Source organism: Sciurus vulgaris (assembly GCF_902686455.1).
Source record: "Sciurus vulgaris genome assembly, chromosome: 3".
Taxonomy (NCBI): domain Eukaryota; kingdom Metazoa; phylum Chordata; class Mammalia; order Rodentia; family Sciuridae; genus Sciurus; species Sciurus vulgaris.
The window spans coordinates 46,252,857-46,324,945 of NC_136463.1; the positions used below are offsets into that span (position 1 = coordinate 46,252,857).

At 41.6% G+C, this 72,089-nt stretch overlaps 1 protein-coding gene and 1 long non-coding RNA gene across 5 annotated transcripts; one reads left to right on the forward strand and one right to left on the reverse strand.

The window, feature by feature from the left end:
• The first annotated feature begins 12,220 nt into the window (after window positions 1–12,220).
• LOC306656491 lies at window positions 12,221–53,085 on the forward strand. Of its 2 annotated transcripts, none has more exons than XR_013762524.1 (4): window positions 12,221–12,482; window positions 26,196–26,266; window positions 27,832–27,947; window positions 52,685–53,085. It is a non-coding gene; the product is annotated as an uncharacterized lncRNA (long non-coding RNA). The 2 variants fall into 2 exon arrangements; XR_013762525.1 differs by lacking the exon at window positions 52,685–53,085 and adding an exon at window positions 46,387–46,506.
• Window positions 46,892–48,312, reverse strand: LOC306658034 (uncharacterized protein). 3 transcript variants are annotated; one of them, XM_079134674.1, is made up of 4 exons: window positions 47,990–48,312; window positions 47,766–47,887; window positions 47,453–47,547; window positions 46,892–47,208 (listed from the first exon to the last, which is right to left on the reverse strand). In XM_079134674.1, exons 1-4 carry the CDS (start codon window positions 48,185–48,187, stop codon window positions 46,973–46,975), a joined length of 651 nt encoding a protein of 216 aa, XP_078990800.1. In that variant the 5' UTR covers window positions 48,188–48,312; the 3' UTR covers window positions 46,892–46,972. The 3 variants fall into 3 exon arrangements, with proteins under 3 accessions (XP_078990800.1, XP_078990799.1, XP_078990798.1); XM_079134673.1 differs by having other exon boundaries at window positions 46,892–47,202; window positions 47,766–48,312; XM_079134672.1 differs by having other exon boundaries at window positions 47,766–48,312.
• Window positions 53,086–72,089: the final 19,004 nt, after the last annotated feature.

Consider the following 72,089-nt stretch of genomic DNA (forward strand, 5'->3'; position numbering starts at 1 on the left):
GGGGAAAAACATACCATGCACATGGACTCAGCAAAAAAGCTGGAGTATCCATCCTCATTTCCGATAATGTGGACTTCAAGCCAAAGTTAGTCAGAAGGGATAAAGAAGGTCATTTCATACTGCTTAAGGGAAGCATAAATCAGCAAGATATAACAATCATAAACATCTATGCCCCAAACAGTGGCTCATCTATGTATGTCAAACAAATCCTTCTCAATTTCAGAAACCAAATAGACCACAACACAATAATACTAGGTGATTTTAACACGCCGCTCTCACCACTGGACAGATCTTCCAGACAAAAATTGAGCAAAGAAACCATAGATCTCAACAACACAATCAATAATTTAGACTTAACGGACATTTATAGAATATTCCATCTAACCAAGAGTGAATACACTTTCTTCTCAGCAGCACATGGATCCTTCTCTAAAATAGACCATATATTATGCCACAAAGCTAATGTTAGCAAATACAAGAAGATAGAGACACTAGCATGTATTCTATCAGATCATAATGGATTGAAGTTAGAAATAAATGAAAGAGTAAAACACAGAAACTATTCCAACATCTGGAGATTAAACAATATGCTATTATATGATGAATGGATAACAGAAGATATTAGGAAGGAAATTAAAAAATTCTTAGAGGTAAATGAGAACAAAGAAACATCATATCAAAATCTCTGGGACACTATGAAAGCAGTACTTAGAGGGAAATTTATTTCATGGAGCGCATTTAATAAAAGAAGTAAAACTCAACAAATAAACAACCTAACACTACAGCTCAAAGCCCTAGAAAAAGAAGAACAGAACAGCACCAAAAGTAGTAGAAGACAGGAAATAGTTAAACTCAGAGCTGAAATCAACAAAATTGAAACAAAAGAAACAATACAAAAAATTGACAAAATAAATAGTTGGTTCTTCGAAAAAATAAACAAAATTGATAAACCTTTAGCCACACTAACAAAGAGAAGACGAGAGAAAACCCAAATCACTAAAATTCGGAATGAACAAGGAAATATCACAACAGACAGGATGGAAATACAAAACATAATTAGAAGCTATTTTGAAAATCTATACTCCAACAAAATAGAAAATTTCGAAGACATCAACAGGTTTCTAGAGACATATGAATTGCCTAAACTGAACGAGGAGGACATAAACAATTTAAATAGACCAATTTCAAGTACTGAAATAGAAGAAGTCATCAAAAGCCTACCAACAAAGAAAAGTCCGGGACCAGATGGGTTCTCAGCCGAGTTCTACAAAACCTTTAAGGAAGAGCTCATTCCAATACTTCTCAAAGTATTCCATAAAATAGAAGAGGAGGGAACCCTTCCAAACTCATTCTATGAAGCCAATATCACACTGATACCTAAACCAGACAGAGACTCATCAAGGAAAGAAAATTTCAGACCAATATCCTTAATGAACATCGACGCAAAAATTCTCAACAAAATTTTAGCAAATCGCATACAAAAACATATTAAAAAGATAGTGCACCATGATCAAGTGGGTTTCATCCCAGGGATGCAAGGTTGGTTCAACATCAGGAAATCAATAAACGTAATTCACCATATTAATAGACTTAAAGTCAAGAATCACATGATTATTTCAATAGATGCAGAAAAAGCATTTGATAAAATACAGCACCCCTTCATGCTCAAAACACTAGAAAAAATAGGGATAGTGGGAACATTCCTTAACATTGTAAAGGCCATTTATGCTAAGCCCATGGCTAATATCATTCTAAATGGTGAAAAACTGAAAGCATTCCCCCTAAAAACTGGAACAAGGCAGGGATGCCCTCTTTCACCACTTCTATTCAACATCGTTCTTGAGACTCTGGCCAGAGCAATTAGACAAACCAAAGAAATTAAAGGGATACGAATTGGAAAAGAAGAACTCAAACTATCCCTGTTCGCTGATGACATGATTATATATTTAGAGGAACCTGAAAATTCCACCAGAAAACTCTTAGAACTCATAAGTGATTTCAGTAAAGTAGCAGGTTACAAGATCAATGCCCAGAAATCCAACGCATTTTTATACATAAGTGATGAACCTTCAGAAAGAGAAATTAGGAAAACTACCCCATTCACAATAGCCTCGAAAAAAATAAAATACTTGGGAATCAATCTCACAAAAGAGGTGAAAGACCTCTACAATGAGAACTATACAACACTAAAGAAAGAAATTAAAGAACACCTTAGAAGATGGAAAGATCTTCCATGTTCTTGGATAGGAAGAATTAATATTGTCAAAATGGCCATACTACCTAAAGTGCTATACAAATTCAATGCAATTCCAATTAAAATCCCAATTGTGTACCTTACAGAAATAGAGCAAGCAATTATGAAATTCATCTGGAAGAATAAGAAACCCAGAATAGCTAAAGCAATCCTTAGCAGGAAGAGTGAAACAGGGGGTATTGCAATACCAGATCTACAACTCTACTACAAAGCAATAGTAACAAAAACGGCATGGTATTGGTACCAAAATAGAAAGGTAGATCAATGGTACAGAATAGAGGACACGGACACAAACCCAAATAAATACAATTTTCTCATACTAGACAAAGGGGCCAAAAATATGCAATGGAGAAAAGATAGCCTCTTCAACAAATGGTGCTGGGAGAATTGGAAATCCATATGCAACAGAATGAAACTAAACCCATATCTCTCACCATGCACGAAACTAAACTCAAAATGGATTAAGGACCTCGGAGTCAGACCAGAGACCCTGCAGATTATAGAAGAAAAAGTAGATCCAAATCTTCACCTTGTTGGTCTAGGACCAGACTTCCTTAACAGGACTCCCATAGCACAAGAAATAAAAGCTAGAATCAACCACTGGGATAGATTCAAACTAAAAATCTTTCTCTCAGCAAAGGAAACTATCAGCAATGTGAAGAAAGAGCCTACAGAGTGGGAGAATATCTTTGCCAATCATACTTCAGATAGAGCACTAATCTCCAGAATCTATAAAGAACTCAAAAAACTCTACTCCAAGAATTCAAATAGTCCAGTCAACAAATGGGCTAAGGAAATGAATAGACACTTCACAGAAGAAGATCTACAAGCAATCAACAAACATATGGAAAAATGTTCAACATCTCTAGTAATAAGAGAAATGCAAATCAAAACCACCCTAAGATTCCATCTCACCCCAATTAGAATGGCGATTATCAAGAATACGAGCAACAACAGGTGTTGGCGAGGATGTGGGGAGAAAGGTACACTCATACACTGCTGGTGGGGCTGCAAATTAGTGCAGCCACTATGGAAAGCAGTGTGGAGATTCCTTAGAAAACTTGGAATGGAACCACCATTTGACCCAGCTATCCCACTCCTTGGCCTATACCCAAAGGACTTAAAATCTGCATACTACAGAAATACAGCCACATCAATGTTCATAGCTGCTCAATTCACAATAGCCAGACTGTGGAACCAACCTAGATGCCCTTCAATTGATGAGTGGATAAAGAAACTGTGGTATATATATACTATGGAATATTACTCAGCCTTAAAGATTGATAAAATTATGGCATTTGCAGGCAAATGGATGAAATTGGAGAATATCATGCTAAGTGAGATAAGCCAATCTCAAAAAGCCAAAGGACGAATGATATCGCTAATAAGTGGAGGATGACACATAAAGGGGGGGAGGGAAGGGTTAGAGTTAGGGTTAGGGAGGGGGGCAAGTATGGAGGAAGGAACTACTGTATAGAGGGTAAAGAGGGGTGGGAGGGGTGGGGGGAAGGGAAAAAATAACAGAATGAATCAAACAACATTGCTCTATGTAAATTTATGATTACACAAATGGTATGCCTTTACGCCATGTACAAACAGAGAAACAACATGTATCCCATTTGTTTACAATAACAAAAAAAAAAAAAACCAACACAGAAAAAAATGCTCTGAAAAAAAAAAAAAGTTGCAATTTGTTCTCGTGAGTCTTAAGAGAATTTGAAAGGTTACAAAACAGGTCAAAATATGCAAAATATGCATATTTTCTAAAGGTTCTCTTCTCCATCTACACCAGAATCTTAATTTTTCCCTAATCTTATTTAGAAGAATAATATGTTTGTTGTTTGTTGTTTAAAGTTTTAATAATTGCCCAGAATATAGAGAAAGGTAATTCCCTACAATCCACTCGTCCCACAAAGATAACTTATAAGACTCTGAATTCTACTTTTCTAGGGTTTTAACATAACTGTATTTTTTGTTTGTTTGTTTGTTTTTGGTACCAGGGATTAAACCCAGGGGCATTTAACCACTGAGCCACAACCCCAGCACTTTAAAAAAAAAATATTTTATTTAGACACAGGGTCTCATGGAGTTGCTAAGGGCCTTGCTAATCTTTTGAGGTTGCCTTTGAACTCTTGATCCTCCTTTCTCAGCCTTCCAAGTCGCTGGGATTACAGGCACACGCCACCACACCCAGCTCTTAACATAGTTTTAAATATGATATATCACATAGAGTTCTGTAAAAAGCTACTTTCATAGTATATCAGCATTGCAGGAACATTGCCACATGGAAAATTTCACTTTGCCTTTTAAAAATCCTAAGGCGTGTACCAGTAATCCCAACACTCAGGAGGCTGAGGTAGGAGAATCACCTGAGCTCAGGAATTCAGGAGCAGCCTGGGCAATATGGTGAGACACTCTTTTCAAAAATAAATAGATGCCTACGTAGAACTGCATTATTTGTACATGCCATAATTTACATAACCAAATCTATAGAGGGTCATATCCAATTTTTCATTACAGTGTCACAATGCTGTTACATCTTTGCCCATTCGACCTCATTAGAATAAATTTGAAAAAATATGGTTACTGTATTAAAAGGTATATATATCTAGTTCTGAGATGCACTGTCAGAAAAGGTGCAATTTGTACTGCTAGCACCTTTCATGAAAATGTCCAAAACGCTGGGCTTTGCTAACTTCTGCAAACTGATAGATGAAAAATTATGCCATTGTTAAATTATTTATTATTAGGAAATTTGAATCTCAATGTATTTATTCATCCTTTTATTGCTTTATAATTTTGCCCATTTTTTTCTATTTGGCTGTTTTATTGATTTGCAACACTTTCTATATTAATGAGAAAATATCAAGAGACTATTCAAATTAACCTGTTAAATAAAACTATTATGGCTTTTGTTATAAATGTTTAGATTTTTCTTTTTTTTACATGGTCAATATTGTCAGTCTTCTCCTTTTCAACTTCTGGGTTTCCTGCTTCTTGCCATAAACATGTTTATTTCAGAAAACAAATTTATATGTGAATATGTAAGTAGTTAGGGCAATATTTGATAAGATTCTTTTAATTTGTGTTATGATCTCTAAACTATGAGGGTAAACACTAATCAGAGCCGAAAGCTTATATGAGAGTTTATAGCATAATTATTATTGATTAGGTAATTCAGTGTACCATTTAAATTTTTTTTAAAATCCTAAATATGACTTGAACTGAATTACCTGGTGTTGCTGGGAAATGAGATGGATAGATATGCTGAATATCTGGAGGATGCTTTGAGTAGCCACAGAAATACAAGGTGTTTGACTTGTCCTGCACTGAACTTCCTAAGACTCTGTGCTTAACTGACAGTTCTTCCTCTGTTATTTGTACAGCACGTATTTCTCTTCAGTCATCAATAGGCCTGAACTCTAGAGTACTACCTAAACCATTTCTAAACTGCTTTCCTTAAGCTTTTGTTAATGCCTTTCTGTTCTCTGACTCCAAACAGGAAAATGCATAAAGACTGATGAGGGTCAGATTAAAAAAATGCTATGCCAAAATAGGAAATCCCCATTCTCAAGTAGTGGCAAAGCAAAAGCTTTGTCATAACTATACCTCAGGGATTCAAGTTACTTTTTATTTATTTTATTTTAGTTTTTTTTTAAGTGCCAAGGATTAGACCCAAGGGCACTTAACCACTGAGCCACATCCCCAGCACTTTTTATTTGAGACAGGGCTTTGCTAAGTGGCTGAGGCTGGCCTCAAACTTGCAATCTTCCTGCCTCAGCCTCCCCAGTTGCTGGGATTACAGGTGTGCACCACTGTGCATGACAGGATTCATGCTATTTTAATCTGAGTTTTAAGAAGTTTACTTACTTATAACTTTGCAAATGTTCATGTAAGCTTAGGTTGCCAGAAGCTTAGCAGATAAGTGAAGGGTGTTCAAGGTTGTGAAGCCTCAACTACTAAAGGTACAACACTATAAACGAGTGCTTGCCTGTGCCACAAACTCACATGCTAATTGGGTTTTCAAATAATGATCAATTTTAAACACAACAGACAAACAGAAAAAGTGTACTGGAATAACCTCTCAAATAGCCGCCTCATATTTACATTTTTATAAATACATGTCAAATTGTAACTCAAGTATGAGCCAAAAATGTTTTATTTGGATTCTTTTTTATGTAAAAACAAATAGTTTAATAGAGTAAAGCAATTTGAAGATAAAATTAAAAGCTATGAAATTTCCACAGAAAAATGCCCTTCATATTATAGCCAACACTTAACTTGTCTGGGAAAAGGAATGAAGTAACATGAACAATTCCCTGAACTGCAAATACACCTAAAATTTGGAATACACTTGTTTTTCCTAGTAGATATGCTTTAAAAATTCTGCTACATTTCTCCATTACCTCCTAAACTCACTGTCTTATCTGTTTCCTCTTTGCTTGCTCTACTTTAAACCATCTCCTCCCTGCTGTTCTTTTTAAAAACATGCCATGCATTTTCTCAGCTCAGAGCTTTAGTAATCACTACCCTTCCAACTGAAACCTCTTGGACCAGATAGCCAAACAGCTCACCCCTTGCGTTCCTCATGCCCTGTCACCATATCAGAAGTCTTCCATGACAGGACCATGAAAAAAGAGCAAGCCCTTAGCTCAGTGGTAGAGCACTTGTCTAACATGTGAAGCCCTGGGTTCCATCCCCAGCTGGCAAGGATGCACTTTACTCTGTCCTGTACCACGAATCTGAAACATGTTTGTTTTCGCAATGTATATGTTTAAACTTTCACGATCCCTTCTGTGTATTTGATTTGATAAATTAACCACTCCACTTCAAGGAGTGGCATCTTTGTTGATTCTTAAGGAACCATATGACAATCTCTTGTGCTAATGTAAGATGACTCTCAGTATAGTTCTCCGTGCATTCCTTATTAAATCCGTATTTCTCTTGAGAGGAAATGTAATCAGTTGGTAACAAAACTTATGATGAGCAAGCTGCTATTAAATTATCTTTTTACTAGCTGACATGACCTCAGTTACTTTCAACTTCTCAGTTTACTCAACCTTTTTTAAAATCACAGAAAAAAATTGTTTTCACGATTCATTACTTTTTATTATGTTCACAGAGCCTCATAACCAATTTTAGGACAATTTCACCACCCCCAAAAGGCCCATAATCACTAGCAGTCACTCCCCAAAATTCCTCAATTGTAGAAAACCACTAATCAAATTCATACCTTTGTTTTGAGCATTGGCATACACAGAATTATAATCACATGTGGTCTTTTGTGACTGCCTTCTTTCACTTAAATGTAATGCTTAAGGTTCATCCAAACTGTAACAAGTACAAGCATTTCATTTCTATTTATCTATTGTATAATATTATGCTGTATGAAAGTACCACATTTATTTTTATTCATTCACTCATGCATTGATAGACATTTGGATTGTTTCACTTTTGATCATTATGAATAATGCTGTTATAAACATTTTTGTACAAACTGTACAGACATGTTTCATGTCTTTTGAGCACATACCTAGGAGTAAAATGAACACGTACTTTTGTTTATTTTCTTTTTTTGACCATTCATTGTTCCATCATTCTTACTATTCATATTGAGACTGAGGAAGAAATTTTAGCCACTTTCACAGTGTTACATAGATCCAAAACTTCTAAGTGCGAGATGAAGAGATTGAGTAAAATTCCTGAATTGCGTTATGGCCCTGTTATTCAGTGTGATGTCACCATGTACCCAGAGAACTCTCGATATCTATAAAGATTAAGTGAAGGACACTTGATGTCAGTGCCTACTGCCCAGCTGCTAAGCATCTTGTATGGGACATTTTATGCAAAAGATGACCCAGCACTATTGAAATGTGGGATGATTTTCTCCATGACACACATCTGGGAAAAAGGGAAAATATAAAATGTGGCATTTCTTACTACAGATAATTGAGAAAGAGGCCATACCAGCTGTCTACATACTTTTCTGGGAGGGGTTGTGAATGTAAAAACATCTAAATGTGTTTCCAAAGAAACAACAAAGTGAAAAAAAAAAAAAAAAATTCCAAACCTGCGGGGGCGCCTGGCAACCCAACCAGTGCTTGACAAGGATCCACTGGGGGAATGATGTTTGCAAGGACTTATCGTCCCGGGAGATGCCAGATGCTTGCCTCTGGGCTCTGGTCCTTTTTCTGCATTATGTTTCTAATATTATATTACTCATACTATTCCTTGGTAGTAATCACTGAGGGTGAAGGGAATACTACAGAATTTCCCAAGTATATTAATAAAACATCAGGGACTATAACTCCTTCTCAGCCACAAGTAGTAAAAAATCTTTTATCACTGTGTGATGTGTCTTCTTCCTGGGGTGCTTGTTATGAACATGTAATGCAGTACATAAATTTGGCCATGGAACTGTCTGTCTTTCCAACCAGGAGTATGCAAAAAGCACCTCCCACAGTAGCTACTAGATATGGACTAGCTTATTTTATCAATGGCAAGCCCTGCTACCCCCCTAAAGGCAAGCCCTTAGAGAAGGTAGATATAGATCTCCCCCTGTCTCCTACAGGGTGGTTTAATCCAGATGATGGTTTTGTTTATATGTGGTGGTAAGGTAAAAGAATAAGGTTTCACAACATTCCTTCCTTCCTACAAAGAATAGGTCACTCCTATAATAAACATTGGTACATAATGTCCTGTTCTGGGAAAAGGAGCTACATAAGACAATGTAATCTATTTAGTATAAAAGACTTAGCCATGGGAACCATTGGGACTGTTGCCCTCCTGTAACTTAGCAATTTAGATATTAATCAGATGGACCTAGTAGAAATGGTCATGTGAGATTATTTGTCTATCACTTTAACCGTGAGAATAATAATAGTCTTAGGTCACATAGAGTTTAGATATTAAGGAAATAAACATTGTATTAGCTCATTGACTTAGTTAAATAATTGTAATCTGTACGGTTACTGATTTCTCACAATCGGTAAAAACAATTTCTGCCTATGCTTTGGAAACTTCTTTGATTTTATTAATCACAAGCCTGTTATCAAAGCCTGAAGAAAAAGAAAAATGTATATAAACCCAGCCTTCCCCAGAATAAAATGGGATTGATTGCACCAGAACTAGAGTCTGTGTCTTTCATTCTCCATCCATCACTGACGCTGTCTCCCTGCACCCTGTTTACCAGTGTGGAACCCATGGACTCCTGCTAGGGCTGGACCCCGGCACAAACCTACAATACTATTAGTATCTGAGAATTAAAGTTTGACTAATGAGGCCAATCTTATGATAGGAATTTCTTGTCTAAGCCAGGAAATCTTTAATATACTAATGAAATCTCCCAGGCCAAGGTTAGATAGTGACAAATAATAAACCAATAACTAATACTCCTATAGTGCTTCATGTAGGTCAAGCAGATATGTGCAGGCACACTCCAATGATACTACCAGAAAAGTACTGTCCACTCTCCTTTTACTCATGGTTTAAAGTGAGGCAGAAGTGATTACTTGAGAATGACACATTCACCCAGGTTAATACCTAGTGGGACATGAGTCGAACAAAGACCATATGGGTGCAGGATATATACCACAAAACCCCTCACAAATATGCACTTCCATAAAGAAACTGTGAAAATGGCCATGTTTGGATTATTTTGCTGGAAGATTTCTATTTTCTCTGTGTAACCATCACACTGACTAATAGTGCTAAGTAACTAGCACTATTTCAGATACTGCAGCTGCAAAGTCAACTCTACCCTTATGGAACCTGACAAAGCTTAGTGGGAATTCAGCAATATAATTCATGTACAGAGGTGTACTGGTGAACCTGAGAAGGTAGAAGTATCTGAAGCTATTTTCTAGAAGATCCCTGTTCACAATAGTCCAAAATTGACATCAACAGACTTGGTGAACAATTTTAACCAACCATCATGGCTGGTATACTGCAGATGCAAAGACAAATAAGACAGCATCTGCACCAGTAGGAAATCTGTAGTTCCAACTACTTGGGAATCTGAGACAAGATCATAACCTTGAGGTTCACGTGGACAATTCCGTGAGACCCAGTCATCTGTGGGACACCAAGTCAAGAGCCAGGAGCCATCTTGGGATTATTGCCTTTTTGTTTATTTACTGTTCTTCCTTTTCCTTTCTTCACCATAAACTATACATGGTCAGGGTTTTTGGGTTTTCACTATTGTGTCTTCAGAGCCAGAACTTTGTGTGGTGTATATAGTAAGTACACAGTAGACTTTGCTGAATATATGAACAGAAGAGTAAAACTCTTGCTTTCTCTGAACACATTGATTAGTATGGATTAAGGGAAATTTCACATTCAAAATGCCAAAGGGATCATAATTTTGCTGTGAAAAATTGAGAAATTGCCTGTATAGACAATTCAGATTTGATCAAATTCACAATTGAGTTTTAATCTTTGTTGTAGAGAGAAGGCCACTATTTGCATTAGAACTTAAAATCTCATTTAGCTATTTTCAAATTTCCTTCTATAGATGTTCCAAAAATGTTCTAATCTTTTGCTCAGTTACCTCCCTCAGCAAATAACTTCATTTCCTACTTCGCTGATAAGACTGAAGTCAAGGCTGGTGTAGTGGTGATCACCTGTAATCCCAGCAGTTTGGGAGGCTAAGGCAGGAGGATTGTGAGTTCAAAGCCAGCCTCAGCAACTTAGTGAGGACCTAATCAACACAGCAAGATCTTTTCTCTAAATAAAATATTAACAGCTGGGGATAGGGCTCAGTGGTTCAGTCCCTCAGGGTTCTAACCTGGGTAAAAAAAAAAAAAAAAAGACTGAAGTCAAACAAGTGTTCTATCTCAATATCTGTGAGTATTGTTACAATCCTCTCCTTTCTTTCACCACCCATTTCTTAAAATTCATATATATATGCTGGTATTCACTTCTCAACATCCTATATTTTAACCCTTTTAAAATGAATTTGGAGATGTTAATGTGCAAACCTTTCCCTAATGAAATTTGCCAAACTGTTTCTTCCCAGTTTTTCCTTCTTTATTTCTTCATGATATTAAGAATTATTTTCTTGAAACAGCTATTTTCCTTAAGACACCTTATTTTTTTAGTTTTTTCAGTTATGGCTCCTTTTCCTTTCATCATCCAAACATGGGCTGTCCCAACACTCTGTTCCTGGTGTGGTCTTTACTATTTTCTCTCTACTCTTTCCTATGAATAAACATCATTGGTATGACCATCACTAGAATACATTACTTGGGCCAGGGGTAAGTAAGCTCAATGGTAGAATGCTTGCCATGACATTGAGTTTGCTTCCCAGAATTGAAAAAAATAAAAATTTTTTAAAAAATGAGTTGAAAATATACAATCGCAGTTTCATCTCCTCTCTCAATCTCCAATATTAAATCTTAAATTTCCAGCTGGATAGTAGTTCTGATGTATTACTCAAAGCTCAAATTCAACATACCAAAATCTTAAAGCATAATTTTTTAAAGCACCTGATACATACTAGGGTTTCTATAAATGTGTGAAAGATAAAGGTAGGAAAGGAAACTCAATCAGTTCTCCCTTTATAAACATCTAATTTTTGTGGAAGATACCCTGGGCAATCAGTGTCAAAACTCTCTCTTCTACAACAAACCTGGTTCACCAACCCAATGCAAACAACTTATACCAAGTTGTTATTAATTACTTCAGGCTCAAAAAAAAAAAAAAAAAAAAAAAAGATTTGGTCTCTGCTCCCACAGTAATTCACCTTGCACACCAACATCAAATTAGTTCTCCTAAAATAACAGGTTCAATTAAGAATACAGAATAAGTACAGACTCCTAGCCACAAATGCTTCCTCCTGTTCATAATCTGCATTTTTTATACATGAAATGAGCAAAAAACAAAACAAAGAAAGAGGAGTCCTGGAGAATTTAGGAAACATCTCTTTATGTGCACAAAATCAAGGTAGCCACCTCCTAGGTCCCAGCTCCGTGTCGCAGCTCCTGGTTCCACCTTCCTCCCCAGCAGTCGCGCCATCTGGCTCCACCCCTCTGGCCCGGACCTGAAGGTCCCGCTCCGCCCGCCCGCGTAGGCCACGCCCCAAGCCGGAGCCACGTGCGACCTCTGGCCCCGCCCCGCGCCGTCTTTGGCCTGTTAGTCAAGGCGGTTGCGGTTTTTTCGCGTGGAGCGGCCGTTTTGCTTCTAGAGATGCCGCTGAAGAGCCCGCGATTTCTTCCCTGGGCAGCGTCGGGTGAGTCAGGCCGGCTGGCGTCGGGGCAGCTGGGGTCGGGGCAGGTAGGCGGGCGGGAGCCAGCGGCGGGTAGCGGTGCGGACTGGCGGCCCCTGGCAGTACCGAGCGCAGGTGCACCGGGCTGGGAGCCGCTCGATGGACGCGGTGCCGCGGAGGCCGAGGCTGCGGTACCGAGGGAGACTCCAGCCTCGCGCCGCCGGTCAACCCCTCGCTCTCTCCCTTCTTCCTTCTGCGGGGTTGGCGGGGACCCGGGCCTAGGGCGCGGTTCCCGGGGTTCCCCGCTCCCTCTAGACGGCGTTGGGGAGGCAGTTCCTAATTATGGCACCTGCGGCGGAGCAGCGCAGGGAGCAAGTCCCAAGTCAGCATGGGATCTACTCTCCAGCCCTAGAGTAGGCGCAGCCCTTAGTTTGCTTGGTCTTGTTAGTCGCGAACGTTTACCTACGAAAGAATGGTTTTATTCGAGTCGGAACTCAACCCCGCAAAGGTTGAGGGAGCACCGAGATGGGCTTTTAAAAAAAAATGTTTAGTTGTTGATGGACCTTTATATAGTTAGTTCATTTATATGCGGTGCTGGGAAGCGAACCCAGTGCCTCCCACATGCTATGCAAGCGCTCTGCCACTGAGGTACAACCCCAGCCCCCCTCCCCAGTTGCTTTTTAAAGATACCGTTCTACTTTAAAATGTTTGACCTCCAATATATAGTATATTGGTGATAAGGACTTATTTTTCTTATTTTAATGGTGGCTGAATTTGAGTGATTAGGTTGAGTAAGGAATATGAAAATGTGGAATGGGGCTTTGGGGCGATCGGAAGTATGATCTCTAATTTTTTTTTTAAGAATTTAAATACACAAATAAAACTAGTTCACCCACATTATTGAACTCCTCTAAATAATACCTTTCTTTTCGTCTTCTTTCCCTGCCCCTGTCTGTACCTTTATTACCCCGTTCTCCTCAATTCCTAAGCAACTTTGCTTATATAGTATTCAGTATTTATTATATTGAATGTACATACAGTCTCATTTGTACTTGAGGACCCCACTGTGGAACCTTCCCATATGTCCAGAATTTCTGCTCTTTTAAAAAATTATTGTAGTTTCCATCATGAAGCATAGAGTTTTATCCTTGTTACCTTGGGGTAAATTCCAAGAGTTGTAAATACTTGACTCAAAGTTTTGTATTCTTTCTTTTGCACTTGATATGAATTGTTTTCTAAACAAGCATGTTTGTAATATACATTTTCCACAATCTGGGTCTTTGTGTGGTTCTGCTCAGTGTATATGGAATTCATCAGAATGGCAGGTCATTTTCTGTGTGGGTCAGACAGGATGTGCAGCTAATGTTGTATACTACCATCTACTACAAATCAGATCAAGACCAAGTTCTGTCTGCTGCTGAGAATCCCTGCAGGCTTGAGTAAAATTTTTCATCTCTAAACTTCCCAGTTTCTAAAATGGGTTTAATTCTCATGCCTGCTTGTTTGGGTTGTCATAAAAGTTCAGGCTGGGCTGGTGCTGTAGCTCAGTTGTAGAATGCTTGCCTAGCACATGAGAGGCGCTGTGTTCAATTCCTCAGCACCACATAAAAATAAATAAAGGTATTGTGTCTACCTACAACTAAAATTTAAAAATGTAAAAGTTCTGATCACTCAGAAAATGTTAAGCATTAGACATAAGAAAACATTCTGATGACAGGTGAGCAAAGTGCCTGAGGTCACAGAAAAATGGAAGAGCAGTAAGATTTAAATTTTGCCATTAAATTCTCAATATTATTTTTTATTTTTATTTTTGGGTTCTGGGGATTGAACCCAGGGCCCCTGCATGAAGCACCCACTCTCTCAGCCCTTGATTTTTAAAAAAGTAAATTTTCTTGGAATGAGGTGTATCACTAATAAAAGTAATAATTCTTTGTTTTTTGGTGCCTCTTTGTTGACAGACTACTTCAGGTGCAATTGTTAATCCTTGCACCTCAGCAACATGAGGGTTTACATGAGCCTCTGTTGAATGCTAGGTGCTCTTCTAGGCACTGGGTATATGGCAAAAAAAAGTGAAAACTTGACTGCCAGGACTTTAAGTTCTGGTGGGGAAAACTTTATACCAGGTTTCTGTCCGTGTTTTCTGGAAGGTAAAGACTTAGGCCTAGGGATGTATCCCAGGTCTGGCAGCTAGTAATTGTGGAAGGCAAGCCCAAGCCTTCACGTTCCTCCATTAACTGTCTGCAGATAGAAGAGTATTGAAAATGGCATACTTCTGTGGTGTCTTGCTCATTGCCAAAATGTATCATGATGCAGGGTCCCCAGTTAGAAAAGAAAGATAAGTAGTTTTTGAATTTTTTTTTCGTGTGGTGCTGGGGATCTAATCCAGAGCCTCACACATGGTGGGCAAGCTTTCTACCAATGAGTCACATTCCTGGGCTTGAGGATAGTTGATGTTGAAATGACTGCTAGGCTGTCCACAGCAGGTGATCTCTTGCAGTGTGGTTTAATTCATGAGACTTAGCAGACTGTCAGAGCTCATTCAGAGAGGAGTGTGATTTGCACTTTAAAAGATGCAGAGATTCTCTGGAAAGGATGGGTTTTCACATATGCTGTAAATGATTCTTACACATTCTAGAGTAGATTTAGGATCAACATAAAAGCAACTGTAGCTTAATAGGGGAAAAGTGTGAGTGTTCTTTTTGTTCTTAATTTCCCACTAAAACCTTGTGCTCAAGCCAGCCTGTCCTGTCATGATTTTGAGGCTAGCCTTTAAGAGTCTCTTTTCTTGAGGGGTGATGAAGAGCACAACCTGAATTTTCACCAGGATCAAGGAAAATTAAAACTAGAAACAGTGTATCTATTTGAATAATTTGTGCCATGGGTAGTCACAGGGTATGACTGTATTGATAGTCGTTTCCAAATGGATGCCACATCTCCCACTGTGCCATTTTGAAGATGGTCTCACATTCGGATTTTTTTTTTCTTTTGTGCTACCCCAACCCAGAGTGGTACACACTACCAGTAAGCAGTACCCCCAGTTCTTACATTAGAATTTGATTTTAGTCTTATATTTGAAGACTGGAACTTGGGGAACCCTAGGGCATTTGAGTCATGTGAGATAAGGAAAGACTTTAGGAAATAACCTGAAGAAGGGAATACATAGGATCAAGAGAACTGTCTTGAGATAGGGTGGGGGCAGTCTTGTGAAGAAGAAATCTGATATTTCCTATAAATCTTAAAAGACAAGAATCCATGGATAGAGGGTGTAGGGAGGAGAGTCTCAGCTCTTCTAAGGAAGAATTTGAAATGATGAGCCCTTGGTGTGGGCTTCAGGCCCTAGGAGTGTTCGAGCACCTGGTGGAGTGTTTCCTGCAAGAATCTTGCAGATAGGCTACTAACAGCAGATTGGGGAGAGATGAGCTGAATAATTTCTATGATATTTTCATATCTCTAAAATGTTTTCATTCTGTTCCACGTACTCCGGAGAACACTGTTGTACTTTTAGGTGCTTATTTGAAGTTTCAAGGGTACAGAAAGGTGGCCACTGCTTACTTATTACTGTATTTAGTTGATATCCAGGATGTTGGCAGTTGATTTACATATGCATGTGTCCAATGTCCATGTGTTAAATGTGTGGCAGAAATTTTATGTTAACCCCGTGGGACCAATTTTCCAATTTGCATGGATGAGGGAACTGAAGCTGAGATGTGAAGTAACTTAGCATGGCCTCACTGTCATTTAAGGGGAAAGATGCAAACATTTAATGCAGTGCATTTAAGAAGTCAAGATGCAAACATGAGTTTTGTCCCAGAAGCCAAAATTTGTAATTTCTGAAGAAAATTTGTTTTGTTTCCTTCCTGAACCTCTACCCTTTTTGTAAACAAAGACATGGATCGATGGTGTTAGAGGACATCTAAGATCCCTTCCCATTCTGTGTTGGTAATAGTACAGTATTTCTTTCATTTATTTAAACCTCTCTGCCATTTTCTTATCCTTTGCAGATGCTGTGCTCTCTTGTAAAGCAGGGATCTGCCACCCTTTTCTGTAAAGGGCCAGATAAGATTTTAGGCTTCATGATTCTGCCCAGTCTGCAGTTGCATGGAGGATCAATTAGTATCAAAGGAGTGTGGCTGATACTTTGTAACTAGAGGCTTTGGAGGGACCTGATTTGGCTAGTGGGCTGTATTTGCTGTTCCCTGCTACAAAGCCACATCAGTGGTCTTCCTGGGTCTCTTTAGGACTTTGGTCACCCCACATACATTTCTGTTTGTAATTCATAGGCTTAAGGTTAATTGCATTGTAGTTCCACATGTTTTCTGACTTGGAATCCTGGGCTGTCCCAGTTGGAATGCCCCTTGAGGACACTTGACTGGAGATATACTTTCCTAGCCCTGTAGTGGGACAGTGCACTGAGCTGTCTGTGACCAGATGGTTCCATGGCATGTATACAAAACAAGAACTCTTCCAGCTGGTGACCTGGCTGAAAGTGGCATGTTCACACCATGCAAGACTGGGCAGCAGTTAGGAAGAACAGAATAGGTGTCTATTTTCTAACCCAGCTTGTCAAAATATATTGTTTGGTGAAAAAAGAAAGTGTAGATTTGTGCAGTGATGCCTTTTTGTTATAGAAACATTGAGTGTATGTTTTTTACATTTATAAGGGTGAGTCATGTGAATGCCTAGAAAAGCCCCGAGGTATCCATAGCAAACAGGAACCCTCACTATTGGGTAGGAGCCTGGTGTTCGACTGGTGATTTTTGCCTTAACTCTGGTGTTTAAGATTTTGCAAGGATGCTGCACTTGTGTGTTACTTGTTTATGAAAATTTAAGAATTAAAAAAAGAATGAGCTGTGTTTTCAACCTGTTTATAATCACTAGCTGCCCCAGAGTTACCCCAAGTAAACATTCTGGGCAGGGATTTCCTTCCCCCATGTCCTGCTGGATTGTTGATACTCAATGCAGCATCCTCATTACATAATAGGGACAGGCAGTCCAGAGTAAATGGGATGAGAACCTCAGCTCTTATGACCTCTAGACCAAGGGCCTTTTTACTTGGGTGTCCTGTGCCTGTCAACTGAGTGGTCACCTAACTTTCCTTTAGGTCATTGTCTAGTCAGCCTTCTGTTTCAGTTGAGGAATAGGAAGATGACAAGATCAGTTTTATGCATGACTTGGGCATCTGAGAGGCAGCTGAAAGGTCACAGGGAGGTTTATGGGAAACCGGTTTTATAGGAAAACCTGGGTGTAGATGGGTCACTTATTTTCTGTTTAAGGATTGATCACTCCATCTTTTTGCTAAGGGCTCTGCCATTTTTCTCTGTATTAATCCAGGAGGAATTTTGTAGTCAGAATAAAGTGAGGTTGACTTTAAGCAGCAAACAGTAAAACACAGACCTCTTCAGCTCTACCTTTCTTGTAAATTCTTCATTATTCCTATTGATTGTGAAAATTAGGTTTGGGTCTTTAGATAATATATTTCCATCCATTTGAAGCCCTAAAATCTAGATGAACTTTCTGTTAATCCACATATGAATATATCTCCCTGTAACATAAAAGACACCATTGTGGTGAAAACTACTTTTTTCAGCTAAATTTATTTGCTATTTTTCAAACATCCTTTTAGGATTTTGTATGATATGGTGATTCTTAACATAAATTATATCCTTCAAAGCTCTGAGAATTTGAAAACTGAGAAGGTGTTGATGTTTTGTGTGAGGCCACCTGAATTAGAAACCAAGATGAACATGACCAAAGGCGGTCTGGTGCTGTTTTCAGCAGATTCCAATTCATCATGTATGGAGCTTTCAAAAAAATTGCTGAGTGAGTTAAATTTTCCCATTAACATCTATGTTAATCACAGATTAACTGTGATTGTCAAGCTTGAAAGCCATTATGTTGTAGTTAATCTACGTAGCATTCATATAAGTTAAACACCGACCTTTACATAAACTCTCCAAAGTCCCTATGTACTCATTTGGCATACATTCATTAGTGCCGGGGATTGCGTTAGGTGCTGTGTGTTCATAGAATTACATTGGTATAATGAAAATTGAAATGTATAGTAAATAAGAATAGTCCACAGGTTACACTTCAGTTAAATTTTAGTATATTTGTTAGATGAATGTTAAACCCCTGCTCTGTACAAGACCTTGATCTAGGCTTGGGGTGTTATCAGGGAGCAGGCCAGTCAACTTTCTTCTCTCTTCCAAAGTTTACATTTTAGTATGAGAGCCATACAAGAAGCAAATCAACAAACCCAACAAGTTCAGATGGTGAAGAATACCCTGAAGACAGCAGCATTGAAGTTGAGGTGGGGCAGGTTTTATGACTTTTTTTTCTTTGTTTGTTTGTTTGTTTGTTTGTTATTGGTGCTGGGAATTGAACCCATGGCCTTGTGCTTGCAAGGCAAGCACTTTACCAACTGAGCTATCTCCCCAGCCCCTTGTATGACTTTTGATTGGGTGCACAGGTGTCTTAAACTGAGGATAAGTGAACTGAGAAACCTGTAGGAGGCAGCACATGGAGGTGTAAGTGTAGAGCCTCCAGGCAGAGGGAACAGCAGGTTCCAAGGCCTTTGGGGTTGGGGAGGAGGCATTGGTGTGTGTCAGGAATCTGGGCTGGAGGTCAGAGGGCAGCAGGAGTACAGGAGGTGAGGCAGGCAGAGATGGACTGTATAGACCTTGGGTAGACATGGGATGGCGTAAGAGGGCAGGAAGTGAACTCAGAACAATTTAATATTGACTTTAAATTTCATGATAAGAATGACTTTATCTTATTTTACTTTTATCAATTTCTAATCCTCCTTAAATAATAGAGATGTCAGACCTATTATATGACCTCAGCTTTTCTCTTCTCGAGGTAACTGGGGATGGAGATGGGCAGAGTGCAGATACGTGAGGAACCTAACCGTGTTGAGTGCCTTGGACAAGTATACCATTGATCTTTTTGTGTAATATGGCTTATTGACTCAGTCCTTAATTTTACTGTTGAGACAGTTTGATTCAGTTGTCCAGTTCTGTTAGCAAGAAGTCAAGCAAAGTGGAAGAGTGACATTGTTTCTGTCACTAATACCAAGTAGAGTCATATGTGCCATCCCATGCCAGTTTTAGACTTCATTTAATAAAAATAGCATAAATATATGAACCAGCTAGTCAACAGAATGAAAACATTGTCTCAGCCATTGTTTGAATTGACATCACCTTAGGCAGTATGAACAAACCTTGTGTGACTGCGCTCTCAGTTCTTTTGTTGTTTTTTTTTTCCCCCTCAAAGACAGGGTCTTACGGGGCACAATGGCACATGCCTTGTAATCCCAGCTGGTAGGGAGGCTGAGCAGGAGGATCACAAGTTGGAGGCCTGTATGGACAGTTAGTGAGGCCTTGTCTCAAAATAGAAAATAAAGCAAAAGTGCTTGGGACATAGTTCAGTGTTAGGTGCACAACACTGTAAGAAAGCAGGGGATGAGGGGCAGGTCTGGCTGGCTCCAAACTCCCAGGCTTAAGTAATCCTCCTGCTTCAGCCTCCTGAGGAGCTGGGAGCACAGACACACACAATCATGCCAGTTTTCTTTTTGTTTTCCTGGTGTAGGGGATGTAACCCAGGGCTTCCTGCATGCTAAGCAGGAAGCATCCTTCCTCTGAGTTATACCCTCGCTTCCTAGTAGGTTATTCTTTATTTCCACCTAAGCTGCCATAGTTTAGACATCATGAAATGTTGTTAGGACGTAATTTTGCCAATTGATTTCTGTCACCAATAACCATCCCAAGTTACAAAGAAAGTGTTATTAAATCTTGGTAAACTCTTTTAAAATGTTGGGCATTTAAAATTATTGTAGCAAGAGTGATGTGAAGCTTGAGAGTCATACACCTTATTCTTGGCAAGTTATTTAACCTTTCAGAGTTGTCAGCAATTAAGGCTGTTGGGCGAACTAAATGGGGAAATCTGTGTGCCTAACACAGATCTTGGCACATCATAGGGACTCCATAGGGATGGAGCTCAGGGCCTCATACCTGCTAGCATGTGCTCTACCACTGAGCTACACCACCATCCCAACAGCTGTCATACCCCCTACAAACCAGGACTCTTAGTTCAAGTGATGTGTGTTTCATGTATCTTCAGTCTCTTCTAATCTAAAATAGTCCCCTTGTGTTTTTTATTTTTATTGCTGTGATGTTGACGAAGAAGTATTGTCTTCTAGAGTGTTCCATTTGAGACTTATCCAATTGTTCCCTTGCAGTTGATCACAAATGTTTTGATATTAGATCTCGTTTCTCTTTGCTGTCATAGCATACAACATTTTGTGCCTGAATTCTCAGTTGGTTCAGGTCAAATAAAGGAACGTGTCATTTCTTGTATGGGTACTCTGCTCAGCCTAGCACAGCACTCATTGCTCACGTGTAAGGGCTGAGAAAGCTGGATTTACTTATTTCAAGTCCGAAAGGTAATTCTCATTCAAGGCCATCATGCAGTGAAGCCTGTTTAAAAAGTATAATTAATAGCATTCTGTTTATTATCTGTGGTAGCATCTAAAGCCTACTGCATTTTGTAATAGTTCCAGTTTCCATGGATTATAACATTGGGGTATGATGCAGACACTTTGTGTATTTAAAAAAATCTGAACTCTGTACCTTATCCTCTTCTCTTTTAATTTTCTGCTAGAAACAAGAGTACAGATTCACGAATCCATGAGGGGTAAAGATGTTTTCATCATCCAGACTGTCTCAGAGTGGATAGTTCTCCAGCAGTGGTGCTGTTGCCTTCTGAGTTTCTGTTTGGGCACGAGTGTTTAGAACAGGGAGAGTTGACAGGAAAGGAAGAGTTTAGATAGTCTTAAAATTGGTGTATTCGACTTTGCTAATTTTTCTGGCATAAGTGCTGACTCTTATGTTTTCTCTGAGTGTGTGTGCATGTACACACACATGCACACTTTTTAAGAGAAGGGCCTTGCCATATGGATCAAAATGACCTCAAACTCCTGGGCTCAAGTGGTCCTCCTGCCTTAACCTCCAGAGTAGCTGAGACTGCAAATGCACAGCACTGCTCACAGCCTTTCTCTGTCTTTGAAGAGAGGAAATAAATTATTAGAGGAGAGGCTCTTAATGATAACAGACTCCATGAAGTTCCTAATAGTCGATGGTCAGGATTGTGTAAGACTTGCAGGGAAGCATTTCTACTCCTGCTTCTCAAAAAACAAACAGGCCAGAGAGGGGAATTCTCTTGTGTGGAGTTCTTAAACCTTTTATTGCAGATAATTTAAATGTGGTCCTCACTTATAAGGTAAAGGATGTGAGAGGAACATATTTCCCAATCTATTGTGACATTTGACATACATGTGTTCTAGAAATTGGGAATGTCATAGATGTGTACACTGGGGATAAAGAATTCAGTGCTGTGGGTCTTTCTGTGCCACTTCAAGTGAAGGTGGTCATACAAAGCCCTACTTTCTACTGTGCATTTGTCCTCTGATGTCCCCACACAACTCTATGAATGGAAATTTTCCACTCAGAATGATTTTTTCCTTTTTTTTTCATGGCCTGGCCTGTCCTCCAATCCTAGGCTGTCCAGTTCAACGGTAGCCCCCAATCGCAGCTCAGTTCCTCTAGTATAAGTTTTCCCTGGGGTATCCTGTAACAACCTCACTCCCTTGGGTGGGACAGGACAGGTGCGATGGCTCCAGGTAATCCTTCCCAGACTCAGATAAGGAACAGGGGCCCCAAATATCTCAGCTTTGACCAGGCAGGGTGGGCCACCGTGGCCAGAAAGTGGCAGGTCCCTCCAACCTGATCCTGTCTTCTTCAGTCCTACCCTGTCCTCTCCCTGCAAGGGATACAAGATCGCCCACATTGGCATAGGGATTATTTTGATCTGAGGACATTCAGGAAACCGTTAATAAAGGAAACTCTGGTTTTCTGCATAAAAGCAAAACCTGAGGAAGAGAACTTTTTCTCAACTCTCCTTATCTGCAAAACCTCACAAAAGAATTTATATGTCATAAATCTCCTTCTAGAGTTAGAAGTTTTCCAACCAGAGGAGACTGACTTCTGTCCTGAGGCTAGAGAAGAAATCTCACCAAGATAAACGTCACCTCATTGTCACAAAACTGTCTCCTGTCTCCCATCTCTTTTGCACAGGGCCTGTTTTTCTTTCCTAGAAGTCATTTCCTTTATGAGCCCTTTGTCTTCTTCTGCTTCCCTTGCTAAGATCGTATAGAAGCCCTAAATTCTGGCCACTTGTTTCTGCCACGTTTTCTCAGTTCCTGCCTTTTTAGCACAGGAACTGAAGCCTTAGAACATTATTTTTAGTGTCTAGAAATCAGTTTGGATAGTGCATTATTTGGTAGCTCAGAGTCTGAAAATTGCTGCTTACCAAATTTAGTAGCAGATCTATAGATAGATGTGTATAATAAATATGATAAATAACAAGGGAAGGTTATTTATTTAAAGAAAAGCCAAATTTCCCAGGAATTTATTCTTGGAAGACTGATACTTTCACCTACATTTTTAATATCTTTGTCCTGATCTTTGCTTCCTCAGGATGGTATCAGAATTCCCTATCTGTCCCAGAAAGAGGAGTGGCAAGGAAGTGTCATTGCATCCCAACCCATGGAAAGTATATGTGCTATGAAAAAGTGAGGGCGTGGCTGGCCTCTATCAGGTGCCTTTGCTTCTTCTGCTGAGACCTTGAGGGTCCTCAGCAGAGCTGGGCATGAAGGCACCAAGTCTCAGTATCTTGTGCCACTCTCCCCTTCCTCAAGCCTGTCCTGTGCCTGCGTGCTAGCGGATGCCCCGCCTTTTCATTACCCTGTAGCAGCATCAGGAAGGGAAGGTGCAGGCATAGATGGCCCTGACTACTCTGTCCCCTGAGTGTCTGCAGCCTGCTGTCTCCTCAGATACAATTTGGGTGTGTTGGATAAATACTGGAGGCACTATTGATATTGTCCAGGAGAAAAGTGGAGCTGAAATTCCAGTTGAATTAGAATTCAGGACTCAGGAAGGGTGACTCTGTTAATCCTCGCCATTTTCGTGTACTTCCCATTTACCTTCCTTAGCATATTTTTGTCTTTAATCAACACCATTGTCATCTCTCCATGCCTTTTGTCAGTTTCTTTTTTTCCCTAGTCAAGAGCAGTAAGTAGCCCCCAAATCTTTCTATTCTGCTTTACATTGTCCCATGAGTGCCCCAGTTTGTGTTAAGTCAGGTCCTCAATCTCATCCAGGTGATGGCAAGCCTGGATGTCATAGTCTTCTTTCTGAAATCACCTACAGATTTGCAGGTGTCAGATATAGCCTCTGGTTAATTTTTTTTATTAATTTAGAGTCCTGGGGATGAGCCCAGAGACTCATGCATTCTAGGAGAGCACTCTACCCCTGTTACATCCCCCCCATTACTTTATTTTAGTACAGACTTCAGTGGCAGTTACGAAGAGTATATGACAAATTGTAAATGAAGAAAAGTCCATGAACTGATGTTTTCTTGTGATTCAAGCAAATTTCATCATGTGAGTTAATTGGTGGAAGCCCTGCTCCTTGTTGCTCCCAGTTTTGGATCTTCGAGTGATTTTATACTTACTGTCAGTTTCTCTAATCATCCTTCCACATGGAGTGCTTTTGTGAAAGTATGTTCTAATTCACCAGATGTCAGATTGGTTATTCAATAATAACAAACCTACTCACCCAAATGTTCTGTTTCTATTCACTCATTAACAATATTAACTGAATGGGATGTGTGAGTTTCCATTACTGGTGTGTGAGGTGCCTTAATGGTTGATACATGTAAATATCTTTGTCCTTGTGCAGTTGATATTCTAGTGGAGGAAGACATACAGAGAACACGATAAATAAGTTATCCAGTGTATTGAAAGTGATTAGCGTATGAATAAAGAAACTGGTATGGCAGGGAATCAGAAGGTACGATAATGAGAGGGAAGAGGGGCAGAGTAAGCAAGACTTGTTGTGAAGGTGATTTTGGAACAAAAACCTGCAGGAGGTGTGGGAATGAGCCTGATAGAACCACCTAGAACCAAGCCTTTTGTGGCAAAGAGCAGCACTAGGAGGAGTGACCAGGACAGAGTGTGACTGTGCTGAGAAGGGGGCATGGGGCCAGGGGAAGGAAGGGGCTGATCATAAGAAAGGAGTGTGGGAGCCACTGTGAGACCTTGGGCTTTGGCCATGGGCAGAGGAGAGACCATCTCATGGTCTTGAGCAGAGGCCTGTGCAGTGTGACTTCAGTTTAAGGGCAGGTTTCTGTGCATGGAGCACGTTCTTCAGGGATATTCCAGGAGGGACAGGCCATGGTCACCTAATGGGGTGGCATGACCCAGATGTAGGGGCAGTGGTAAGATGCAAAAACCATCTGGAAAAGAGAAGAGCTGTAAGAAGTGGCTGTAAGGTTTCTGTCCTGAGTTACCCAGAGGAACAGTGTGCCAGTAATTGAGCTGGTGCAGGTTTTCTGGTGGAGCAGGTTCCTTTGGGGGAAAAGAGCAGTTCCATTTAGGGTTGGTTACATTCTGAGATGTCTTGATGTACAGTCCAGTGGAGCCATGATACAGCTGTGGGACTGAGTTCAGAGGTGGATGGACTGGAGGTAGGAATGCGAGAGTCACCAACATTTACAAAGCCATGAAGTTGGATGAGAAACTTTCAAAGGATGAGGGAGACAGAAGACAAGTGAAAGTCTTAGGTGGAGGTGAGGCAGAGAGAAACCAGCAGAGAAGTCAAGGAAGGCAGGGGAGACCAGAGAGGGTTGTCCTGGAAGGGTGTGCATTAAGTGTGTGAAGGGACAGGGGTGAGCAGCCGCAGCAGATGCTACTGAGGGACCAAGAAGTAGGACTGAGTATCGAATGGTAGATTTAATCATGTAGAGGCCATCGAGCTTGATGAGAACAGTTTTGGGGTTTTTTGGGGAACCAGAGCTTCTTTGGAAGGTGTTTTGGAGAGAGGGAGAATGCCTGAATCGGTGAGTATAGACAGTTCTCCTGAGATGTACTATGAAGGGGAGCAAAGAGATGGGGCTTCAGGGAAGGTGGTTAGGAGTTGTCATTTTTAATGGATGAAGGTCCCAGATATTTACAAGCTGATGAGTTTGAGCCCGGGGAGTATGACAAATGATGGTGCAAGCAGGGAGGGAGGAGTGCTGGAGCAAGGTCTTCCAGTAGGCAGGAGAGGGGAGGGTGGGGGTTAGTGTGACATTTCGGAGTAATCTCTGAGACCAGTACTCTGCCAGAAGATAGCTTCCATGGGATCCTACCACCTGTTACATCTGCACCCTGCAAGTCTGCCTGTGCTCAGCCTGATCCTGAGAGAAACTTTACACACCACAAATACTCCACTATTGACACTAATCCCCATTGCCTCTTGCCTGCCAAAGACACTGGTCTCAGTGAAAAAGAAACTAGTCATCTGTTGAGAGGAAATGTGGGGAGAGCTCATGAGAAGAGAAGACATCCCTGGTTCTGCATCTTGCACCTTAAGTCTTTGGAACAGGGAAATAAGAATGTTATTGTTATTATTTTGGTGTTGGGGATGGAACCCCAGGCTTCAAGCATGTGAATCATGTACTGCTGAGTACACCCCCAGGTCAAGAGGGAAATCTCAAGTCTCATACCTCTTAGTGGGATTTTCTGTGCCTGAGTTACAGGGAAGTGACCACCCCCATCATGGAGCTCCTGGTTATGGTGTACGCATGTAAGACCTCTTGTGCCAAGAGCATCATCATTGCGATCTCCTGCTTTCCTTACAGCAAACAGTGCAAGATGAGGAAAAGAAACTCCATCGTCTTTAAATTATTGACCTCCATGATGTGCAAAGCTGGTAAGAATTCTAGGCAGATCCTTAACCACTAATTGGGTGCCTAGGAGTTTTATTTTTACAGAAAAATATTGAAAGTATTCTTTTAACCTAATGAGAATGCTGAACAGAGGGAAAATAGTAAGGCAGTTTTTTAAAACAACTAGTGTATGTCGTCCATCCTTATCCACAAGAGATATGTGCCAAGACCCCCAGTGATACCTGGAACAGTGAGTAGGAGCAGTACAGTACTGGGGCAGTAGATCTCATAACTGAGATGGCTTCTAATGACTATCAAGTGGATAACATATACAGTATAGATACACTGGGTAATGGTGTAGCAGCATATTATGAGATTTCACAGTGCTGCAAAGAATGAATTGTTTATTTCTGGAAATTTCCATATAATGTTTCTGAACCATTCATAACTAAAATGACAAAAAGCAAAGCCACAGGTAAAAAAGAGTGGGAGCAGGGGACTAGTATAATGAGAAATGCAGAATTCCTTTTCCATGTCCCTAAACATGGAGGTAATGAGAACAACTTTTGTTTTTCTATATTCCTAAACACTTTGTTCAAATTTGTGTTAAAATGACAATTTGCAGTCACATTGAGATTATTTTGAAAGGTCACAGTCATTCTGAACCCTGCTATTATCTCTAACACAGGAACTATTTGTGTTTTAGTCTCTTCCCTTTCCAGGACTGAGGCATATTTTTTAAACCATTATTATTCTGTAGTATGATTTCTCGGGTAGCATCTTAAGTATATGCCCTTGTTTCTGAATATCCTACATAGTTTCCATTGTGTATGTATGTTTGTACATGTGGGAGCACTCTTGTATCTGTCCATATGTGTGGTTGTGGGTAAATGATTATAAGGTTCGTAGTACAGAGCATTCATACAAGGAGGAAGGAATTAAAAAATCCCCATATCAGTGCATTTTAAAACAGACAGTTGCCATAGAATACATTTTCCCGTGTACCATACCAAAGAAGGAAAAAAATTAATGAAGCCCCAGAGACTTCAGCAGCATCTCTACTTGAAAACACTGTAACAGGCAGTGGAAAGAGGGGTTGGGATCTCCTCACCAAGACTTTTTGAAAGGTTCCACCCTTCTCTTCCAACCTTCTAAGTGGAGGGACCACCAGGCTCACTTTTTTGCTCTTTTGTATAAGTATTGCTTTTTCAGTTTTTTCATACTGAATTTTCTTTACACTTTGCTAATGGTGATTTCATATATTCGTTAAAGATGCAGTGAAACTTTAACATTTGTTCTCATTTCCAGCTGTAGGCTTTGTTATGCATGTTAAGGAAGCTTCACGGAGATAGAATCTATTCTAATATAATTTTTAGAGACATTTCTGTGTTATTTTCATCTTTGTTATTTTATACTTTAACTTTATTTTAAAAATCACGAATCTTATTATGTCAAAGAATCTGAACCATAAAGATGCTGGGATTTTTTGATAGAATAATTTCTTCATGGTAACTTATTATATATAGTATTTACTTTGCATAATACTAATTTCCTATGTGCAGCTTGTTTTACAGGGGTTGATATGATTGTATCCGCTTCATTTTCAAAGGTCTAACCTACCTCATTACTATGGATTGACACCAGAAGGAACTTCAAGGTTTCTTCAATATTCTCATGGATAATTTAAGAGCATCTCCCTTCCCATTACAGCATATTGAAGAGAAGGTGAGCCAGCTTGAACGTTTTAAAATTTTAATATTCTGGTGAATGTATACTTCCATTTCTTTGAGTTGTCCCTAAAGATTAAAATTTGAGGTATCCTGCTTAGTGAACTGTTGTGGTTTATTAATGATGTTCTGTGTATTTTAAATGTCATAATCAGTAATTCATGTTTCTTACTCATCTCTTAAAATTGCTTTTTCTTTTGAACCTCAAGTATTTAGAATTGGCCTGGTCATTGATTATAACAAAGAAGTCAGTCTCATCATTGGTGGTCCATGTGTGGTCCTGGCCCTTTTGAATATCTCCATCTTTCCACTCTGTCTCTGTTTATCCTTCTGTAGTAGTTGGCAGCCATGATCCTAATTTTATCACCCAGGAAGAAAACAAGAATCAGCTAAGTGCAGTGGCATGCACCTGTATTCCCAGCTACTTGGGAGTTTGAGGCAGGAGGGTTGCAAGTTCAAGGCCTCAGCAACTTATCTAGACCCTGTCTCAAAATTTAAAAAAGGGCTGGAGATGTAGCTTGGTGGTAAAGTGCCCCTGGGTTAAATCCTCAGTGCAAAAAAAAAAAAAAAAAGAGAGAGAGAGAGAGAACCATTGCAGTAGTTCCCATCTGTTCACATGATCCCCCTCCATCCCATCCCCTTGCCTGTCTCACCCAGGAATCCACTGTCCTGGATAGTCCATCTTTTTTTCTTTTAATTTCTTTTTGATAGTTTCAGTTCATATATTTAATACTGAATTATGTATATATTTACATTTTTAATTTGACAAGAAAAAACTGTAATTTTTTGAGTGTTTCACCTTGTGTTACATTAATAGAATTATGTGTGTAACTGAATCTCATCCCTGTTGTTTTATGTGCAGTTACCCATTTTGAGTACTGAGAGGTGCTCTTTGTGTACCTGCATCTCAGCCTAGTCATCCTTTGTATGAGTTGTAGGCTTCCGCTATTATAATAGCTCCCCTGTGGAGATATTCAGTATGTCACCAGTGATACACAAGTCAGTGTGTATCTTGGTGAAATTGCAAAATTCCATGGTGTGTGAATATTTAATTTTTCCAGAGCAGTTATGCCAACTAATGTTCCCACTAGCCATGAGATTGATTTCCTGTGGATTCACCTTTGCTTCAGTACTTACACTACCAAATTTTTAAAATTCTTATCAGTTGAATGCCTGTGATATGGTATCTTGTCACTTTGCTGGATGAATCTGATGACTAATGGGGTTGAACATATTTTCAGATATTCTTCCTCCTCATTGAGAATGTATTACATCCGTTCTGTCTATTTTATGGTGGTTTCTTTTGTGTGGTTCTTCCTGAGCTGTCCGCATTCTTTTTTTCATTCTTGATTTGTTGTTATTTGTTTCCCTTAGATTTCTCAGTTTGTAACTTATCCATTCTTTTTTGTTTGTTTGTTTTGGTACTGGGGATTGAACTCAGGGGCACTTGACCACTGAGCCACATCCCCAATCCCCAGCCCTGTTTTATATTTTATTTAGAGACAGGGTCCCACTGAGCCGCTTAGTGCCTCACTTTTGCTGAGGCTGGCTACAAACTAACAATCCTCCTACCTCAGCCTCCCAAGCTGCTGATTATACGGACACACCATGACAGCCGGCTAACTTAACCATCTTTAAGTTGTCCTTGGGGAACCTTGGTAAGCTAACTTATTAAGTATTTTTCTTACAAAATGAAATTCACACAACATAAAATTAACCATTTAAACATGAAAAGTCAGAATTTAGTTCATTCACAGTGTTCAACAGCCACCATCTGTCTAGTCCCAGGACTTCTTTATCACCTCCAAACACCCTAAATCCATTAAGTATGACTCCCTATTCCTCTCACCCACCCTTCTGCCCCCATTGCCTGGCAAACACTAATCTGTTTCCCATCTCCAGGGATTTGCCTGTTCTAGAGATTTCATATGAGTGGCTTTTTTCACTTAGCCAGAAGTGTGTGACGTTTGTGGTTTCTCCACATTCATCCCAACATTTACTTCCTGGTAAGTTTTGGTTATAGCCATCCTGGTGGGTGTGAAGTCTTATCTCATTGTGATTTTGATTTGCATTCCCTAAGAATTAATGACATTGAACTGTTAATTTGCATATCTTCTTTGTATAAATGTCTGTTCAAATCCTTTACCCATTTTTTGAGTTGCCTTACCTCTTACCTCATGTGGTCAAGGAACACATGAACACACACACACACACACACACACACAGATAATTAGGTAGGAAGATAGATGAATAGAGAGATACTGAATTCCAGACTCCATATTGGGTAAAGGATTTTGAAATATTTCCCCCATTTTGCAGATTTTCTCACTTTCTTGATAGTATCCCTGGATGCACAAAAAGGTAATATTTTAATAAAGTCCATGTAGCTATTTTTTTTAATAGATCTATTTCTTCCCCCCACCCCATACTAGGATCAAACTCTGGACTTTTTTTTTTTTTTTTTTTTTAAGAAGGGGCAGGAGTTAGGGTCAGTCAGGCATGGCTGGGGCTGTGAGGGGCTGGGGGATAGGGGGTGGGGCTTGGAGCCTGCAGGGCACATTCCCTGTGATGGGCGGCAAGCGACTCCGACATGGACTATGTGAGCAAGAGGGCGAAGGACAGGAGGCGCGCCCTGCCGCAGGGGCACAGGAACCTGCATCAGGCAGGTTGTTTTTTGAGACCAAGCCTCACTTTATTGCCCAGGCTGGTGGTCTTGACCTTCTAGACTCAAGCACTGGCCTCCTCAGTACTGGAACTGTAGTCATGTGTCCAGGTTCTGCTGTTACTCATGTGTTTGTGGTCATATCTACCAAAAAAATAGTGTAAATCCAAGGTCATGAAGTTTTGTCCCTGTTTTCTAGACATCTCATAGTTCTAGGTCTTCCATGTAGGTCATTAATCCATTTTGAGTTATTTTTTGTATGTGTTGTGAGATAGGGGTCCAACCTCATCTCTTGTATATGGATATCTAATTGTCCAGCACCATTTTTAAATAATTATTTCCCCACTCCATTGAATGACTTTAGCACCTTTTGGTCAAAAATCAACTGACCACAGACGTTTGGTTTATCTCTGGACTCTTGAGTTGGTCTGTATGTTTATATTTTGCCAATACCAAACTCAGTTTTGATTCAAATTGGGAATTTTGAATTCTCCAATTTTGTTCATTTTCAGAATTGTTTTGGTTCTTTGAAGTTTGCAGCCCATGTAAATTTGAGAATTAGCTATTCCGTTTGTGCAAAAAAGTTTTTTGCAATTTTTTAAAAATTTGTAGTAGTTATACATGAGAGCAGAATGCATTTCGATTCATTGTACCCGAATGGAGCACAACTTTTCATTTCTCTGGTTTACATGATGTAGACTCATACCATTCGTGTGATCATACGTTCACCTAGGGTAATGATGTCAGTCTCATTCCACCATCTTTCCCACTCCCATGCAGCTTCCCCTCCCCTCCCCCCTCTCTGCCCATCCAGAGTTCCTCCATTCTTCCCTTGCCTTCCCCGCCCCCCCCATTATGAATCAGCATTTACATATCAGAGAAAACATTTGACATTTGGTTTTTTGGATTGGCTTATTTTACTTAGCATGGTATTCTCCAGTCCCATTCATTTACCTGCAAATGCCATAATTTTCTCCTTTAAGGTAGGTAATATCCCATTGTGTGTATATACCACAGTTTCTTTATCCATTCATTATTTGAAGGGCATTTAGGTTGGTTCCACAATCTAGCTATTATGAATTGAGCTACTATAAACATTGGTGTGCTACATCATTTTAAGTCCTTTGGGTATAAACCAAGGACTGGCATAGCTGGGTCAAATGATGGGTTCATTCCAAGTTTTCTAGGGAATCTCCATACTCCAGAGTGGTCGTACTAATTTGCGATCCCCCCCCCCATCAGTGTATGAATGTCTCTTTTTCCCCCCACATCCTTGTTAAGACTTAATGTTGTTTGTATTCTTGATCATTGCCATTCTGACTAAAGTGAGATGAAATCTTAGAGTAATTTTGATTTACATTTCTCTAATTACTAGAGATGTTGAACTTTTTTTATATATTTGTTGATTTATCATATATGTTCTTCTGTGAAGTGTCTGCTTAATGCCTTAGCACATTTTGATTGTGTATCTTCTTCTGTGAAGTGTCTGCTGTTTCTTAGCCCGTTTGTTGATTAGGTTATTTGTTTTTATGGTGTTAAGTTTTTTGAGTTCTTTATATATCCTGGAGATTAGTGTTTTATCTGATGTGTATTTGGTAAAGATTTTCTCCCACTCTTTCTTCATGTTATTGATTGTTTCTTTTGCTGAGAAGTTTCAGTTTGGAGCTATTCCATTTATTGATTCTTGATTTTTTTTCTTGCACTTTAGGAGTTTTGTTAAGGAAGTCAAGTCCTAAGCCAACATGATGAAGATTTGGGCCTACTTTTTCTTCGGTTAGATACAGGGTCTCTGGTCTAATTCCTTGGTCCTTGATCCATTTTGAGTTGTTTTGTGCAGGGTGAGAAACAGGGGTTTGTTTTCGTCGGCTTTTTTATTTTTTATTTTTATTTATTTATTTATTTATTTGTTTGTTTTTGCTGCTGTGACTAAATGATCTGACCAGCACAGTTATAGAGGAGGAAAGGTTTATTTGAAGGCTCACTGTTTCAGAGGTCTTAGTCCATATAAGGTTGGCTCCATTCCTTGGGGCTCGAGGTGAGAACGAACATCATGGTGGAAGAGCGTGGCAGAGGGAAGCAGCTTTCATCATCATGAGGCAGAGAGAGAGAGAGAGAGAGAGAGACAGAGAGATAGAGACTTCACACTTCAGATACAAAATATGTATTCCATAGCCATGCCCTAATTCACACCTCTTCAGCTACACACTACCCTACTACCCTACCACTTCAATTAATCCCATTAGCGATTACTTCACTGATGGGGTTAAGACTCTTATAACCCAATCATTTCTCATTCATTTACGTACATGTGAGATTTTGGGGGATACCTCACATCCAAACCATTAACAGGGTTTAATTTCATTTTGTTGCATATGGATTTCCAGTTTTCCCAGCACCATTTGTTGAAGAAGTTATCTTTTCTCTGAAGTACATTTTTTGGCACCTTTGTCCAGTATAAGATAACTATTTCTGTGGAATTTTCTCTGTGTCAGAATTCTATGTGTGCCATTGGTCTACATGTCTATTTTGGTGCCAGTACCATTTGGTTTTTGTTACTATTGCTCTGTGATATAGGTTAAGATCTGGTACTGTGATGTCCCCTGCTTCTGTTTCTTGCTAAGGATTGCTTTGGCTTTTCTAGGTCTCTTATTTTTCCAGATGAATTTCATAATTGCTTTCTCTATTTCTATGAGGAAAGACATTTGATTTTAATTGGAATTGCATTAATGCTTTTGGTAGTATGACTGTTTTGACAATATTAATTCTGCCTATCCAAGAACATGGGCAATCTTTCCATCTTCTAAGGCCTTTAATTTCTTTCTTTAGTGTTCTGTGGCTCTCATTGTAGAGGTCTTTGACCTCTGTTGTTATATTAATTCCCAAGCTTTTTTTTTTTTTTTTTTTTGAGGCTATTGTGAATGGGGTAGTTTTCCTAATTTCTCTATCAGAGGATATATCACTTGTGAGTAGAAATAAATTAGATTTATGGGTGTTGATTTTATATCCTGCTATTGCTGAATTAATTTATTCTAGAAGTTCTAGAAGTTTTCTGGTGCAATTTTTTGGATCCTCTAAATATAGAATCATGTGGTCTGCAAATAGTGACAATTTAAGTTCCTCTTTTCCTATTTGTATCCTTTGCATTTCTTTTGTCTGTCTAGATGCTCTGGCTAGAGTTTCAAGAAGTGGTGAGAGAGGGCATCCCTGTCTTGTTCCAGTTTTTAGAGGAAATGCTTTCAAACTGAAAGATAAACTATCTCCATTTAGAATGATGTTGATTTTGGGCTTAGCATAGATAGCTTTTACAATGTTGAGGTATGTTCTTCCTATTCACATTATTTCTAGTGTTTTGAGCATAAAAGGGTGCTATATTTTATCAAATGCTTTTTCTGCATCTATTGAAATAATCATGATTCTTTCTTAACTTTAAGTCTATTGATGTGATGAATTAAATTTATTGATTTCTGGATGTTGAACCACCCTTGCATCCCTGGGATGAATCCCACTTGATTATGGTGCACTAACTTTTAATATGAGTTTGTATGAGATTTGTCAGAATTCTAAGAACTTTTGCATCTATGTTCATCAGGGATATTGGTCTGAAGTTTTCTTTCCTTGATGTGTCTGTGTCTGCTTTTGGTTTCTGGGTGATACAGCTTCATAAAATGAGTTTTAAAGGGTTCCCTCTTTTTCTATTTTTTGGAATACTTTGAGGCGTATTGGTATTAGTTCTTCTTTGTAGGTCTTGTAAAACTCAGCTAAGAATTCATCTCTCCTTGGGCTATTCTTGGTAGGCTTTGATGATGCCTTCTATTTCATTACTTGAAATTGATCTATTTAAATTGTGTATGTCCTCCTGGTTCAGTTTGGGTAGTTCATATGTCTCTAATTATTTGTCCATGTCTTCATGGTTTTCTGTTTTGGGAGTACAAATTTTCAAAATCATCTCTAATTATCTGTGTATTTCAGTAGTTTCCATCGTGGAATTTTTTTTTTCACCATGAATTTTAGTAATCTGAGTTTTCTCTCTCCTCATCTTTGTTAGTGTGACTATGGGTTTATCAGTATTACTTATTTTCTCAAACAGTGAACCAACTTTTGTCAATTTTTTCAGTTTTGTTTATTTGAATTTCTTTGAGTTCAGCTCTGATTTCATTATGTTCATTATCAGGGTGATTCTAGCTTGTGGAGAAATTAGACCTTCATGACTTCTACATTAAAATAACAAGACAATAATAAGAGGACCTGCCTGGTTTAAATACTGAAGGAAACTGGGAGGAAATAAATGATTAAGATCAAAACATATTAACGAGTTGGGAAACCAAGATGTGTTTACATGCACATTTATAGCAGAAAGGTGAGCAGTCTCATCATGGGTTGATCTTCAGCAAAAACTTGAGTTCATCACAAGTTGCACTTTCCTTACAAAGGAAGAAGGGACTAGCAGACATATAGGAGATGAGGCGTGAGTTAGGAGACCCAAGTACAGATCCAAGAGCATGCAGTTCCTCCAGGCAGGGAAGGATCATTAAAGACACACCAGACAGCACCGTACACCCATCAGGCTGTCTGCTTTCACAATGTGCTCACAGGACCAGCCTTGGTGGAAAGCAGTGTGGCAGCATCTAGGAAAATGAAAAATGCAAATATTCCCAGGAAACTCTTCACATGGAAAAAAAAACCCTAAAATATCAGTAAGTTCAAGTGTGATTGTGGAGCATTGTGTCAAAAGCTGGCAGCAAGTTCTTCTATCAACAGAGAACATATGTTCACATGCATGTAGCACATTGCTAATGTTGATATCAGCTAGAATAAGGAAGGGATTCAAGTTGAGGAATTGCCTTGGGAGGATTGACCCCCAACACCCTGGAGTGGGAATAGAAGATTCAGTAAAGTGACTGTGAAAAGACCCCATTTGTTGTTGTATTTTTCCCGCCCTGGCATCTGCTGAGCCATTGGTATTATTGGCTTTGTTTAGTCAATTTTCCATGGTTGTTAGAAATACCTGAGATAAGGCAAGTTACAAAGAAAGAAAGTTGTTTTGGTTGATGATTTCAGAGGTTTCAGTTCATGGTCATTTGATCCTGAGGATTTTGCAGTACATTGTGGCAGGAACAAGTACAGAGGAAGGTGCTCACATTATGATAACCAGGAGGCAAAAGAGAAAGAGGCTCCTGGAGGTCCTAATCTCCCCTTCATTTGCACCCTCCTAGTGACCCACCTTTTTCCAGTTAGGACTCCCTGTTAGTGGTGCAATTTTGGTGTAAGTGCTGATATTATCTCAAACTGAAAGGGTTAAAACACTTGGGTGGGCGATCCAAGATGGTGGACTAGAGGGTGACTGCGTCTCCATTCACTCCAGAACCCAGGATTCAAGAAGGGGAGGCATTGAGAGACTCATACTAAAATAGAGCCATGGGGTGAGTCTCTCCCACCAGATGAAGCTCGACCTGGGTGGCAGGCCCGGATAGGGGCAGCTTATCAGAGCAGGGCAGGGCAGCTAGAGTCTTCCCCAGTTAGCCCTGCTCTCCGGCGGTGGGCTCCTCCCACACAGCCAGCTTCTTGGAGCAGGCCACCCAGTGAGAGCCTTTCTGCACAGAACCAGCTTCAAGTCCCACCAGCGGCGAGCTCTGGCTCACAGGCAGCGTCAGGGACCAGGAGAGGGCATCCAGGGACTTCCCCAAGCAGCCCAGCTCCCTCCAGTGGGAGACACCTTTCATGCCAGCTTCTCAGAGCAGATGGCCCAGTGATAGCCTTTCTGCACACAGCCAGCTCCAAGCCCTGGAACCAGTAGCGGACTAGGGGCAGCTTTCTTCGGAACCACTGCATTATCAAGTTCCTCTAAGACTTCAGGCTACTGAAGGCTGGGAGGTAATACACTGGAAATCTACAGGGACACTATAGCGAATAGAGGAAATCTGCAATATCTCAGAGTCCCACTCACATCTGACCAATATGAGAAAACAAGGGAAGAAAATATCCCAAACAAACCTAGATACTATATCAATAAAACCCAGTGACAGCACAGCAGAAGAAATGTCAGAAAGGGAGTTCAGAATGTACATAATTAAAACAATCAGGGAAGCAAACGAGGAGATGAAAGAGCAAATGCAGGCATTGAAGGATGAGATGAAAGAGCAAATGCAGGCACTAAATGATAATCAACAGTTAAAAGAGCAAATACAGGAAGCAAGAGATCATTTCAATAAAGAGTTAGAGATACTGAAAAAAAAAAAAAAAAACAAATCCTTGAAATGAAGGAAACAATAAACCAAATTAAAAACTCCATAGAAAGCATAACCAATAGGATAGAACACCTGGAAGACAGAACCTCAGACATTGAAGACAAAATATTTAATCTTAAAAACAAAGTTGACCAGAGAAGATGGTAAGAAATCAAACAGAATCTACAAGAATTATGGGATATCATCAAAAGGCCAAATTTAAGAATTATTGGGATTGAGGAAGGCTTAGAGAAACAATCCAAAGGAATGAACAATCTATTCAATGAAATAATATCAGAAAATTTCCCAAATCTGAAGAATGAAATGGAAAACCAAGTACAAGAGTCTTATAGGACTCCAAATATACAAAACTAAAACAGATACACACCAAGGCACATTATTATGAAAATACCTAACATACAAAATAAAGACAGAATTTTAAAGGCCGCAAGAGAAAAGAATCAAATTACATTCAGGGGAGAAACCAATAAGAATATCAGCAGATTGTTCAATCCAGATCCTAAAAGCTAGAAGGGCCTGGAACAACGTTTACCAAGCCCCGAAAGAAAATGGATGCCAACCGAGAATCTTATACCCAGCAAAACTTACTTTCAGATTTGACAACAAAATAAGATCCTTCCATGATAAACAAAAGCTAAAGGAATTTACAAAAAGAAAGCCGGCATTACAGAACATTCTCAGCAAAATATTCCATGAGGAAGAGATGAAAAACAACGATGCAAATCAGCAATGGGAGGAACTAGCCTAAAGAAATAGCCAAATGAAGGAGAAACCAAATCATGTCAAAAAACAAAAATGAGTCAAATGACTGGGAATACAAATCATATCACGATAATAACCCTGAATGTCAATGGCCTGAACTGATTAATCAAAAGACATAGACTGGCAGATTGGATTAAAAAGAAAAATCCAACAATATGCTGCCTGCAAGAGACTCATCTCATAGAAAGAGATACCCATAGACTAAAGGTGAAAGGATGGGGAAAAACATACCATGCACACGGACACAGCAAAAAAGCTAGAGTATCCATCCTCATTTCAGATAATGTGAACTTCAAGCCAAAAGTAGTCAGAAGGGATAAAGAAGGACATTACATACTGCTTAAGGGAAGCATAAATCAGCAAGACATAACAATCATAAATATCTATGCCCCGAACATTGGCTCATCCATGTACGTCAAACAAATCCTTCTCAATTCCAGAAATCAAATAGACCACAACACAATAATACTAGGCGATTTTAACACACCTCTTTTACCGCTGGATAGATCTTCCAAACAAAAACTGAATAAAGAAACCATAGATCTCAATAACTCAATCAACAATTTAGACTTAACAGACATATGTACAATATACCATCCAACAAAGAATGAATACACTTTCTTCTCAGCAGCACATGGATCCTTCTCTAAAATAGACCATGTCTTATGCCACAAAGCTACTGTTAGCAAATACAAGAAGATAGAGATACGACCTTGTACTCTATCAGATCATAATGGATTGAAATTAGAAATAAATGACAGAATAAAAAACAGAAACTTCTCCAATACCTGGAGATTAAATAATACACTATTATATGATGAATGAACAGAAGACATCAGGAGGGAAATAAACAAATTCTTAGAAGTAAAGGAGAACAAAGACAAATCATATCAAAATCTCTGGGACACTATGAAAGCAGTACTTAGAGGAAGATTTATTTCATGGGGCCCATTCAACAAAAGAAGTAGAAATCAACAAATAAAAGACTTAACACTACAGCTCAAAGCCCTAGAAAAAGAAGAGCAGACCAACACTAAAAATAGTAGAAGACAGGAAATAGTTAAAAATCAGAGCCGAAATCAACGAAATTGAAACAAAGGAAACAATCGAAAAAATTAACAAAATAAATAGTTCGTTCTTTGAAAAATAAACAAAATAGATAAACCTTTAGCCACACTAACAAAGAGAAAGGGGGATAAAACTCAAATTACTAAAATTCGGAATGAACAAGGAAATATCACAACAGACACAAGTGAAATACAAAACATAATTAGAAGCAATTTTGAAAATCTGTACTCCAACAAAACAGAAAACCTCGAAGACATCAACAAGTTTCTAGAGACATGAATTACCTAAACTGAACGAGGAGGACATACACAACTTAAATAAATCAATTTCAAGCAATGAAATAGAAGAGGTCATCAAAAGCCTACCAACAAAGAAAAGTCTAGGACCAGATGGGTTCTCAGCCGAGTTCCACAAAACCTTTAAAGAAGAGCTCATTCCAATACTTCTCAAAGTATTCCATAAAATAGAAGAGGAAGGAACCCTCCCAAACTCATTCTATGAAGCCAATGTCACCCTGATACCCTAAACCAGACAGAGACACATTGAGGAAAGAAAATTTCAGACCAATATCCTTAATGAACATCAATGCAAAAATTCTCAACAAAATCTTAGCAAATCACATACAAAAATATATTAAAAAGATAGTGCACCACGATCAAGTGGGTTTTGTCCCAGGGATGCAAGGTTGGTTCAACATCTGGAAATCAATAAATGTCATTCACCATATCAACAGACTTAAAGTTAAGAATCACATGATTATTTCAATAGATGCAGAAAAAGCATTTGATAAAATACAGCATCCCTTTTGTGCTCAAAACACTAGAAAAAATTGGGGTAGTGGGAACATTCCTTAACATTGTAAAGGCCATCTAAGCTAAGCCCATGGCCAATATCATTCTAAATGGTGAAAAACTGAAAGCATTCCCCCTAAAAACTGGAACAAGGCAGGGATGTCCTCTTTCACCACTTCTATTCAACATCGTTCTTGAAACTCTAGCCAGAGCAATTAGACAAACCAAAGAAATTAAAGGGATATGAATTGGAAAAGAAGAACTCTAAAGTATCCCTGTTCGCTGATAACATGATTATATATTTAGAGGAACCTGGAAATTCCACCAGAAAACTTTTAGAACTCATAAGTGAATTCAGTAAAGTAGCAGGTTACAAGATCAATGTTCATAAATCCAATGCATTTTTATATATAAGTGATGAATTTTCAGAAAGGGAAATTAGGAAAACTACCCCATTCACAATAGCATCGAAAAAAATAAAATACTTGGGAATCAAGCTCACAAAAGAGGTGAAAGACCTCTACAATGAGAACTACAGAACATTAAAGAAAAAAATTAAAGAAAACCTTAGAAGATGGAAAGATCTCCCATGTTCTTAGATAGGCAGAATTAATATTTTCAAAATGGCCATACTACCTAAAAGTGCTATACAGATTCAATGCAATTCCAATTAAAATCCCAATGATGTACCTTACAGAAATAGAGCAAGCAATTATGAAATTCATCTGGAAGAATAAAAAACCCAGAATAACTAAAGCAATCCTCAGTAGAAAGAGCAAAGCAGGGGGTATCGCAATACCAGATCTTCAACTATTCTACAAAGCAATAGTAACAAAAATAGCATGGTTTTGGTACCAAAATAGACAGGTAGATCAATGGTGCAGAATAGAGGACATGGACACAAACCCAAAGAAATACAATTTTCTCATACTAGACAAAGGTGCCAAAAATATGTAATGGAGAAAAGATAGCCTGTTCAACAAATGGTGCTGGGAAAACTGGAAAACCATATGCAATAGAATGAAATTAAACCCCTGTCTCTCACCCTGCACAAAACTCAACATAACATGGATCAAGGACCCCAGAATCAGACCAGAGATCCTGCATCTTATACAAGAAAAAGTAGGTCCAAATCTTCAACTAGTTGGCTTAGGATCAGACTTTCTTAACAGGACTCCCATAGCACAAGAAATAAAAGCAAGAATCAACAACTGGGATAGAGTCAAACTAAAAAGCTTTCTCTCAGCAAAGGAAACTATCAGTAATGTGAAGGGAGAGCCTACAGAGTGGGAGAATATCTTTGCCACTCATAATTCAGATAGAGCGCTAATTTCCAGAATCTATAAAGAACTCAAAAAACTCTACACCAAGAATACAAATAATCCAATCAACAAATGGGCTAAGGATATGAACAGACACTTCACAGAATAAGATCTACAAGCAATCAACAGATATATGAAAAAATGTTCACCATCTCTAGTAATAAGAGAAATGCAAATCAAAACTACCCTAAGATTCCATCTCACCCCAATTCAAATGGTGATTATGAAGAACACAAGCAACAATAGGTGTTGGAGAGGATGTGGGGAAAAAGGTACACTCATACATTGCTGGTGGGGTTGCAAATTAGTGCAGCCACTCTGGAAAGCAGTATGGAGATTCCTCAGAAAGCTTGGAATGGAACCACCATTTGACCCAGCTATCCCACTCCTTGGCCTATACCCAAAGGGCTTAAAATCAGCATACTACAGAGATACAGCCACATCAATGTTCATAGCTGCTGAATTCACCATAGCCAGATTGTGGAACCAGCCTAGATGTCCTTCAATTGATGAATGGATAAAGAAACTGTGATGTATATATACAATGGAATATTACTCCGCCATGAAGAATGATAAAATTATGGCATTTACAGGCAAATGGATGAAATTGGAGAATATCATACTAAGTGAGATAAGCCAATCTCAAAAACCTAAAGGACAAATGATCTCGCTGATATTTGGGTTAGGGGTAAGGAGGGTGGAAAGAATGGAGGAAGGATGGACTGTATAGAGGGAAAAGAGGGGTGAGAGGGGTGGGGGAAGGGAAAAAAATAACAGAATGAATCAAACATTACCCTATGTAAATTTATGATTACACAAATGGTATGCCTTGACACCATGTACAAATAGAGAAACAACATGTATTCCATTTGTTTACAATAAAAAAAAAAAAAAAAAACACTTGGGCATTTGGGGGGCATTTATCCAAACCATAGCATTGGCACTGTCCACAGTGGCGTCCACAGACCACCATGGAAAGTCATCACCTGCCAGATCCCCTCTCAGAACCATGAACCTTCCCATTGTGTTGTGCATGTTTTTATTTGTTTTTGTTTGTTATACAAGCAGTGAGAAGAACTTCGGGAAACAGAGGAGGATTCCTGAGATGCTGATGTTGAGGAAGGAGCAAAGTATGTATGAGCAAAAGCTTGAGCTAAAACATTTGTGTCCCTTTTCTGCTTCCGTGTTAATTGACATCTAGGTGATTGTTGCAAAGAAATAAGTTTCCATTTTTGGAGTGCATTTCTTGAGTCATGAGGATGCATTTGTTTATTGTGATCCAGGGTGGGGTGCTCAAACCCAGGCAGATCAGCATTGGCAACCAAAGCATGTCCTGGTGCCTTCTGGCATGCTTGGCTGTGCCCCCACCCACATCAGCAGGGGGTAGTGGGTGGCGGGGTGTATAGTTGTTGGGGTCCAGGCAGCACCTCAGGTGGGCCGGGCATTCCTGCTGCCAGGTGTCTGGTGCCTAACTCATGGTGATATGCCCTTTGCCACACTCTTTCAGCAGGTAATCTTTTGGCACCATCCTGGCACTGCCTACTCCCTGTGTTCTGCCCAGTGGGCTGCCCTTAGTCTTTTAAAAAATGTGTTCTTTTTATATGTACATGACAGTAGAGTGACATATGGACATATTATCTACACATGGGATATAAGTTACTCTAGGATCCTATTCTTGTGGTTGTGCATGTGGAGTTACACTGGGTGTGTATCCACATATAAGAATAGGAAAGCTTTGTCTGATTCATTCTCTTTCCTATTCTCATTCCCCCTCCCTTCCCTTCATTCCCCTTTGTCTAATCCAATGAGCTTCTGTTCTTCCCTTCCCCACCCTCTCTCATTGTGGCTTTGCGTGCACATACCAGAGAGGACATTCAGCCTTTGAATTTTGGGTTTGGCTTATTTCACTTAGCGTGACAGTCTCCAGTTCCATCCATTTACCAGCAGATTCCTTAATTTCATTCTCCTTTAGGGCTGTGTGATATTCCATTGTGTTTATGTATTACATTTTCTTTATCCATGCATCTGTTGAAGGGCAGCTAGGTTGGTTCCATAGCTTGGCTATAGTGAATTGTGCTGCTATAAACGTTGATGTGGCTGCATCACTGTAGTATGCTGATATTAAGTCCTTTGTGTATACACCGAGGAGTAGGATAACTGGGTCAAATGGTGGTTCCATTTCAAGTTTTCTGAGGAATCTCCACTCCGCTTTCCAAAGTGGTTGCACCAATTTGCAGTCCCACCAGCAATGCATGAGTGAACTTTTCCTCCCACATTCTTGCCAACATTTATTGTTACTTGTATTCTTGATGATTGCCATCCTGAGGTGGAGTGAGGTGGAATCTCAGTGTAGCTTTAACTTGCATTTTTCTCATTGCTAGAGATGTTGAACATTTTTTCATACATTTGTTCACCATTGGTATTTCTTTTGTGAAGTGCTTGTTAACTTCCTTTGCCCATTTATTGATTTGGTTATTTGGGGTATTTTTGGCATTAAGTTTTTTGAGGTCTGTGTATATTCTGGAGATCAATGCTTTTTCTGAAGTGCAGGTGGGAAAATTTTTCTCCCATCCTGTAGGTTCTCTCTTCACGTTCTTGATCATTTGCTCTGCTCTTTAGTTTGATACCATCCCCTTCACTGATGTTGATTTTTTGTCTTGTGCTTCAGGAGTCTTATTGAGGAAGTTGATTCCTAAGCCTACATTATGGAGAGGTGGGCCTACTTTTTCGTCTAGTAGGTGCAGGGTCTCTGGTCTGATGCCTCAGTACTTGAACCAATTTTGAGTTAAGTTTTGTGCAGGATGAGAGATAGGGGTTCAATTTAATCCTACTGCATATGGATTTCTAGTTTTCTCAGCACCATTTGTTAAAGAGGCTATCTTTTCTGCAACATATGTTGATGGCACCTTAGTCTAGTGTGAGATAACTATATTTATGTGGGTGTGTCTCTGTGTCTTCTATGCTGTTCCATTGGTGTTCATGTCTGTTTTGGTGCCAACTGCGGTGCCCTTTTGTTACTGTAGCTCTGCAGTATAATTTGAGGTCTCTTATTGAGATGTCTCCTGCTTCACTTTTCTCACTAAGGATTGCTTTGACTATACTGGGCCTCTTATTTTTCCTAATGAATTCTGTGACTACTTTTTCTATTTTTAAGAAGAATATTATTTGAATTTTACTAGGAATTGCATTAAATCTGTATAGCACTTTCGGTAGTATGGCTGTTTTGACAATATTAATCTGCCTATCCAAGTATGTGGAGATCTTTCCATCTTCTGAGGTCTTCTTTAATTTATTTCTTTCGTGTTCTGTACTTTTCATTGTAGAGCTCTTTCACCTTTCACCAAGGTGTTTTTTTTTTTTTTTTTTTTTTCCTATTGTGAAAGGAATAGCTTTCTTGATTTTTCTTTCAGCTGCTTCATCATTGGTTTATGGGAACACAATTGATTTATGGGTGATAATTTATGTCCTACTACTTTGGTGAATTTATTTATGGGTTCTAGAAACTTTCATGTGTAGTTTTTCACTCTTCCAAATACAGAATCATTGATTTCTAGGAGGGGGTCCACCGTGGTCAGAAGTGATGTGCATCAGGGAGAAGCCAAGTTCAGCATCTCTGTCCCCACTCCCTCTTTCCCTTGGTAAAAAGGAATAGTCTGAGCCCTTCTTTTCCTGGTATCCCTTAATTTCTTTCCTTTGTCTAATTGCTCTGGCTAGTTCTCAAGGATATGTAGAGTAAGGGTGGTGAAAGAGGGCATCCCTGTCTTGTACCAGTTTTCAACGAGAATGCTTTGTTTTTCTCCATTTAGTACAGTGGTGACATTGGGTTTAGCATAGATAGCTTTTATAGTGTTTTGAGGTAGTTTTTCTAGTGTTTTCAACATGAATGGATGCTACATTTTGTCAACTGCTTTTTCTGCCTCTATTGAAATAATCATATGATTCTCGTCTTGAATCCTCTTGATGTGATGATTTATGTTTATTGATTTCCATATATTGAACCATCCTTGCATCCCTGGAGTGAACCTTACTTGATCATGGTGCACATCTCATGATGGGGATTAAATTTCAACATGAGTCTTAGAATGAGAAAAGTATGTTTAATCCATAGCTCCTGTCCCCAGAGAACTCTGCTCCGCACACTTCATACAGACTCTGTGTCACACACAGTTCTGTCCTGTGAGAACAGGAAATGACACTGGGGGCCCAGGATTCACCCTGTGAACTCCCATTCCTCCTGCCAGCCCTGTCCTTGGGTGACAGTGACAGGACACCAGACTCACAATCTCCCATCACTCACTCCTATCTCTGCTCCCTGGTACCCACACTCAGAAGGAAAGGCATGTGACTGCACAGGAGCACTACATTGTGGTATGGCCTGGATGGATATGTCATTGGCTGACTGACATCACCGATTTGTGCCACCTCATAAATACTCTGATGTTTCTGAGGCAGTGTCAGAACTAGCATAGGACCTTTGTAGGAATCTGTCTTTGGGGTCATCCTGAGTCTGTGGTCCTTGAGAGCTTGGATACAGCCCAAAACGTAGCTCTCATTCTGTGGCCAGAGGCCATCCACGTCCATGGGAAGTCAGGATACAGAACGTATTGCTCTCTTAACTATGATTGGTTCCTTCTCATGAAAACCCTGATGATTCCCCTGTAGTGACTGAACCAGTACAGCACCCTGTTCCATATATTGCGCCTTTGTGCTGTCCTGAGGCTGGGGCCTGGGGGAGAGCAGTGTGGCAGCAGAGACTGCTTGGATGTGGGGTGTCCTGATTATTTGTCATCAAGGAATTCAAAGGTAACGAACGTCTTTCTCAGTAGCGCCTGTCTAAATGAGCTGGAAAGGTGGCTGTTGCTGGAATGTGGGTGCCTGGATACTGGGGTGCCCAGTTCTGCTTGGCTCTATCACCATTGAATTGAAGACAATCCTTAGTACAAATAAAACAAAAATAAAAATTTTAGATCTATTTGGGATTTACCATTCAAAGAAAATTCAAACTCAAACAGTCCCTTCCAATGTTAGTAGTCAAACAGAAGTCAGACTGCACTGATGTGAAAGAGCCAAAGAGGTGAATGACAGGGAGAGAATGATGAGTGTTTCTGAGGACTAGTATGAGGGAGAGGGGGAGCAGGTGGGTATGGGTACCAGATACAGGTTGAAGGGAGGCACTTAAAGCCAAGGAGCTGAACTCATTTTAAAAATAGTCTTAAATTTTAAAGGAAATTAGTTTTAATAAAAACAGAAAATCCAAAAGGAAGAAAAAATCAAAGGGAGGAGAGGGAAAGGGCAGCTGTGGGTGGGAGCAGGTGCAAGGGGTTGCTCAGAGGGCAGTGCTGTCTGTGGGGCCACTAGGAGCCACAGGCCTGAAGCTGCTGCTGAAGGTGTTTCTGAGGCTGGCGCTCTCTCAGTTGGTGGAGGTGATAATGGACATTGAGCTGGAGTTTCCTGTCTTTTCCTTCATCCTGACCTACTTATCTTTACAGTCTACTGTGAGTGTGTATGATTCTAAGTGCTTCATTATTTTGCTTGGCTTGTTGTGGATGTTACCATCAGTGACGTCTCTGCGTACTCTTTTGTTCAGCCCTGGTGTTGAGATCCACCTGCCTAATGACATGGAGCTGGACACTGTTGTTTTCACTGCCGGATGTGTTCCCTGGTGTAACTGTTCCAGAGTTGATTTACCTTTTCTCCAGGCATTGCAGATAAGAGTTGCAACCCCGCCCCCCACCCTGATTCCAAATAACTGCTTTGAACCAAAGGGTTTAGGTTTGAGGTCAGGTTCAGCTACTGAGCAAGAACCTGTCTCAAAATGAAGAAGAAAAAGGACCATGGGGGATCACCCACAGTAAGTAAAAAACTATAAAACTTAGACCCTTATGGCATTTCCCCTCCTAAGGAAACTTAATTAGTCCCTTCCACAATGACGTGGCCAAGGAGAAATGAGACTGCACTGGTTGGAAAACTGCAGACTAGGCCATGAGAGAGGCTAAGGGGTTGCTGGGGACTAGCTGGAGGGGATGGGAAGAGAGGGAGTGGGTATGGATACCGAATTCCACAAGTGTTTCTGCATTTACATAGTGGTGATCAGTGCTCAGTTTAGAGACCGTACTTAATGCCAATAATGTGAGTCTTTTAAAAACAAGAAAATATTTTAATTTTCTAAAAACCTAGTAATACACAAAGAAATAAACACAGAAAATAATAAGAAGGAATAAAGAAAGGGCAGGGGGGAGGAATGGAGGATCTGGGTCGTTCTCAGTAAGCAGTGCCTCCTGAAGGGCCAGCAGGAGGTTTTGGACTGCACTGGCCATCGTGGGTGTTTCCAGCCCCAGGTTTCCCTCAGGTGGTGGAGGTGGTGGAAGTTGAGGTAGAGTTTCCACGAGTATGGGAGGGGGGCCTGCAGCTGCCAGAGGAGCAAAGGTCAACAAAGTCCCCATATTCCTTGCAGGGACAAAGTATTTCCCACTGCCTTGCACACAGTTCCACACAGAGACCCAGCCCTGGGCATTGTCCCCAGAATGCATGCAGATAGTGACAACTCTGCTGTCATTGTTCCTGCCCCACCCCAGTTTCTGGAAGATCTGCTCTGCATGTCCAGCCCCATCCCTTTCCGACATGCTCACACCCCCCACCTTAGTCCTGCTCACCCTCATCCTCTTCCTCCATGGGCTCCAGGTTGTTTCTCAGGGCTGGGACCCTGGGGCCTTGGTCCTCCATGTTGGGGCCAGTCTCGCTGACCTGGCTGTGGATATCACCAAGTGGATAGTGAAGCAAGTGCAAGCCCAGGAGTGAGGAGACCACCCAGGAGGGATGGAGGGCGGCAGCAGGAGAGGCTTGGCCTTTCCTCCCATGAGGTCAGTCTTGGTGGCACCACATTGCTTGGAGGAGCAGGCTGAGGCTCAGAGAGGTGCAGGGCCAGTTCCAGGTGTTAGAGCTGTATGTGACCTGGGCAGTGCTTACCTTTGCAACATCATGTCGAACTTGTGTTCGGTGGTAGAACACGACATGGTTGACATGGAGGACGCTGAGTCATGGAGGAAGTCTGACTCAGGGGTCTGCAGCAGGCTGTCCATAGAGTTTTCCTGCAAGACACATGCAGGGCTGGTGTCATCCACCTGTGTAGCCACCTGTGCCAGTGGGTTGGGGCATGGAGGAGACAGAGTCAGTGCCAAAGTGTGACCCACCAGAAGTGTCTGGGGATGGAGTTGAGGGAAGTATTCAAAGCTGTTAGGGGCTTGTCCCAGAGGGGACCGGAGGGCCCCAGCAGAACAATGGCTGGGAGAGTTGAAGGAGGAATTGCCCAGGGAATAGTTAGAAGCCTGAGCAGCTTCAGGCTGGTGTGTTAGCTGGCAAGAGGTGGCAGCTCCCTGCATGGGGAGCATTATCCCTCGAGTCCCAGCAGAACATGGCCTCTGGAGAGGAGAAAACAGGCTGATCCCAGACAGGAGGCTCTGTGTGTGGGGACACCCAGGACATGGTTCTCTGTGGCGCAGTTGACATGAGTCCAGGAGGGATGTGGTCCAGGTGTCACAGCACTGAAAGGCATGGGTTTGAGTCCAAGTTTCAACATCCACTATCTGCATGATGTTGAGAAAGTCATGTCCCCTCTCTGGGCTTCATGTCATCAGTCAAATGGAGGGAGTAACAGGACTCACTTCATGTGATTGTTTCATGTGATTACTTTGCACATAGCCTGGCACATAGAGTGTGCTTAATAAACGATAGCTAAATTTCGGTGTTACATTGATCATTCATTTGTTAATTCTTTCAACAAATATGCATGAGGTACTTGCCATGTACCAGATGGTAATATGGACAGGGTAAATCCCAGGTTGGACCAGTATTAAATCCCTACCCTGGAAGAACTTACTTATAAGTGAGGAAAACAGTAAAAAATGATAGCTATTCTTAGTAGTCCTATAAACAGTGAGTACCACACTACTGCTGCTAAAATGAAACCAGTATGTAGTCCTAAAGCAACAGTAGGTACTTTTTGGGACCTGGTAGTAAATTTTCTTCCATCCTCACAGACACCTTGGCAGCTCATAAGAAAACGTGTTTATCTTGAAAGCAGCTGTCAGAGATAGCATGCATGGGGCTGAGCTGGTGCAAAGACCCCATTTCTCAAATTCAGCTTTCTACACTGAATTATTTAAAAGGAAACCTTATTAAGCAGCATTCCAGCTTGGTGTCATCCATCTTCCGAAAGTAATTCAGTGGTCCTTGGTGGTTGATGATTTATGGGACAGGGACCACAAGGAGGTTTTTTTTGTATCACAGCCTATATTTTATCAATGACCAGCAACCTGCTGGCTGGGGCCAGAAGCAGTAGGCTCTTTGTTGAATCTTGTTAACCCCAATCATGGCTGCAGCCAGCTCCTCTGTTGGGCAGATGAAAGTCTTGATCATTCTAGGTTGGGAGCTCTAGCTATTAAAAGTAGAGCTACCCTGCCTTGAGTGTTCTGTCTTCTCTAGAAAGCTGATTTTAAGCCTCCAACCCTAATTTGATCAGTTCCACAGTCTTGTGAGGGGAGAGCAGGTTATCTGTGTTTTGCCAGTGAAAAGCCAAAGCTTAGAGGTGGTTACTTATCTCACGCCTAGACTGAGTAAGGCAAGGGCAGTGCCTGGTCACTTGCAAGGAAGCCTTGGGTGTCTGCTGTCTCAGGTGTCCTGGTGTTAGCCTTGTGTCATGGATGCCTTGTTCTTAGTGTGCCAAGGCAGTCTTCATGAAGCCAGGACTTGGTTCTCTCATGCATGACTTCATTTGCAGCACCTAGTACTCAGCCAGGAACAGAGTTAGGTGCTCAGTAAATAGGTTTAATGAATGAAGGGTGCCTGGACCTTTGAATATGTTGTTGTCTGTTCCTGAAATGCTCTTTCCATCCTGGTACTATGCTAACCCCTAGTTGTCCTTAGGTCATAGCTTAGATGTCCTCTTATGCCAGTCAATGTCTAATCTGGAAAATAGAAATCATGACAATTTAATATAGGGAATTAGCTAAATACCTGTTGAAAGATGAAAGAGGAAAGTGGGAACACTGAGTAACACATAGTAACTGCACTGGGTTAGTTCATATTTCTGCAGAACAATACACACACACGCGCACAGACACACACACAAAAGCAAAACTGGATTCTTAATCCAAACAACATTCACTATCTCATCTTTTCTGTGGGCCTGGAAGCTGGGCATGGCTTCACTGAATCCTCTGCCTCAGGATGCTTCACAAAGCAACCATTGAGGGTCAGCTGAGGCCTGTAGTCTCATCCAGGGTCTCAACCTGGGGAAGGATCTGTTTCCAAGCTCACTCAAGCAGTCCTTGGCAGTCCCTTGTAGGATGCTTGGACTGGAGAATTTAGTTTATCATTGTCATTGCCTGGAGGACTCCCTCAGTTCCTTGAGGTGGGCATCTCCATGGGGAAGTTCACAACATGGCACCAGCTTCATCAGAGCATGTGAGCAAGAGAAAAGCCATGTTCGAGGCCACAGTGTCATTACTGAGTCTCAGAAGTCACATCACCTCTGCTAGTAGGAGTGAGTCAGAAAGTCCATCCTTCTGCCCCAGGAATGGGAATTACATATGGACATGAACCAGGAATGGCCAGGGACAAGGCTATTCCAGAGGCCGCCCTTGATGGACAGAAAGAAGCTACTTATACAACATGACTGGAAGGACAAGGAAGAGGTTAGAGTTTTAGAATCTAATGTTTGAGGAGGGTCCCCATGGGGTGTGGCCCTTGCCAGCTGATACTCATAATTCTTACAAGGTACCATGAGGCTGTTTCTAGGAGTGTGAGGAGAGTACATGGGAACAGGAGCTGACTACTCTTTCTGGAACCATCTGGCACTGCCCAGGGTGCAGGGAGAGCCACCAGCAGCAATGGGAAGAGGGTTTAGACTTGAGCTTCTATTAAGGCTTGACTCACATCTCATCAAAATGCACATGGTGAAGTCCTCACTGCCAGTGTCTTAGAATGTGACAACATTTGGAAACAGGGTCATTGCTGATACAGAGGTGGATTTGGGTGGACCCAATCCAATGTGATGAGTGTCCTTACATAAAGGAGAAATTTGAGCAGAAACATGTGGCGAGAAGGACATGGGGACAGAAAGTCAGAGATCTGGGTGGCATTTCTACCAGCCCAGGATGCCAAGGGTTGCCAGCAACCCAACAGAAGCAGGGGAAGTCTTGAAACAGATTCTCTATTGCAGCCATCAGAAGGAACAACCCTGCCAACACTTAGATCTTGGATTTCCAGTCTCCAGAATTGTGAGACAGTAGATTTGTGTAGTTAAAGACCTCCACCAACTGTGGTACATAGTTGCCCCTTATCCATGATTTGGCTTTCTGTGGGTTCTGATACCTTGTCAACCATGGTCTGAACAATCCAGAAACAGTGTTTGTAAGTTTTAAATAACTTCTAGTACAGTCTATTATAATTGTTCTATTTTATTGTTGTTAATCTCATAATCTTAATATGCCTGATTTATAAATTAAACTTTATTATAGGTAGGTTATGTATAGAAGAAAAACACCCACACAGGGTTTGGTGCTATCTATGGTTTGGAGCCTTCTTGGGGCTTGGTAGTGGTGGTGGGGAGGCTACTGCACTTTGCTCTGGCTGCTCTGGGAATCTAACACAGCCTCCTTCAGCCTCGAGGTCATCTCTGTAACCATCCATCTTACAGAACTACCAAGGATGCTGGCAGTAGAGTTGCCGTCCAGCATGGCCATGAGGACAGAAAAGGATGGGTGAATGCTGAGCCAGGGTTGCATGAAGGCCAGCACACAGCCCTTGGGGGAAGCCCTTTTGTGACCCCCTCCACCCCCTCCACCCAGACCCTGTTGGGTCTCCCACCCTCCTTTATGTCCCTTTGTTCCCCTGCATCACCTTCTGTCAGGCTCCTGCCATATCTCTTTGACTGATTATCTGGGTCTGCCCCAGGCTATGTATGAGCTTCACCAGGCCAGGCACTGTGTCTTCAGTCCCAGGTGTGGTTTCTGGCACACAGTAGGTGGTTAGTTAATGGTCTTTGCATTGAATGAACAAATGCTGGCAGAAGCAGAGGAAGGGATGCTCCAGGCAGGGAGGTGATTTGAACAGCCCTCACTTATATGTGTGTCTCATTCAGTCCTGACACTTTTCCTGCATTCAGGTATTTAAATCTCCATTTTGCTTATGAGGAAACTGGAGATCAAAGAGAGTTAATGACTTGCCCAATGTCCCCTAGATGACAAGTGGCAGAGCTGGGGCTTAAGCCCCCTTTCAACTATTTAGTCTACTTTTCTCTCAGTTTTAGAGCCATCGTGTATTCAGAATTTAAATATCCCTGGAACTGGGTTAGATGCTCTCAGCATATCTCTGTCTCTGTCTGTATTTATATTAGCTACATTGTCATATAATCATCATTTCATAGAGCTTGCAGTGCTGGCAGAGAGCTAGAAATCAAACTGAATATTCCACCTAAATCCAGCCCTACTGTGCAGCCGGACAGCTGAAATACAACCAATGCCCCTCCGATAAGAGTGGATTAATAGATTGTTGATATATTTGATGATTTTCTTAATTGATGGCTTCTGCCATTATTAGTGGAGACTTTAGAGGGACTTTTATGATTATAAGACCCACAATAATTAGTCTTAAAGAAGAGTGTAGGTTCTAATGTTACTTGTCCTTTTACCAAGTTAAATAAGCACCTATGCTTTTAGTCAAACTTAAGAATTTATGTTGCAAATATTTAGCATGTATTATGTATTTGCACTGTGCTCACAGCTGTGTGGGATATGAAAGTAATGAAAGAATTTAGTATCATTTTGTTGAGCATCTGTTGTGTTCCAGGCACGCACTAAGTGCTTTGTGTTCATTCCATTTTACAGATGAGGAAACAAGCTGAGAGAAGCTGAAGGTCTTGCCCCAAGCTCACAGAGCTATGAGCTGTTAATGACTTTGGAGAGTGTGTTTTCCTCTGTGTGGCCACAGGTAGCAGTGGTTTTGTTGGAAGAATGGGGAGACTTGTGTCAATTTTCTTGAAGTTGATGCCATTTAAACTGGGCTTTGAAGTATGAATGAGAGTTCCAAAGTTGGAGAAAGAAGACACTCCACACAGAAGGAGCATCCCCTGCAAAGCACGTATGATTTACTCTGTATTTCCCCCACCTCTTCCTTTATCTATATCCACCACGTTGGGTTTTATTCAACATGAGGAACCAAGCAGTGGTGTCCACTGGGGAGGTTGCATATGGGAGATTTGATAAAGAGCAATTGGGGAAGATTTTCATATGCCTGTGGGATTTTCCCATGAGAGGATCCTGGTACAAATAATAATTTTTTCTTAATGGGGATCATGATGGTCCGATTATATTTATATTCTTTTGACTTTTAAACCATGATACAATTTCTAAGGGTTTCATAAATTGGTTTTTGCTTTTATAAAACAATTTGGAAAAATTGGGGTTTGCAGTCCATGTCTGTTAACTAGTGGTTGAGCTAGCCACTTGTTTTGTACACAAGTAGTGTCCCACCCTGAAGGAATGGGAATGGACGGGGATGGGTGGGGGAAGGCAGTTGCTTAAGTAGGATCCTGATGACAGCAGTGGAGACTTGCAAAGTAGCTTCCCTTTATGTCCCTCTCAAGGGTGGAAAAATTTGAATGTAAATGTGAAATAAAAATAGTTAATAGCTGAAAGTAAAGGATGAATGGGTGAATCATACAGTGAGATATGTAATATTATGTCAATACTTTGAATGAGTCTCAAAGCAAGTTATGCTGTTGTGTCTTACTTGGGTCCCAGCTGTTGCCTGGAAGAGTGAAGCCACATATGGCTGAGACCACTTCTGCCTTTAAAACCCAGGATCCAATGAAAGCTTGCAAACCTGAGTGGTCTTGCCCTGGGAGACATTTTGTACATTTGATATGATAATGAACTGGACTGATCATTAATGACACAGCAGGATGCTGTTAATCTTTTTTTTTTTTTTTGGTGAAAATGTAAAGCAGTTCTGCATGTTTTATTTTTCCCATATTTCATTGGTACATTATAGTTGTACATAATGATGGGATTTGTTGTTACATATTCATACCAGCACACAATATAACAATATAATTTGACAACAGTTTATTACTTTTCATGGTTGTGTTGTATTCCTAAGTGATTCCTCCCTCCCTCTCCACAGTCCAGCCCTTGGTGTCCCTTCTGGCATCCCTGGGATTTTTATGAGATTACTCACACGCCACCATTCTTCTCCTTTTTTTCCCCTCAAGCTTCTGCATTTGACACAAAACATATAACGCTTGATCTTCTGAGTTTGTCATATTTTAAGATAAGGGCCTCATAGTCCATCCTTTTTTCTGGAAGTGACATAGTTAGATCTTTCTCTATGACTGAATAAAACTCATGTTGTATATATACCACATTTTATTTATTATTCACCTGGTGATTGAAGCCTTGGCTGGTTCCATAGTTTGGCTCTTGTGAATTGTGCTGCTGTAAACATGGGTATGCATGTATCACTGTTGTAGCATGAGTTTGATTTTTCAGGATATATACTGAGGAGTGCTATAGCTGGTTCCATGCCTAGTCTTTTGAAGTCTCCATGCTGATGTCCTCTGTGGTTGTACTAATTGACCATCCCAGCAATAGTGAAAAAGTGTTTTTCTCCACATCCTCACCAGAATTTACTATTGTTTGTATTCTTGATGCCTGCCATTGTGGCTGGTGTGAGATGACATCTCTGAGGAGTTTTGATTTTCATTTCCCTGATTGCTAATGATGTTGAATTCTTTTCATATACTTGGGGTGGCAGAGTCCTTGACTCCTCTTATGAGGCCACATCTGCCATACCCTGTGGTTTGACCTTAGCCTTGTTGGTAACATCTTAATGTACTGATAATGCTGATCAAGTGCACTGAGAAGTAGAGTCAAAAACCTCTTGACACTATCCCCAACTCCCTCTCCCCAGTGTTACCCAAGAAAAAGAACCACGACCAAAGATCTGTGATAGAAAGGAGAAAGAAGCTGACTTGCCCACCCGTGAACTTCTGGGAGGGGTTCTCTGAATATTTGAACTTTGCCCAATGATAGGCTTACCTCTGGTGTTCATCATTCATCTGACCAAACGTGAATTTTTGGGGGGAATGACACAGGATTGTGTCCTGCCAGAATGAGCATCGTATTTTAAAATTAATTGTTAAACCTAGGCAAGGTGGTTCACACCTGTAATCCCAACTGCTCCATGGGCTACCACAGCAGGATCTTGAACTCGAGGCCATCTCCAGTTCCTTGCTATTTCAGCTGGGTCTGGAAGAAACAGTACCTGGCATTAGAGCATTGGATGTGCTAGGTAAAAGCACCCACAACTTTTAGAACTTTGACCTGTGGTATCCAAATGGGGTGCCCAGTGATTCTCTGTGAGCAGGGTATCACTGGTTATCTATCCCAGCAAATTCGCACAGGCCTTCACCTCCCATACTCTCCCCAGTCCTGTTCAGCATCAGCCTTAAAACTTGCCTGGTCAATGGGGTTCACCTGTTCATCTCAGTAATGTGCATATTTATATTGACACTCAGAGGTTGAGCTGTCTCTCTTACAGCCCATCTACATTGATTGCCTTTTGAATTGCAGAATGTTTTCCTTTGTCCCACTTAAAAAATTTGACTCCTGAGGGTGTGCCCCCACAGTATTAAACCTTTTTATGCCTGAAGGTCTAAGGGACACTCATCTGTGGTCTGTCTGTGTTGTTGCTTTTGTGTTGCCATTAGCAATCAGTCATTTCCTTTGTCGTTTCTGACATTTGTGTCTTAGATAAACATTTCCATCCCAAAGTTCTGGAGGCATTGTCTAGGGAGATTTTTTTTTTTTTTTTTTTTTCACGTAAGAACTTAGACCTATCTGGTGTGTTCCCTTCTAACCAAAGTTGAACTTAGCCAGCCCCTCCCAATACTGTGCAGCCAAATAGAAATCTGACTGCATTGATGTGGTAAATCCAGAATAGGCAAATCACATGCATAGATTGATGAGTGGTTGCTGGGGACTAGGAGGAGCTTAATGGGGCGGGACTTGACTGAGGAAAATGTTTTGAACCAGACAGTGGTGACAGTTGAACAATATTAAAAATACCCTGAACTCTGCCAGGCAAGGCGGGGCTCACATCTAATCCCAGTGACGGGAGGCTGAGGCACGAGGATTGAAAGTCCAAGGTCAGCCTCAGCAACTTAGTGAGACCCTGTCTCAAAATAAAAGAAATCAAAAGTAGCGAGGATGTGGCTTAGTTGTTAAGCACCCCTGGGTCCCAGGCAGAAAAAAAAAAAAAAAAAATGCAAGGAAGTAAATGTTTCAGAATGAGAAAAATACTAAATTTTATTTAAAATGAGTCAAAAATAAGCAAAAGAAATAAGAAAAGAAATAAAACGTAAGGGAGGATTGGGCTGCTCTGAGCATAGCAGGTCGGAGTTGGAGCTGAAGAGCTGGCACTGGCTGTGGAGCCTCTTGGAACTCACATCTGGAGCTGGTGTGAAGGGGTTTATGGCAGTGAGTCTCCCTCTGGTGCTCAACATGGTGATGGATCAGCAGCTGGAACTGCAGAAAGTGCTGGAGGTGGCTCTGCAACTGCAAGAGGAGAAAAGATCAGCAAATGTTCATGTTCCTTCTAGGCACAAGATAATGTCCACCTTCTCTCTGTGAAAGCTCCACACAAAAATGCAGCCTGGTGGAGTTCCCAGACTGCATCCAGCCAGTGATTGCTGTTTCTCATTGTCCCTGCCCCACCCACACTTCTGGAAGCTCTACACTGAGTACCCAGTCTGATCTCCATACATACTCACAGGCACCCACCCTAGTCCTCTCTCCTTCAGGGTCTGTGGACAGTGAGTGCTCCAGTAATTCCAGAAGGTGGCTTTGTGTCCCACATGTGGGCCTGGCATGTTGAGCTGGCTAATGTCCTGACCAGCTATGTAGTGTTCCAGACATGAGCCAAGGAGGGAGGAGACCACCTTAGGGGAATGTGGGTGGACAGCAGCATGAGAGGCCTGGCCTTTCTCCCTCACAGCTGTCCCAGACAACCCCGCCTGGGTGCACTGCTGGACCTCTGGAGAGAGAGGCCAGCCCCACCATATGTATAACCCAGTGTAACAGCCCTAGTCCAGAGACCACTCTGGTAACCAAGGATGTACTGGCAGAAACCCAGTTGTAGGGACCACCACACCATTTTTAAGGGTCACTTGACACACTCCCTGCTCCCTCCCCAATGGCATGTCAATTCCATGAGGAAAGGGACATGGTGTCAGCTGTGTGCGTTGCACTCACTGTCTCAGGGCTGGTGCTCCATAAATGTCTGATAAATGAAGAAACAATGGGGTCTGTCCTGCCCAGACCTCCCTAGGCCTTTAGCTCACATACTGACAGGCTGCCCAATTCTCTCTCCACCTCATCTGGGTCATCTTGTCCCACTGATAGGCATGCACATGTAGAGGAGGCCAGGAGGATGTCCCAGCTCCTATAATGTTAAAACTATGTGCCCTGATATCTAGTGTGAATGTGCGACCTTGACGGGTCCACTGTGTTCATGGGCTCATGGTCAGTGCTTAGGAAAGTGTCTGCACTTAGGGTGGCTTCAAGGTTATGCATTAAAGAGTGGAATGCCATTCACCTGCTGCCAAGATGGGTGAGTGACCCGAACCCCTCTATCAGCTTTGATGGAATCAGTTCTGGGTATACCCAGAGGTCCATAGAGTCCCAAATCTTTATGACTTCAGCTCAAGTCCAGAGGATAAATGAGGAGTGAGGCAAAGATGTCCTTGAAACAGAGGATAATAATCTGTGAGAACAGGCACAGTCCTCTCCAGCAGATGTTTCCATGGGAGTAAATACTGGTAAGCAGTGTCCATGGAAATCACTCATTAGAAACCCTCTAGGCTGACCCTGTAGTTTCCCCCACTGTTCAGAGGGGTAGATTGAGGATCGAGAGATGCAGGAACATCCCCAGAATGCAGAGTGTAAGTGGCCATATCACACTGTGCCTGGAGGGTGGGGCTCACCTTTTGAACATGAGGACCTGTTGTGTGGAGATGAAGGTCCAGCTGGTGCTGGTGAAGGAGGGGTCCTGGGAGGGGTGACCATCCAGGACATCAGGCTCCAGGGCCTCCTCCAGGTTCTCCAGCAAATGTGCCCGTACCACCCATAGAGTAGGTGTATCATTCACCTCCTTGTCCATCTCTCCCCTCTGAGGATGTCAGTGACCATTTTGTGACCCACCAGAAAAGTTGGAGCAGAAATCAAACTCCAAGGCACTCAGTGGTTAGTGTCAGAGGAGCGACCAGAGAGCCCCAGCACAACAGTGGTTCTCAGCGTTCAACGTGGAATTTCAGAGGGAATAGGTCAGGAATACTAGCTTCTTCAGTCCTGTTTGCGAGCTGAGAGTGGTAACTCCTTTCATTAGGAGCATTAGCCCATGAATCTTGACAGTACTTCAAATTTTAGCAATGGAAAGAAAGGATGATTCTGGGTGGGAGGGTCCCTAATGAGGACGAGGCCATTGTTCCCTGTGTTCCTGCTGATGTGGCTCCAGGAGGGATTGAGGTTCAGGTCCCACAGGCCTGAAGGTTTGAGTTCTGTGATAACTGCCTCTCTCCTGCCATGGGGCCCAGCCCAGGGAGGCCCAGCTCCTGCCTTTGGATCCCTGGGTGTGTTCTTTGAGATGGCACGTGGCAGAGAAATGGATGGTATAGCAGGAGGGCCCTGCTGTTTTGGCAAAAGACAGCTCTACTAATGATGTGTAAGACCTGGTGGGTCCATGGAAGGACAGTTGGGTAGGTGACACATGGAAACACAGGCCCAGTAGTTTTAATGAGGTGAATGTCAGAGTGCAAGTCATCACAGGAAGTGAAGTGAAATATGTCAGTGTCATTGTGCTATGTTTCTATCAACATGTGGTCAGTGACCTTGCACCTGGCCTAGACCAAAGACTGGGTATAGAGAAAGGTGCAGATAGATGAAGAGGTGAGTACACAATTTCTTGTTAAACTGGACTTTGGCCCCTCCACACCCAAGCCCTGCAGTGAAGTATTTATTGTCATCTGGGCCCACGCACCCTGAAGCTGAGCTGGTGCCCCCTTGGTTGTTACTGGCCCTGGCTTCTCTTTCAAAATATGGAGCTGATGCTCCCATTGAGCAGCTCTTCAGTTACATCTTGTGCAGAACATATGAAGACAGTGCCTGACAGCCAGCAACATGACCTGACTGACAGATGCGCAGGCTGTTTTTCCCCTTGTGTCCTGCTCCTCAGATCTCATACAGTCCCTGTGTCACAGGCTTCTACCCTATAAGGAGATGACACTGGAGGCCCAGGTTGACCCCAACCTTGCAGCCCAGTCTTGGGGTTGACCATGAGAACACAGGAGGCTCACTATCTCCTACCTGCTGCTCTTGCTCAGGAGAACCCTGTGTTCCTGTTCCCCAACAGTCATGAGGAAGGGCGTGTGACTGCATATGAGTGCTCACAATGCTGGACTTGCCTGAATGGAACTTCCCTGAGCTGTCTGGTATGCCTTCTTGCGTCTGTGACGGGCTGAACCATCCTCTGACCCATTGGAGGGATCTGTCCTCATGTGCCATACTGAGGTTGGGACTGGAGAGGCAGGGAGAGGGGAGAACATGCAGGCGTCTTAAGGCTGTGGCCTCTGAAGGCAGAACAGTAGTATATCCTTCACTCATCACATGCCATGGCTTGTGGGAGCCACACTTTGCTTCTTTGTTCATCTGCTCCTTGGCTTTTATGTTGCCTCCAGTGCTGCCCCTTAAACATCAGGCTGCTGTGGTCATTCTGGGAAAAGGCATCATATGGCTATGTGCTCATTTCCCTAAACAGAATATCAGAAATTGGGTCACATGGTTGGTGCTTGTTTAAACTGAAATTTATTTAACTGTGTTGAAAGCAGAATTTGAGATTTTCCATTTCTTTTGTGTAGTATTTCCAATTTTCTCTGATTTGATTTTTGACAAGTAGCCCAGGAAAGTCTATTTATATTACATAATACTGTATATCTATTGCCTTGGAGATAATTATGTTACCCAGAGGCAAGGAAGCTTCTGACTCCCACTAAAGCCTGTGTCTTGCTTGCCTTCATGGACTGGAGATGCCTGATTTTCTTTGTACTTCATGAGTTCAAAGCCATTTTCTAAAGGGAAAATAACTGGTCTCATCCCTGAGGTTTTTCTGAGAAGAGAATAGCATCCTCTGACCTCTGGCTACTGTCCTGGACCTGGTGTTGCTAGGTCCAGTGCAGGCATTCATAGCCAGGCCTTGTTCTCCTGTGGGAGGTAAGAAACTTACCAGGCCATGCATAGCAGACAAGTCACTTGGTGACCATGATGGATCAGACCCAAGAAGGACCACAGGACCTGGGCTTTTTTCACAATGCTAAAGTGACCAGTTACACCCTACCCTCAGCTTTTTCCCCAGTTAACACATTTAACCTCACCCAAGCCTTCTAGTTTTTCAAATAGAATGTGAGGTTAAGAGAAAATACACAGCACTTATTTTGGAGACCAGAGTCCCACAAAGTCATCTGCATGAGACTCACTTTGGACTCAAGACACAGATAGGCTTAAAGTGAAGGATGGAAAAGATACATCGTGCAAACTGTAACCAAAAGGGAACTGGGGTAACTGTACTAATATCAGACAAAACAGACTTTGTGACAAACATTATTAAAAGAGATAAATATTCCATATAAAATAAATATTATTTTATTTTTTTATTTTAAAAGAGATAAATATTCCATATAAAAGTGAGAACATGCAGCCTTTGTCTTCCTGAGTCTGACTTAAGTTATTTAGCGTAGGACCCCCTTGGTCCAACATAAAATCTAACAGTTGAATAATAATACTTATTCTGAAAAATATTCTGAACTTCTCTCACCTTTTTCTTATCCATTCACCTGTTGATGAATGCTTGTATTGACTCCGTGTTCTGGGTATTATGAGTAATGCTGTGATGAACGTGGAGTACATCATGATGTGGATTCATTTCCTTCACACATATATGTAGAGGTGGCTTTGGATGTTATGGTGGGTGGGCATATATATACATATATATATATATTTTTTTTTAAGAAATGTTAATACTGTTTTCTCTATAAAGGATTTACAAGCTCAATACCAGTGGATAAGGGCTTCTTTTCTCCAATCCTTGCCAACACTTGTTATCATTGGACATTTTAAGAAGAGGCCTTCTAACAGCTGTGAGGTGATAACTCATTGTGAATATTCCCTCTTCCCCAATGACTAGTGGAAAAGATACTGAGTACCTTTTCATACTCCTTCAGGAACCACACCCTTGAGCCTCCAGTACCTTGAGCTAAAAACACTATTTGTAAAGTCTCTCAGCCTCAGGTATTTTCTTATGTTAACAAGATGACTCATACACACCTGTTTGTTGTTTGTATGTCTTGTTGGGTAAAAGTGATTGTCAGGTCCTTTGTCACATTTCAAATTAGGGATTTTTTTTTTATCATGTGTATGGGTTCTTACATATTTTTGGTATTATCCCCATCAGACATATGGTTTGCAAACATTTTCTTACATTGTATATGTTGCCATTTCATTTTGGTGAGCTTTACCAGAAGCTTGATGGTGTGGTGCGGTATCACCTGGTTATTTTTGCATTTCTTGCCCTTGATTTTGGAGTCACAATTATAAAATCATTCCTAAGAGCAATTGCAAGTAGCCTTTCCACTCTTTTTTCTTTCAGAATTTTTATAGTTTCAGGTGTCATACTTGCCTCTTTGACCTGTTTTTTGTTGGTTTTCATGTATGTTAGAAGATATGGGCCCATCGTCCTTCTTCTGTGGATATCCAATTATCTCAGTGCCACACGTTGATGAGACTGTCCTTTCCCTATTGTGTGTTCTTTCAAGGTTTGTCAGAAGGTCCTTGGCTGTACATGCATGGTTGTGTATCTGGCCTGTATCTTGTGGTCCATATTCATATGGTACTTGCTATTGTGTACTGTGGATCTGTTTTTATGCCAGTGTCTAATGTTTACACTACTAGCACTTTACATTGTGCTTTGAAATCAAGATCGATGATGCCTCTGCATTCTTCTTCCTCAGGAGGGAATGGCTATTTGTGGTCTTCTATGGTTCCATGTGAATTTTAGACTGTTTTTTTCTATTGCTGTGATACTTGTGATTGATATTTTGATGGGAATGGCATTGAATCTGTAAGTTGCTTTAGGCAGCAATGACATTTCAGCCATCTAAATATTTCCAGTCTGTAAACATGGCATATATTTCTATCTGTCTGTGTCTTCAGGTTGCTTTCGTAAGTGTTTTACAGTTTTCAGTGGACAGAGAAATTTGTTTTAATGATATACATTCGGTTCAGTTTATTCCCAAGTGCCTTATTCTTTTTGATACTATTAGGGTATAGATATGCTACAGATTTTTGCATGTGGAATTTTGTTCCCTGCAACTTGACTGAATTTGGTAATTAGTTCTAACAGGTTTTTAGTGGAGGCTGTAGCTTTATTTTATGGGACATGTCATGTGCCAATAGAAACAACTCTCCTTCCTCTCCGATTTGAAAGCCTGTGAATTCTTCTTCATGCCTGATTCCTCTGGCTGGGACTTCCAGCACTGTACTTAACAGAAGTTGCAGAAGTGGGCATCCTCATCTTGTTCCTGGTCTTAGAGGAAAAGCTTTCAGCATTTCACCCATTGAGTAGGATGTTCACTGGAGTCAGGTCCTACGTGACCTTTACTGTGTGGAGGGGCCTTCCTTCCAGACCTCATCTCTGGGAGACTTCATCGTAAAAGAATTTTGAGTTTTTCAAGAAATTTTTCTGTACCTATTGAGATCATATGATTTTAGTCTTTCATTTTGTTAGTTTATCACATTGATTTATGTATGTTGAAGTGCTTTTGTATCCAAGATATTGAAACCATGATGCATGATTTTGTGTATGATTCTTTAAATTTGATGTTGAATTTGGTTTCCTAGTATTTTAAATTTTTTATTTGTTCTAAATAGTTATCCTTGACAATAGAATGTATTTATGCATTTTGATAACTCATACATAAATGGAGTATAATTTCTCATATTTCTGACTGTGTTGTAGGATCAGATTGGTCATGCAGTCATACGTGTACATGAGATGATAAAGTCTGTTTCACCTACTATACTTCCTAACCCCATATCTCTTCCTCTCCCTTCACTCCTCTCTATCTAATCTAAAGTAACTATCTTCTTCCCTAGTGCCACCGCCCCCCTTATTGTGAATTAGTATCTACATATCAGAGAACCCATTTGACCTTTGTTTTGGGGGATTGTCTTATTTCACTTGGCATGATATACTCCAACTCTTTTCCATTTACCTGAAATGCCATAATTTCATTCTACTGTAGGGCTGAGTAATACTTCATTGTGTATATGTACCACAGTTTCTTTATCCATTCAGCTGCTGAAGGACACCTAGTTTGGTTCCATAGTTTGCCTCTCGTGAGTTGACTTGCTATCAACATTGATGTGGCTGCATCATTGTAGTGTGCCGATTTTAAGTCCTTTGGGTATAAATCAGTGAGATAGCTGGGTCAAACAGTGAGTCCATTCCAGTTTTCTGAGGAATCTCCATACTGTTTCCAGAGTGGTTGCACCAGTGTGTAGTCCCACCAGCAATGTATGAGTGTAACTTTTCCCCTATATCCTCGCCAACACTTACTATTGCTGGTATACTTGATTATTGCCATTCTGACTGGAGTGAGATGAAATCTTAGTTTTGATTTGCATTTCTCTAATTGCTAGACATGATGAACATTTTTTTCATGTTTGTGGATCGATTGTATTTCTTCTTCGTTGAAGTGTCTGTTCAGAAGTACCTTAGCCCATTTATTGATTGGATTCTTTGTTTATTTGTTCTATTTTGGTTTTGGATTTCTTTATACATCCTAGAGATTAATGCTTTATCTGAGTTGCATGTGGTGCAGATTTTCTCCCAATCGACTCTCTCTTCATATTATTAATTCTTTTGCTGAGAAGAAGCCTTTTAGTTGGAATACATTCCATCTATTGATTCTTGATTTTACTTCTTATATGTTGGGGATCTTGTTCAGGAAGTCAGATCCTAGGATGAAATGGTGAAGATTTGGGCCCACTTTTTCTTCTATTAGGCACAGGGTCTCTGTTCTAGTGCCTACGTCTTTGTTCCACTTGGAGTTGAGTTTTGTGCAGGGTGTGAGGATTTCCTGGCATTTTGTTAAGCATTTTTTTTAATCTGTGTTCACTAGAGATATCCACCTTTTCTGTAGTATCTTTGGCTCTGGTGGCAGGGTAAGTCTGTGCTTCTAAACTTAGTTTGGAAGTGTTTCTTCCTCTTCACTTAGAAGAGTGTAAGAAGACTCATGTTAACTTTTCTTTAAGTGCTTTACAGAATGCTCTAGGAAAGCCATCAGGTCTGACACTTGAGTTGGTGAAGAGGTGTTACTGACCCAACACCTTTATTCCTTATTGGTCTGTTGCTATGTGATGTTCTTTCTGGATTCAGTGTGAGTCAGTATCACCAAAGGGGACCCTGTACCCATGAGGAGTCACCTCCCATTTTCCTCTAAACTCAAATTCCCAGTCCTAGGCAGATGCTAACCAACTTTCTGTGTCTTTTTTCCCCTTTTATTGCTACCTGCAATTAAACCCAGAAATGAAGTTGTCCTGGAACTTAGATTGATCTGTCTGAACCTCCTGAATTGCTGGGATTATATGGAGCACCACAACTCCTGGCTTATTTCTGTATTCTTAGATTGACCCGTTTTGTAGATTTCATGTCTGTTTAGTTCTATAATATATGTTTGTTGTAACATGTTTCATTTTGCACAGTATTCACAATGAACACTGGCACTGGCTTGTGGTGGAGGTTGCTGATGAGGAGCCCAGGGACGGGTTTGAAGTTGATCCTTTTATTTCAGGCTTGGCACTCTGGCCTTCTAGATGCTTTCCTGAGTACCTCCTGTGCTCTGTAAAGGCCTCTCCTGCTTACACATGCTGAAGGTAGCTTTGCTGTTGCAACTGAAAATTGCTCTTGGCTCCTTCCCATTCAAGTGCTGCTCTATAACCTGCCACCCTGCCTTCAGAAGAGCTTCCCTGAGTGAGAAGGAGCTCTGTGGCTAGAGGGAGAGCAACCAGGCACAGTGGCCAGAAGTGCATCCTCTTATATCCAGGATGTTGGGCCCTGCTGCTTGGCTGAGAAATTAACTGGTTAGGTAAAAGGGGCAGGGGAAATTAATTGAGCTCTCTGGTTGCCTGCCAGGTACCCTGGTGTCTTCCAGTGCTGGGTGATCCCCCCAGCCCTTGTCCTCAGGTCTCAGCTCCAGGGTCACTGCAGCTCCTTTGTTCCCCATCAGATCTCCACTCAAGGAAGTGATGTCAGATGTGGAAACTGTGGTCAATGTCTTGATGAGGTGTGTTCATTGGGAACTGAAAAGTGCAGACCTAGAGATCTGTGGGGAGTCATCCATGTTTAGCAGAATCAGGTTTGGCTGAGCCATGGGATCCAGAGTTCTGACTCCTAGGTACTGGCAGTCATGGGAGACTGTTTCAGATAGGGAGGAGAAGTGGCCCTATACAGAGTAGCTTACCCCTAAGGATATGCTAGTTCTCTAAGCAAATGTCTTCTCTAACTCCACCCCATTCTGTTCCTCACAGAAGAAGCCCCCTCCCAGTCTGGGCCTCTTTAGCTATGTGACTATAAATAAAGATGAAGGTGGAGTCCTCCATCTTGTTAGGTGGCCCAATCCGTCACACCCCCTTCCATTTGAAAAGTGTTGGATTTTATGTTTATTGATTAGATAAGTGTGCTAGTAATTAATTGATCACTGGCACCATTGTCCTCTGATAGAAACTCTTCCCATGATCCACACGGGGTGTGGAAACCCCCCCGCCCCCAGAGATTCATCTGAAAGTATGAGTTTTATAGATGCCAATGTCCCCTTCAACTGTGTAGGACATAGAAAATTGGAATGGGTCCAGAGGTTGCTACCATTGTGAAATTTCACCCTCTGACAATACACCATGGAGGTTTGTTGAGGCTTTGTCCCCAGTGTGGACGTGATAGAAGAGCTCAGGTCTCGACCTGCTCCCTACCCAGTCACTAAGAGCCCACAGGCCTGCACAGGAGGGGAGGACTGGAAGGATGAGTCATTCCCTGGTAGGGAACTGTTTGTGGGTGGGAGGACTGTGTCCTTCACTCCATTCTTCATTTGTATTAGATGTGTTATTGATCTTCTCTTTCAATGAAATACCATTATAAATAAAGGGTAGGTAATTCGCTTAGTAAGATTTGATATGATGTAATCTTTATGTAATGAAAATCCTCACTGTATGAAAATACTTACGTATGACAATGTAGAAATACAGAATCTTCTAGGTTCCAGCCACCATCGCTTATCGTCATGTATGGCTGGGCTCTGTCTCTCTCATTTCTCCCTGTGTTTCACTGTGTGTCATGCCGTCACACCCAGAATCAATTTCAAGTGTGTGTGTGTGTGTGTGTGTGTGTAGGGGGGTATCCCTTAAAGTCCAGTGAGCTGCTCATCCCAGAAATCCTGGAAACATCTGTGTTTTCCCTGTAACAGCATCCTTGACTTTTGTCCCTATGGGCATAGGCAGTCCCTCAGTAGCTAGTGTGCCCTGAGGCACCAGGAGCAGATTTGTTCATTGATCTACACGAATGTCAGCAAAGTCCGTAGTTCCTTACTATTTCAACCAGTGCTGTGAGGAAGAACCTTCCAAAGAAATCTTGAAAAATGAGTGAGTGCAGAGGTGGGATTAATCTATTACTTTGGCCAGGCTAGATAAAGGGACACAGGCTGAGAACTTGGATGGGTGCTGGCAAGCATTTTCAGACACACACACACCTCCCAGAAATCACAGATTGTGTCACACTTCACAGAACGAATGCACACTAAGAGTACACCTGCTGCCTGTTAGTTTAAGGAAGACTAGAATGAGCACCTGTGAACTCACTGTTCCACTTGAGAGAACCATGTGGCCTGGTGCCCTGGAACCTTCCGTGGGATTTCTCTTACCTCTTTGTTCTCCCACATAGAAGCTGAAACTAGCCTGAGAATTGTCCATTCTTGTCCTCACTATTCTTTAGAGTCAATGGTAAGACTGTGTTTGTGTTTTATTATTTTGATTGACTTGTTGTTGCTACTACCATAAATAATTTCTCTGGGTTCTTAATACAATAAACTATCATTGAGATTTACATACTCAATGGACACTACTATTTTTTAACTGTTGTATGATCTTCCCTTGTGTAACGGTTACACACTTGATTCATGTGTTCTCCAGTCATTGACTGTAGAGGATTTTTTTTCCTACTTCCAAACAGTACTGCTTTGAGCAAGATGATGTAGGTTTGAGGGCAGCCTAGCAACTGAGGGAGAGCATCAGCAACTGAGCACATCCCTGTCTCAAAATTCAAATGAAAAATGACCAAGGATGTAGCTCAGTGGTAAAGTGCCCCTGGGTTCAAGGTCCAGTACCAAAACAATAAAAATAATGAACTTAGACCTGTATTGCATTTACCCTGCAAAGGAAACTTCATCAGTCCCTTCATTGTGTGGCCAAAGAGAAATGACTGGAAGAACGCAGACTGGGCATGTCACAGGGCTAGAATGATGAGGGGTTGCTGGGGACTGGCAGGAGATGGGGAGGGGGTGGTTATGGATATCCGATTCAGGAAGATGTTCTGGAACTGCATAGTGGTAACTAGTGCACAATTTTGAGAATGTTCTTAATACTAATAAACTGAATCTTTTAAAAATGAGTAAAATCTTTAATTTTAAAAGAAGCTTATTTTAACAAAAATATAAATACATAAAATAAATAAAAGGAAAAAAAAAAAAAAACAATGGCAGGGGAGGATAATGGCAGCTCTGTGATGGGAACAGGTATGAGGCGGTGCTCAGGATTTGCTGGCTGAGGGGCCAGCAGGAGGTGTTGGCCTGGATCTTCCATTTCAGGTGTTTCTAGCTCTAACTCTCCCTCAGGTGTTGGAGGTGGTAGAACTTGAGCAGGAGTCTCCACAAACACTGGGGGTGGCTCTGCAGGTTAAGAGGAGTAAATGTTGCCCACTATCGATGTTCCTTCCAGGGAGAAAATACTTCCCACTGCATTTCACAGAGCTCCACACACAAACCCACTCCTAGGAAGTGTTCCCAGAATGTATGTCAACAATGACGCCTCTGCTGCTTATGGTTCCTGCCCTGCCTGGGTTTCTTGAAGGTCTGCTCTGCATGTCCTGCCCTGTCCTAGCCCCACATGCTCACACCCTCCACCCCAGACCTCTTCACCTTCGGCTTCTTTCATGAGCTCTAGCTTTTCTAGATGCCTTGGTCCTCCATGCTGAAGCCTGTCATAGTGGTGTGACTGTGGATATTGCCAGGTGGACTGTGAAACATCTGCAAGCTACGGAGTGAGGAGACCCCCCTAGAGTGGAGGGAGACAGCAGCATGAGAGAGCTGGCCTTTCCTCCCATGAGGTCAGTCTTCTTGGTACCCCACTGTTCAAGGAGCCGGCTGAGGCTCAGAGAGGTGCAGGGGCCAGTTCCAGGACACACAGCTGTATGTTACCCTGTCCCCCCGGGCTGGGCTTACCTTCCCAGTTAGGGGAGAACTCCTGTTTGGGGGAGGAACTTGAGATGGTGGACATGGAAGAGGAGTTGTCATCTAGGAAGCCTGGCTCCAGAGTTTCCACCAGGCTCTCCATTGAGTTTTCCTGGACACCCAAAAAATGCTGGTATCGTCCACTTCTGTAGCCACCTCTCCCTTCTGGGGTGGGACATGAAGGAGACAGAGTCTGTGGCTAAAGTGTGACACAACACAGGTATCTGGGGATTGCATTCAATGCAAAATCCAAAGCTCTAGGGAAGTCCCACATGGAGACAGGAGGGTCCTGGCACAGTAAGGGTTGGCAGAGTTCGAGGAGGAATCGCCAAGGGAATAGTTAGCAGCTTCAGTCCAGTTTGTTAGCTGACAAGAGGTGGTAACTCCCTGCATTAGGAGCATTATCCCATGAGTCCCACAAGATCATTGCTTTCTGGAGATGAGAAAACAGGCTGATCCCAGGAAGGATCCCTGTGTGGGGACACCCAGGACATCGTTCTCTGTGGCCCAGTTGAAATGGCTCCTGGAGGGAATGAGGTCCAGGTCCCATAGCCCTGAATGGTTATAGGAACTCTGGCTCCACCTTTGAAGAAGTAAACCCCAGGAGACCCCAGATTCTGCTCTCAGATTGTTGTGTGTTCCTTGAGACAGCAAGTGACACAGAAATGGACCAAGTGGCAAGAGTCCCCTGATGTTTAGCTAAATGCAGCCCTACTGATCCTGATGATGCGGAAGACTTGGAGAGTGTGTGGAAGGACAGGTCACTACCATGTGGACACCTTGGTCCAGGAGTTACAATCAGCTGAATGGTGGGATGCAAAATAGAGGCAGGGAAATGAAAGAGTGTCAGTGTCGCTCTTCTGATGTTGTCACTAATATGGAGACAGTGATCCTGCATGAGACCAAGGCTGACAGGGTGGGGTGGGTAAGGAGTTGGTGCTCAGAATCCTTATGGCTCAGGACTCTGCCCCTCCACCTTCCACCCTACAAGGAATGTGATCAGCATGGTGTCAGTGCTTGGTGTCCCCCTCTGTTCTCTGGGCACTGACTGTGGAGGCCCCCTCTGCTTCCACACTCCCGCTGGGGCCAAGCTTGTTCCCACGGGTGTGTGGCCCTGGCTTTTCAACCATCCTTTTAAATCTGAAGCCCCTACTGCAGTCCTCCTTAATGAGAACCTGTGGAGAGCAGGGTAACAGAGCCTGGTAGTTGTCCGGGAATCCCAGGTCCTGCCTGGCCTCTGCTCAGGCTGTTTCTGCCGCTTGTGTCCTTCCCCAAACCTCATACAGACCCCGTAATCCAGAGTTCTACCCTAGTAGGACAGAAGATGATGACTCTGGGGGCCTATAATGAACCCTGGGCACCCCCAATCTCACCTCCCACTCTATAGTTTCCATGACAGGACACCTGGCTTACAGTCTCCCACCACCTGTTCCTGCCTCAGCTCCCTATTCCCCCAAACTCAGGAGGAAGGCATTATAGGGGTTCTCACACTGGTGGACTGTTGGGTTCATTTGCCCTGGGTTGTCGGGTTGGGACCTTTGTCTTCTCTTAACACGTGAACAGAGGTCGTGGGAGTGGGAATGCAACCAGCACCCCATTCTTCATAAGAAATTCTATCATCAAGATATCCTGGGGTTGGGGCCTGGGGAATGGGCCATGCAACCAGAGAGGGAACTCTGTCTGTGGGGCCTCCTAGAGCGTCGCCTTCTTAATATACAGCAAAACATCTTTGCTCATTAAATGTATTTCACCAAATGAGCTGGAGAGGAGGCTTTTACTAGAATATGAGTGCCTGTTTATGGAATTTCAAATTTTGTTTGGATCTATCACCAAGGAAGGGAGGTCAGGGTGTCCCTGGCCTGACCCCTCCAGATAAAATCACATATATGCCCCTGGGCTACTGTTGACTCTCCTCCAGCTCCATGACATTTCCATATGTGCACACAGCCATCCATTCCCAACACTGTCCCCCACATTTTTTGACAGGCTTGGGTGCAGCCAGGGTCCCAGCTCTGAGAAGACAGATCTAAGTCTATACTCAGCTCCTCCTCCTATCTTCTCATGTGACCTTGGCCAAGTCATTATGTCTCTCAAGTCTTCCACAGTCTCCCACCACACAGTAGGGTCATCTTAGCATCTGCTTCCTAGTGATGTCACCAGGCCTCTGTGAGGTCGCACTTAGAAAACCTACTGCCTTGTGTGCAACGCATGGAAGTAGAGATAAAGTATAGAAACTGGTGGAATGTCACATAGAATAGAGCTAACAACAGGCCTAGTCTCCCTCCTTATGACTTTGTAATTGTCATTTTCCTTCCCAGTCTTCTGTCTGTCACAAGAGGATTGAAATGCAATTAGTGCAGCTATCGTCATCTCCCTTGGCCTTCTGGTTGCTTCCTATGGTCTTTAGATCCAAATGTATGTGCCTCAGCCAGGCCTGTGTGCTGGGCATATTTTTTATCAGCTCCCAGGTCCCCTCACCCTGGTGTGTAAATCTCAGCAGTCCCCTCCCCTTCAGTGTGACATGGGTTTAGTGTCTCCCTTGTGACCTCTGGAACATGACAAATATTCATATGATGTCACCTCCAAGATTTACTGATGAAATGACTGTGGCTAACATCTTGCTCTCGACTTCCTTGTTTCTTTTTCTTTTGGTGTCTTTCCTTGTCCCTCTCTCCCTGGGATCTCTGGCTCTGGGGAATCTGCTGTTCTCTTCTGTGGTTCCCTAAGGAGAGGCTCATGAGTCTTAGGACAGAGATGGCAACAGATGAGGAGAAATGAGGCCTTGTCCTAGCGGAGTCCTGGCAGTAACCCTGTGACTCAGTTCAGAAGCAGACTGAGCTTTAACTGAGAATGTGGCCCCAGCCTCATGAGAGATATGGCAGAAGCCTCGGTTGAGACCTCCTGCATTTTCTGATCAAAAAAAAAAAAAAACAAAAAACAGTGAAAGCACAAATGTTTGTTGTTTCACCTGCTATGTTTGTGTTAATTCTTCAAACAGTGTTGGGTCACTGTACGGTGTATCAGTGCCCAGAACCTGCCACAGCATGGTCCATCCTCCCTTCTCTCTCCTGGGCTTCCTTCAGTCACACTGAGTGCCCTCCCACCTCCTCTCTGGACAACTCACTCTGTCTTTGAATCTGTCAATAGTTGGTCCTCCCTCTGTGTGCAGGGCTGGGTCCCACTTGGCTCTAGGTCTAAGGATTGAGACACATCAGTGAGGCCCCTCAGATGGCCTCATGTTGGGACTGCACTTCCCATATAGCCCCAGGGTTTATTTGGATATAACACTTGGTCTTTTCTTCCAGTTATATTACTCTAGTGCTTTTGATTCTATTCCTCCAGCTTTGTGTTCTCAGAGGGCAGGGTCCTTGCTGTTGTCTTGCTTTGTAGTCCCCAGGCCTGACTCAGCACATGGAACAAGGTAAGCACTGGGGCACAGTGATGGACGAAATGAGAGGATGTATGAAGCTCTTGAAACAGGTTCCACTCACTGAGCAGCTCAGATGGTGGAGATGGATGCTCCTAATAGGAGTTGCAGTTCTTTGTGGTGGTAAGGCAATGGCCCCAGAGCCTTCTGGGTGGTTGTTCTTGGCTGCAGATGCTCCAGCAGAACAGTATGGGCTCAGTCT

Bases quoted from the DNA above. Each gene is read 5' to 3' on its own strand.
- LOC306658034 (XM_079134672.1), bottom strand. From the start codon at position 48,187: ATGCTCCCCATGCAGGGAGCTGCCACCTCTTGCCAGCTAACACACCAG. The intron at 47,548-47,765 runs GTAAGCACTGCC...TGATATCCACAG, and splicing joins TTCGACATGATGTTGCAAAG to CCAGGTCAGCGAGACTGGCC. The intron at 47,209-47,452 runs GTGAGCAGGACT...CTCCTCTGGCAG, and splicing joins CATGGAGGAAGAGGATGAGG to CTGCAGGCCCCCCTCCCATA.